General features: G+C 42.6%; 1 protein-coding gene across 1 annotated transcript; it reads left to right on the top strand.

Moving 5' to 3' along the window:
* Positions 1-14,811: 14,811 nt before the first annotated feature.
* Positions 14,812-45,046, top strand: LOC122093802 (protein CANDIDATE G-PROTEIN COUPLED RECEPTOR 2-like). Its single transcript, XM_042664287.1, has 6 exons — positions 14,812-15,502; positions 16,671-16,862; positions 43,562-43,724; positions 43,813-43,915; positions 44,248-44,329; positions 44,443-45,046. The coding sequence occupies exons 1-6, from the start codon at positions 15,209-15,211 to the stop codon at positions 44,518-44,520; spliced, it is 912 nt and encodes a 303-aa protein (XP_042520221.1). The 5' UTR covers positions 14,812-15,208; the 3' UTR covers positions 44,521-45,046.
* Positions 45,047-72,089: the final 27,043 nt, after the last annotated feature.

The following is a 72,089-nucleotide window of genomic DNA, read 5'->3' on the forward strand; positions in this document are numbered from 1 at the left end:
GTGGAGTTGTCAAATGTTTTCTCTTGATTTACTATGTACTTTTCATCACTAGTTTCAGAGAAAATGTACAAGTTTCCAATTGTTCTTGACCCTTGTGCCACTATGTTTCCTTTCTTAGACTTCTTGATCATATGACCATCTTTGGTGAATAGAACTTCATGACCCTTATCACATATCTGACTCACACTTAGAATATTGTGCTTCAGCCCACTTACATACAGGACCTTGTTTGACTTGATTCTACCGTCATCCAAGTTGATTGTACCTCTACCTTCAATCTTGGCTCTGTCATTATTTCCAAATTTCACTGATCTACCTTTTACTTGATGTAGATTCAAAAATCTATCTTTATCACTTGTCATGTGAGTGGAGCATCCACTATCAAGTATCCATGGTGACAGTTTACTATTTGCTTTGAACATTGTCTGTACAAAAAGAGACTTGTTGTTGTACCTTTTCTTCACCCAGGTTACTTTGTCTGCTATTGTAATGGGCTTCATTGCTTTGTCTTCGATATACACCTTTTGCCTTTGACTTTGCTCTCTTGAAGGATTATTCTTCAAGTTTTTTCTAGATTGCCTCTATGAGGGAAATATTGTCTTGCAGTTTTTACAATGTGACCCATCTTGTAACACCTATAGCACTCTACACTCTCCTCTATCAGTGGAGCATATCTGTTCCCGCTTGTGAAGTTCACTTTGACCTGTCTTCCGCATTCAACCAACCTCTGCCCAAAATTATTTCATCCATAGCAGTAACCATTGAAAGAGCTATGTATCTGTCTGGCATACCTTTTATGGCCCTTAGTTCTTTGATGATTGAATGTTGTGAAACAATCTTTATTCATATTTCTCTTTTCTTTAGTCTTTATATTACTTAAAGATACACCTTTTTCATAACCAAGACCAGATTTTATTTGTGGAGATCTCTGAAAGCTAAGAATTTCATCAAGTACATTCCCTTTTCCTTTGTTAGATGTTGGGTAGTATGTCTCAGTCACTTGACTGCTCTTTCAATATAGTGGTTGATGGAGCTGTGAAAATTGAATGGTCAATCTTCTGTAGCTTCTCAAGCTCTGTCCTCAACATAACAATCTCCTCCTCTAATTTATAGAACTCATCTATCTTCAAGGATAGATTGACACTCAACTCATCATTGATCTTAGATTCTTAGTTATATCTTCAACTGTAATCTTTAGTTGACTAATCTGCTCCTCCTTTTCAACAATCTGAATTTCTAACTCTTTCATTTTCTTCCTCTCAACCTTGAGATCAGTTAAACTAGAATGTAAATTTGCCATTAAGTCATACTGAGCTTCTTATTCTTCCTCTTCCTTAGACTCTTCAGTAGTCTAGTGTTGCACTCTATCTTCAAGTGCCATAAATAGTGTCTCAAATGACTCATCATCTGACTCATCATACTCCTCTGGTGACTCCTTTGAAGAAGACTTGCATTTCTTTGATATTAGCCTTTTCTTTTTGAAGTTTTTTCTTCTAGGAATGAACTTCTTCTTTCCTTTCTTGAACTTGCTTCCTTGAACATCTTCATCCTCAGAGTCACTCAATTTATCATTCATTGGACACTTAGAAGCAAAGTGCCCAATACCATCACAATTGAAACACTTCAAGGGAAGTTTTCCTTTGTATTTACCTCCACCTTTCTTGAGTTTCCTAGCCAAGTAAGTTATTAACTCATCATCAGAATCTTTTTGTTCACTATCTTCATTGATCTTCAATTTCTTTAAGGTTTTGAAGGCAGCTTCCTTTTCTGTGGGCTTGGGCTTGACCATCATCATCTCATAAGCAGTCAGAGTTCCCTATACTTCATCCAATTTCATTGTATTCAAGTCTTTAGATTCTTCAATAGTAGAAACCTTAGGGTTCTACAAATCAAGTAAAGATCTTAATATTTTTTTTCACCACTACTACCTTCTTTACCTCTTCTCCTAACCCTCTAATAGAATTGATGATTTCGTTTACTTTGCTCATAAACTGATCAATGGTCCCTTCCTCAGACATCTTCAAACTTTCGAATAAATTTCTATGGTGTTGCCACTTTGATTTTATCATTTCCCTCATGAATACTATTTAACTTGTCCCATATGTTCTTTGATGTTGTACAGCCAACCACTTTTGCAAACTCATTGCTCACTAGGGAGCCCAGAAGTGCATTCACTGCTTTAGCATCATCTTCACACTTCTTCATCTCCATTTTATCTGTGATGTCTGTAATGGGGGGATTGTAATCATTCTTCACCGCTAACTAAACTCCATAACCCTAAGACTTCAGGTAAGCCTCCATCTTGATTTTTCAGAAGTTGTAATTTGACCCATCAAAAAAAGGAATCTTCATATGCATACGACTACTGTCACTACATGCCATCTGTATCTTCTCAATACTCAGACCCGAGACTATTAAGCTTCCTCCTTAGGGAACCTTGCTCTGATACCACTTGATGTTCCCAGGTTGATACTCAGCCTGTGTAATTTCGTTGATGACCTCTTGTTTGATGCTCAAATGACACCTCAAACATTCATAAGCCTGATTTCCATTGATATATTAATCATTGAAACTTCACCCAACAGTAAGGCCTTCTCCTTTTTCCGATCTAGGATCTCTCTCTCTCTCTCTCTCTCTCTCTCTCTCTCTCTCTCTCTCTCTCTCTCTCTCTCTCTCTCTCTCTCTCTCTCTCTATTCTGCTAATAATGGAGAAGTGCACTTTTCTTTGCCGAGAGGATTCCTTTATATCACACAAGACATCCGCAAGGCTCTAATCTGCTGCACTTCTACTCAATCTCAGAGTCTTATTATATGTTGTTGTCCACCACTTCACAAACTATCCACACATAAGGAATTCTATTTCTCACGGGCTCAATCCGCAAATAGCAAGGTAGTAATATGATCACATTTATACGGCTACTTTATCTAAAAGGATTTCATATTCAATAAGGAGTTGAACTCCCAAGGTAGTAATCTGATCACACGTATACGGCTACTTTATCTCAAAGGATTTTATATTCACTAAGGAGTTGAATTCCTTGCTATCCACTTGCTTGAGTAAGAGAAACCAGATTTGCATGAACTCCCATCTTCAATTAAATCTTTAAGCCTTGTTGTTCATATAGAGATGAGTTATTCTATTTGATTAAACTACTAAAGTTCTACTGCAATGATATACCCATGTGGACCCTTGATCTTTAAATCCTTGCAAACTCACCAACCTTCTAGATGTAGAACTCAATATTGTCCACATGCTGATCAAGTGACATTCAAATCCTAGTAGGACCAGGATTAATGGGATACTTTGGATTTGAGTCAACATCCTCAGGGTGCTGCTGTATTGTATAAATCCTCAAGCAGTTATGCTTCATTGCTTGTTGATTTCATCATCCACTATCTTAAGATGTTGTGTTTGCACATGAATTCCTAATACAAGAGTTGTAGTGCTTGGCTGGTTCAAGTACAAACCACTAAACCGATTTTCTGTTGACTTCATTACAGTGGGTTGCTTACCTCATCATGTTTGTAGTTGATGTAATGTTTTGATACAAATAAATTGGTTCAATCCTGAATCCAAATATCGAACCCAAACCAATTGGGTCAATTATCGAAATAGAACCACCACAATGTTGCCAACAATGACAACACTTGGACCCAATCTCCCAAAATTTCCTAATGATGTTTTGAAATTAAAGATCCTTGTCATGATTGGGTCATTATTTATTCCTTCTTGATCCTCCTCCTCCTCTTCCTCATCATTGTCATAATCATCCCTAAGATGTGCATTTACCTCATTAATGAAAATGTTGAACGCAATGGGAATAAAGATAAAATTTTCCTACTACCCGGGTATGTAATAGCAGGCACTAAAATGGAATCTCCCTTTGATTAAAAAGAATATTTTGAACAATACTAAAACCTAAGGTTGAGGTATTTGCGAACCCATAATTCCATTTTTGATGAATGCAAATACGGGCAACAGAAATTTCCTAATACCTGGGTAGCAGGAAATTTTTATACTACACAATCAACCCCAGTTGATCCAACAGTTCCAAGTTCCAGCCCACCTAGTTATGCTTTACATAGATCTTTTTTTTATTTTTCTAAAAAGGTGATCTTTATAAAAAAGAGAAGGAAAGATACATCAATAAAAAAAAAAAAAAACCCGAATGAAAAAGGCAAGGCAGAAACCCCTAGCGCCACTAGCAATCTCCACCTTCGGCATGGCCATCAGCAGAGAGAGCTAGCAAAAGCCCTACAGGAATCTAAAACGATGCCTACCCTGAATATCATTTTCTAAGAACTCTACTATATGTCTGGGGAACGACACCGAGAATACAGAATTTCCAGATTTGGAAGCCTATTTTGCCAAGAAGTCCGCTATCGGATTTGCTTCACGAAAGCAATGGGAGATCTTCCATGGAATCGATTCCAGGAATGGAAGAAGGGACAACCATTTTTGGAGAGTGAACCATGGAATATGGTTACTCTGAATCGCAATGACCACCGTAGCTGAGTCAAACTCTATCCAAAGACCCCTTGCTTCCAACGCCTTTGCCATCAAGATGCCCTCCATAACAGCCTCAAACTCAGCATCATAAATCTGTTTAATGCTCAAAAAATTACTAAACGAATCACGAACCTGGCCATCATGATCACGAGCTACCCCTCCAGCCCCTGCTCTTCCCGGGTTTCCCATAGCGCTACCATCGACATTAATCTTAAGCCAATTTGGATGAGGCTTACACTAGTGGACTTCCAGAGGAGGGAGATGCCTGGATGGAACTGCAAATAATCCCAATCTCCTACAACACATAACATTAGTCGGGGACTTCACCTCGCCCTTCACTTTGCCTATGCAAAGACAGAGCTCTTGCCGACTAAAGTCAAATATCTGCTTATCATTCCTGGCATTGTTATCGTGACACCTTCTGTTTCTTTCCCACCAAATATTTGTTGCTATAATAGAGAAGCCCATCATCCAAGGTGTTTTGAGATTTACTACTCTTCCCTTCGTTTTCCACCAACTAATCAGATTATCAATCGACTGATGCATTTTCCATCTCACATCAAAGCAATCAGTAAAGGTATATGATCAATGCTATCCTCATCTTGGTTGCAGAGGGCACACCTAGAAGCAAGGTAAATCCCCTTATGTCTAATCTACTCGTCTGTTGGCAGTCTACCATGTGCAAGACGCCAACCTAGAGTGGAGAACCTAGGCGGCAGACCTTTCCTCCAAACCAGAGTGTTCTATGGAGTCTTGTTAGCCTTCCTTCTGATGCCGTCCCAAGCTGAGGCTGTAGAGAAATTTCCCAAAGTCGACAAAGACCAGCGGCATGTGTCATCTGATTCACCTGAAGGAATTTTAATTTGCTTAATTTTATCAAAAATTCTTCTCAGCTCTGCCGATCTCACTTCAGGGAGCGCCCATTCTCCATCACAAATAAATTCTCTCACCTTAGCGGTAAATGTAAGAGTTGTTATGTCTAATCTCTCTAGCTCCTCTAGAACAGATTTAGGTCCCCACCATTTATCTTTCTAGAAATTTGTAAGATTACCATTACCGATAATCCATCTTTCATTTTCTTCCACAAAACTCCAAACTTTTTTCACCCCCAAGGCAATAGAGGAAGCAACTCCTTTTTTGAAATTACCATCTTTTTTAACAAAGCAGGCTTTAAGGAAGGAGCTGGTGGCTGTCCTCTCATGCTTGATCCTCCAAGCAAGCTTGCACAACATAGCTTTATTGGTATCACTGAGTCTCCTGATACCTAAACAGCCTTCCTCTTTAGGCAAGCAAAGGGAGTCCCATTTAACAGTAATTTTCCTGGACGTTTCAGTCTCTCCCGTCCAAATGAAGTTTCTCATCCATCGTTCCATTATAGACAAAAGGGAAGATGGCCACCAATAAATAGCAAAACTATGGTTAGGGATACCTGCAATTACTAATCTAACCAACTCCGTTCTGCCCGCCAAAGACAAGAGGTTTCCTTTCCAACCCGCTAGACGACCTTTCACCTTGTCCATCACTGGAAGCAGAGCCTCTTTCTTCACTCTACCCTTAAATATTTCAACTCCTAAGTAGCGAGTTAAGAAAGTGCATATCTGAATTCCAAGGGTATCAGCAATTGTCTGCTTGCGAGCAGGAGCTATCTTTCCTAGGAAAAGCTTACTTTTCTCAAAGCTGATGCATTGGCCTGAAAAGTCCTGATACTTCATCAAGAAAGATTTCATAGCATTTACATATCTCAATGAGGCATTGGTGAAGATGAATATATCATCTGCGAATAAAATGTGTCCAAGAGTATTCACGCCTCTTGGGCCACTGATTGGTTTGAGACACTTGCTCTGAACCAGGTTTGACAACCCTCCAGACAGAACTTCTTCTACTATGATAAACAGCATGGGGGATATAGGATAACCTTGTCTCAGGCCACGCTCCACCCTGAAGAAGCCCTGAGGACCTTTGTTCACCAGAATAGAAATTTTCGTCAATAGTAGGAGTTGGTGTAGCCAATTGATCCATTTATTGGAGAAGCCAAATTTCCTCAACACCTGAAAAATAAAAGACCAGGAAATTTCCTCAACACCTGAGAAATAGTGTCATAAGCCTTCCTTATATCAATTTTAAGACCAAGGCCCCCACCTCTAGTTGCAGAGAACATTAAATTTGCAAGCTCAGAAGCCACAGCTATATTGTCGTGGATCATCTTCCCCTTCTGAAAGGCACTCTGCTCTTCTGAGATTAGACGAGGGAGGAGAGTCTCAAGGCGCATCGTCATAACTTTGAATATGATTTTACAGAAAAAGTTACCCATACAAAGGGGCCGAAATTTCTCAAGGGAATTTGCACCATCCACCTTTGGAATCAAAACCAGAAAATTATTATTTATCCCATTTGGCATGGACCCAGTGCTGAAAAACTGTTTCACTGCGTTGCAAACCTCCACTTCCACCATATCCCAGCATTTGCGAAAGAATGCACCAGAGAATCCATCTGGGCCAGGTGAGCTGTCCGGGTCAAGCGCCCAAACTGCCCTCCTTATTTCCTCATTCCCAGGAAGATAGTCCATCTTATAGCAGTCCATCTAATTAAGAACTTTTGGAATATTATCCAATAAATCCTCATGATTCACTGCGGTGGAGGCTCTATGGAACCTCTCATAAAAGTCCACAATATATTCCCCTATCTGATTATACCCTTCCACAATGGTCCCATTCGGCTTCTTGAGAGCTCTGATTGAGTTTTTGTTTCTTCTCATTTTGACTGAAAAGTGAAAAAATTTTGAGTTCCTGTCACCAGCTTTCAACCACCTGATTCTCGCCTTTTCCCCCCATATTTTTTCATGGTTTTCCAAGGCTTTCACCAATCCCGTCTTCGCATCAGCTTCCATAGCAAATAGATGATCGTTCATCCCTTCACTTGCAATCTGGTCATGAATCTAGTTCAGAGTCTTCTTCGCACGCTCTAAGTCTTCATCAAATTCAGGGAAGGCAGATCTCGCCCAGGATTTTAGGTCCCTCTTCAGCCGCTTCAATTTAGAAGTGAGAACTAGGATAGGCGGTCCAGAGACCCATTCAGACCAGGGCAAAGCCACAACTCTGACGAAGTCTTCATGTTCCATCCAAAATTGGTGAAAGCAAAAAGGGCAATTTGAGGGACGCTGGCTGGCATCAGAGACCGTCAAAATCGGCCTATGATCAGAAGCAATTCTCAGTAGCATTAGTTGCGAGGAGTCTTGAAAAACAGTTAACCACTTCTCATTACAGAAGCTTCTATCGAGCATAGCCGAAACATTGCCAGCTTTTCGACTATTACTCCAGGTAAATTTTCTTCCACTTGAAGGCAGTTGAGCCATGGAACAAGAGTCTATCATAGTATTGAATTTCGTAGCAGAGCCCAAACTAAAATTACCTGGTCCCTTCTTTTCATGCGACTGAAGATAAGCATTAAAATCACCTACCATGGCCCAAGGGGTGGTGGTGTGAGGAGTATCCGCTACCAAGTCCAACCAAAGAGCTCTCCTCTCTGCTCGAAAACTGCTAGCATGGACAAAAGAGAATTGAATTTGGGAAAGGTCCCAAGTCAGGGATACCGAAATATGCTGAGATGACTCAGAAATCACCACGGGGCAGTCTATATTTCTTTTCCACATAATCCATAAGTTTGAAATTCTACCCATTCTATTATTATAAATAAATTTGGATTGAAATCCCAATTTATTAAAATATAGATTTGGAAAATCACTTAGTGGAATCATTGGTTCAGCAATACAAAGGAGATCGGGTTCTTCTTCTTTATTAATTCTCTTAAAGCGCGCTTTTCGGCTACCTTCTTCATTCCTCTTATGTTCTTCATAAATCAATTCCTAGGAATAGCCTGACGATCAGACCTCAAGGCCTGCCTCGTCGCAGCAATAGATTTTCCTTTCCTTTTAGCCTCGCCGTTGGCTCTTGTAATAGCATGATCAAGTTCTTCTACTTCTTGGTGAGTAATAATAATTCTTCCTGCCTCAAGGGCAGCTAGAGACATTTCAGAGATCACATGTTCTGGCTCACCCTAATCCTACCCGCGACCGCCTGTCCCTCCTCTTGCCTGATGGCGACCTCTGCAACCACCAGTATATACCCCTTTTTTTTTTGCGAGGTCGAAAAGTTCTAGTAGCAATGCCGCCTTCAACTTCATTGAGTGCAGCAACCGAAACAATCACTTCCTCCTTCGCATCGTCACTGCCATGCCCAGAGGTCATCGACTCCATCTCAGATGAATAGAGTTCAAATTCCTCTGGGTCTGAATAGGATCCATAACCACTGCCCAGTGGGTTATCCACCATGGTCGAGTCCTGGGTAGATCTCTCATGGGCATTTGGAGCAGGAATAAAAATTTCCAAGTTACCTTCTGGCAAACCGTCCATAGGAATCCTTTTTATATTTTCTGTATCTTCCATGGATGGAATAGTTCCTCTAAATGGAGAAATTACTATAGGGAGAAGAGATCTACGATCTCCTACCAATTGAGAAGATTTTGCATGGATTTCCTCTGATCTGGGTGCACCACTGATGAGCACATTTATGTGTGAAATCTAGGGTAGTAAAGCATGCATTTTACATATTTAGAATGGAGCTACCTTGGGTTTTACTCTCTTTTTGTAGGTTTTATATTTTCAAGGCCCTAAGGACTATCGGGCGCTATATCTTCAATTTTACACGTAAAGAGGTCCTATTTCTTTTCATGGTTACGAAGAGGACGAAATTCTGAGCAAGATGGACATGTTCAATTAAAAGTACACATTCGTTTGGTCACCCGTACAAATGATTATTCTTTTCGGGCCAGAAAAAGAATAATGGATCAGAACTGAACCGAGATGTAGAACCAGCTCATTTGCAGTTGTCCCAGAGGTATAAGGAATACTCCAAATGCCAACAAGGATCGATGGACCACATCCTTAAGTGATTAAAGATTTGTTTTTGGTAACAACAACTACCTAGCGTAGTTGGTGAGCTATGGTGTACAAAATTCCATTGCTCACCAAGAGGTCTCAAGTTCGAATCTTATGGTTGTTTTTTTTTTAGATAATTTTGTTGAAGATTTTCTGCTTTTCACTCACTTAAAGCTCTAAGGGCATGGAGGGGATTTCCACATCAAATTAAAGCAAGCAAAATTGTGGAAGGGTTCCTGCGCAAGAAGAGAAGAAAAAAAAAAAGGAAAAAAAAAGAGGATAAATAAAGATTGTCCAAATCTTTTCTCTCCTCCACATCATCACCCACCAAAAGATTGTCCAAATCACGTAAAGAAAGAAGAAAATCGTTCCTTGGAGGGAGAAAAAGAAGAGAAATAAATTAGAAAAAAAAAGGAAAGAAAATAAGCAAAAAAATTATAGGAAATTTCTCCAAGTTTATTTCTCTCTTCTCTCTCCTCTATCTTAGCACTTTTGGACTCAAAAGATCTCACAATCAATTGTGGGTTTCTCTCTTTTAGGAAAGAGAAAATTGTTACCCTACCTCCCCATTCTCTATAAATACAACTCATGTAAGAGGAGGGGAGACAATTCATTCTTCTTATAGTTTTTTTTAGTTGCTCTCTCTTTCTCTTGCTTTCTCTTTAGTTTTAGTTCTTCTTTATCTTTTCTTTAATCATTTTGTAATAGTTTTTTTTTTATTTCAATTAATGCAAGCACACTTTTATTTTTATTCAGCCTTTTTATGTTTCTGATTTATGCAATTGAGTTGTAATTTTTTAAGTTATAGTTCTAGGCTTAGATCTAGGTGACAAGATCAAGAGCCGTGAAGCAATTTTTTTTTCAAGTTCAAGCATTGATTCAAGTAAGTAGGCTCTTTCAGTAGTCTTCTCTCCCCCCTCTCATTCCCTTTTCTGACTACCTTTTATTTCTTAATTTAGGGTTTTTATTTTCAGTCGTTACATTATTGCTATCCCTTTCCCCCAAGGTTCATGGCTAGTGTATGTGTTGGCTTTGCCCCTCCTAGCCATAGAACCATCAATTTATTATTTTTATTTTAATTGTCTCCCTTTCCCTAAAGCCAAGTAGAGTAACCCTTGTAAGAGTGACTCTCTGGTCAAGTAGGGAAGCTCATATTATTATGCATCCCTCGGGCTAAGTAGAGAAACCTACTTGTGAGTCTCTCTCTAGCTTTATCCCCTTTCTTTTACTTTATTTTTATTTCAGCATTTTTTCCCTTTATTATTTTTTTTAATTGCGTGGATTGTTTATTTTCAGTTATTTATTTATTTAATTTTAATTGCGTGGGTTGTTTATTTTCAATTATTTATTTATTTAATTTTAATTGCGTGGCTTGTGTCTTTAAATTCTTAGATGACGAATGGTTAGGACGTTATTTTAGATACATATGTTTAGGACGGTAATTAGAATTAGATCACAACCATTAATCGGTTCACGTTCGCATTATTAAAAGAAATAAAAAATAAAGTGGCTGCTCTCCCTGTGTTCGACCCGTAGCTACACTGATCCGTACGCTTGCGGTTACATTTTAAATCTCAAACATTGGTCTTTTGGTAATAAATGTTACCAGAGCTTACCAGGCTTGGTTCGAGCTCGGCAACAACACCAACAGGGTAAAACATGCATTCTACGACCTTAACATGGTTTGTACCCTAAGATTCTATCCATACCTAGCTTTTTATAGGTTGAAATGAAGAGAGAGAGTGGTGGAAGTGAGTGTACTTACCTCCGACAGTGATTTCGGCAACTTGGCGGTAGCCGACACTAAGGTAAGCCTTCTTCTCCTTTTTTTCTCCTTATGTTTGACACAATTGAAATGAGGAAATTCATTTCCTCGTTTCGAACTTATATGTTAAAATGGACCTTAGGGTCTATTTGGTTGGACCATATTCGGACCTATCGGGTTATTATAACTTTTGAAGCCCGAGAACCTATCCACTTAGGTTCAAAATGTGTTCATGTCACGAGTAAAGTGTGGGGGATGATTTGGGATCATCTGAGACTATTTACGACGCGAGTGGCGGGACCCACGGGCATCAACACCATGACAATAATCTGTATGTTCACCGAAAACAGCCCACCGGATTCAGGCCCAGTGGATCCGGTGGCATATTTCCGATGGTTAAGACAGCTTGCTGTCCCATGGCTAGTCTTGCACGGGTGATTGCCCTGGGACATGCTCAAGGCCTTTCGGCAACTTTGATACGTGCCTATACTTATGTGTGAGGAGTCAGGTCACTTACCATCTGGGATCGGAAGGTATGAATCCCCTCCAATTAGACTGGCACGTGATGCACGAATACTTGGGGTCATCTCTCCCCCTTTAGCAATGGGCGGTTGTAAGCCAAAACCCGACCATGCTTCCGATCTCCGGTCCAAGACCTATCACAACAATTCAAATTAGACCGAGTCAGGGCATGGGTGTAACACAAAGGATTTTGAAGTACCAAGAAAACTTGTTAGCAACTGAAAACAGAAAAGGGCCATGTATTTAGCTATTACAAAACTTTTTCCTAACACCATTAATTCATCAATTACTATGGTGAAGTGTATGAAAATGCAACCATAATGATGTTTACTTATAAAATCCAGCCATGCTCAAATTCAGGCGAACAACATTACATCAGGCAATTGGATTCCATGAAAAACCAATCAAATCAAGTGCCTTCAATAATACAACCTATTTGACTGCATTAGGATATGAATAATAAAAAGTAGTCCATCAATAGGTCTTTGAACAAGGCCCAACAAGGGGGAATCTAGAAGGAGTAAATACAATTCAATCCAGATGGGCAAACTGTTTAGCTTAATAATTCATACTATAGCCATGACCAAAGATCAGTTGGGCACAATGCAGTCATTATCAAATAAAATCTTTGGAACACCAAAACTATTTCTTATTTTAAATAAGCAGTAGTGCAAAAGAAAAGCGATTTGCGGCCAAAATAAAGTGCAGCTATTGTATCATATTTTAAAGCATGCCCATATGAAAACCACTCAAAAAACTATATGCACTCAATGACTCAAAAATTTGGTGTTAATTTTTACATCTTTTTCCTTCACTCACAATGATTCCGAGGGGAAAAAAAAGTGATAACTATGTCCTAATTTTGTATTCAAAGGTTACAGTAATATACACATCTATTTAACAACCGATCAGTAGGAACCTCTCAAATTCAACTCCGCCAATGTAAAAGAGGAAATTGAATAACTTACTAATTAAAAGATCAATTAAATCAAGTTTGCTCTGTTTTTTGTTCTACATGTTCCAAGGAGAACTGAATAAGCCATTTATCTCCTGCAACATAACTGAATGAAGTGGAGGATCTTAGAGAGAGGGTAGGAGGATTAGAGAATAGAACATATTAGGGTAGTAATGGTTTAGTCTCAACTGCAAAAACCTGTTAGTCCCAAAATTGTTAGCTATTTGGGGGAAACTCTTTTGTTTTTAGTGTTCTTGTAGGTTTTAAAGACTAATGTACTTGGAAGCATAACCATTACAGCTTTTGTTTCCCAACCATATTCTGATGCGATGACAATACATAATAGCCAAAAGATATCATGGTCTAAGACCAACATGGGAATCCCTGTTGCACCAGATATGATGGAGTTTGGGATGGAGAACAAGATAATTCAATTTTTTTTAAGGAATGTTGGGAAAGAGAAAGAATAATGATTCTTTCTCTCAATACCTATTCGTTTCACCTTTGATTAACGTATATGAAACACTTTTGCTTTGTTCAACCTAACATCATGAAACAAAGTTAAGAGATAGTGATGAAGAGGGGTTGAATACATACCAAGTAAATGAGATTGGAGAAACTTTGTAAACAAACCTGATCGTCCCCAAACTTGAATGCCTTTTTGGATTCCCAATAGTAAGCAAGATGTGCCAACCTTGAATCCCTTTTGGTGAGATGGAATATATGCATTCGTCCTAGGTGAACGTTGTAGTGATTAGACGTGCCTTTTAGGACCAAGCGCCTCATCTAGGGAGGTTTCAATTGTTCGCGCGCATATTTTGTTTGGAGGTTAGGGGTGTGTAGGTAAGAAAGTATTTTGAAGTAGGCGAGTTTGTGAGTAGTCGTGACTTTAGGAGGGGAGTGAATGAGAGAGATTGGTAAGTGTATTAGCAATTGTGCAGTATTTGGTTAATTTGGAAAGTTACAGAAGGCGAGAGAGGATAGAAGTGATGTTAGTTGGTGTTTGAAATAATAGTTTGCCCCTTTTCAAAATTAACAGTATTAGTAAATAATTGGCAAATGGGGGGCAATTTGATCAGTTTGAAAAATTGGGAATTTGCTGAAGGAGAGAGAGAGTTGGTGTTACGTTATTCTGTCAGTGTTTGAAATAACAGTTTGCCCCCTTTTAAGAATTAACAATATTAGTAAATAAATTAATAAATGGGGGGCAATTTGGTTAGTTTAAAAAACTGAGAGAGAGTTCATGTTACCTTATTCAGACTCTCTTTGGTATGATTTCTATTTGTACTTATTAATTATTTTTTAGAAATTATTTGTGACAATAAATTATGGACCACAAATAGTATTCGTTTGGTTACTATTTATAAAATAGATTATATAATGAAAAAATAGGTTTAAGGTTTTTCACCTTCAACTTTGAGCTTTGAGTGAGAGAGATGATAGGATTTGAGGTTTTTTATTGGAAAAGTATAAAATATTCTGAAGTTACCTATTTACCTTTGATTTTGAATAGTTTAGCACATGTGTTCATTTAAGGTAGCGTAAAAATCAACATAAATGATTTGTGGATAAATAGTTTGAGAGTAATTTATGATTTGTGATTTATTCTAATTTATTATAAATAAAAATAAGTGCTATAAATTATACCAAACACTTGAAAAAATAGAAATAGGTCAAATAAATACAAATAGAAATCAACCAAGAGAGAGGCTCTGTGTTCGAAATAATGTTTTTACCATTTAAAACAAAAAATCATTCGTGATTTAATTTGCAAATGAGGGGCATTTGGGTCGGAGGTAAAGTTTGCCGTAAAAACATTAACACATAGATAGATAGATCGATGGATATACGGAAAAAAATCGTCTGCAATTCCGATCTTGTACAATTCCGTGAAATACCACATTCAGGAGGTGACACGTGTATTGATACCAATGCAATGGTCTAGATCTGATTTAAATGCCTCTTCACTGATTTAATGTTTTATTAGTTGTACCAGATCTGGACCACTGTATTGGTATCAATACACGTGTCACCGCTTGAAGGTGGTATTGCACGGAATTGTACGAGATCGGAATTGCAGACGATTTCAACCCATGGATATACCCTCTGGACAGCATTGGGTCTGCAACGTGGCTTAATGCTGCCCGCCACAGAATGCTCTATGGAATTTACGGTTTGTCTGTAGTCCGAAGTCCAAGTCCCGTCTTCTACCGGTATCGTGACTACCGCCTACTGCTACAGTTTCGTTGAGATTTTGAGAATTAGGATTTTAATTGCTTGAAGAGTTAATTCCAGGTCCGAAGGCTTCCTCTTAGAAGATCCTCTCGACGAGTGAGGACAGAAAAACGACAATCAAAAACTTCTTCTACACATCTATTTATATCTTCACAAGGTTTGACTTTCCAAGGGGCTCCGCTGTCATTGAGCTCTGGTTTCTAGGGTTTGAAAATTCATCTGCAGATTCAAACGAAGCAGGCTTTGGGTTTGGGTTTCCGTGATGCATCTTGCTATCGGTAGAAGAAAATGAAAGCTATGAAAAAATTCGCAGAGGTTCCACTTCCTTTCTCTGGAATATCGGATCCTTTCATTGAAAGAGGCGATGACAGTCGGAGATTGTCCGGTTGGCTGTCTGATTGCCATGGCGTGTGGTACAATGTTTCGTTGATTGTTCCTCCGGTTCTCTTTGTTGTGTACCTCTCGTTGCAGGCCAAGAAGAGCTTCACGAAGCTCTCTCATGGCAGGTCCTACATCATGATTGCATATTACGGGCTACTATGGCTCGTTAGTGTTCTCAATCTTGCTTGGTGCTCCCTGCAGGTGCGTGACATTTCTTCTATGTATTTGTTTTAATAAAAATAAATTATTTTCTTGTGCCGATCAAAAGAATTATAATTGCGTGTGAAATTTGATTTAATTGTGTTTCTCCAGCTTCGTTGTGGTTAGGTTTATAATTTCTTAGCCATTTTACTTAATTTCCTGTTAACAGATCTAGGTCTTTATCCCAGAACCTCTGCTACTTTGTGAATAATTTTCTGGGAAATTTGAGTGTAGAATTTGAAATATTTCAAAGTAGTTGCAGCTTGTGGTTTTTTTTCTTGCGGGTGGGTGGGGGTGGGGTGTCATACAGATGAACATATCATTTTGTCCCAGAAGGGAAAGAAATGATGGGGATGTAGAAACAGTTCTCCCCTCCTTCGTCTTATTACTATAAATACGTAATTTATTAGTGTATAGTTTGCATATTGTACTAAACGTGGGACTGATGCATTAAATTAATCTAAGAGGATGAGGAGAGGCAGTTCAGAAGAGGCTTCCGGTAGTTGTGGGTGTGTCTAGTGGAGCTGGACTGATTATTTTGATGAGTTGGAATTCATTGGGATAGGTTCATGTTCTTGGTGCTTGTTAAAGTAAAAGGATAATGGTATCTAAAATGTCACAGATCTCATTTTGTCCAACTTGGTGGTGAGGGGGAGAATTTTTACTTGAACTTGTGAAACTGAAGTCATAAGATTAGGTAGGACTTAGGTTCAACTTGTGTATCTTGAGGTTTCAGCAAATTCTGAGGATTCATTTATAAAGCAATTCATACTGGGACTTAGGTCGTTTATGTTAAGATTTGATTGTGAATATTCTTCTAGTGAAAAAAAAAAAAGAGGGGGAGGGGTTATGATTGGATGCGAATTTTGGGTTCACATCATGTGCCGTTAGATTTTAATAAATATCATATGGAAGATCTTGTCGTTTAAGATGTACTAGAAAACTGCTGATTTCAGATGCTATTTTTTTTTGGATGAGTAAGGTGCTATTTTACTTGTGTGAATCTTGATAATCAATTTCTTTAGGTACACATGCACTAGGAAACTAATGCTTCTGATTACATGGTATTTGACATCTGCTGAGATTCGTGTCTTTTTTGGGGTGTGGGGTTTTTCAGTACCGAGTTTTAACTTATATATATATATATTTTTTTTGTTTACTGGCACAGACATGGGAGTGCACTTCTGGGAAGGAATTTTCGTGGAATCTTTTATCGATGTTTACAACATCTGGGATGCTATTCTTGGAAATTAGCTTGATGGCCTTTTTACTTCAAGGGAATTATGCTAGTGGGTTGGATGGTCTAACACGCACTTTTGTTGTCTCCGGGATCGTTGTTGGTGCAGATGTACTTCTTAAGGTAGCCTTTTTTATGTCCCTTAGAACTTCTTTTACTCCATCTGTGGCTAAGTTAATTGAATTTGTCATTGCCTCATAGGAATTTGGCAGACTCTAGTTATAGTTCTTTTTTGTTGAAAATTTCAATGTTGGTTTTTGACTGGGGTCACTTGGACTCTGTCTTAATGGTTTCCATGCTTAGACTTTGATAAGGATACTTGTAGAAGGAAACTTCTAGTCTGGGTGCTATTTGTGCTCCACTCTCACTCCTGATTCTGCTTTAACTGCTTTGTTGCGGTCCCATTATTGACTGTTAGTCGTGTCAATGTTTTTGCCTAAGAATGTGGATACAAGATTCCTTTCCCCTCCCAATTACTTGGCTGTGACTGGAAGGTTATATGATATTTGAAGTTTAGTTTTTTGGAGGATCGCCTGGACAGTGTTCAATGCCGTTTCAGAGCTTGGAATGCTGAACATTTGGGCCCTCCTTTTCTTAATCGGTTGGAGTGATGCTTCCAGAGAAAGTAGATTATTTCTCAAGGAAAAGGTGAATTGGCCATCTTGGATATCCGGGTGGATGGGACTTTGTTTGAACAGATGGTCCTGGCATTGAAGTACTCTCTGTATGTATGGGGGTGCCAATTTACATTTCATTCACAACAGCCATCCGTGCTTTACATTTTTCTAGCAAGTGACTCTTATACCTGTTACCACAGCCGTCAGTACCAACCTATTTATGTTTCTTTCCCCCCCTCTCTCTCATCTCTCTTTTGGTCTGGGATTTTCAGATTTTCTCTATGGCATCTCCCTGCTTTGGGCATCACTGCTCACTCTCTCTCTCATTCTCGGTTTCTGCCTCTGGTATGCAATAAATATCTCATTTTTGTTCGCATCACTGCTCACTCACTCTCTCTCTCTCTCTCTCTCTCTCTCTCTCTCTCTCTCTCAATCTCAGATTCTGCCTCTGGTATGCAATAAATATCTGACTTTTGTTCTGGAAATCCCTTCCTTTCTTCTAGCTTTACCCATTTTTTCACTAGTCTTTGATATGGGTCAGTTCTAGAGCTGAATAGAATAACATGAGTGCTGGAACAACACTAAACATTCCAGGAACAATACAGAAATGAAAGTCCAGAATATGGACAGAGGCGATAGAAATAGTCAAATAGGAAAAATTATATATCTCACGAACTAACGATCAGATTAGACTTAAATTTAGGTTGAGTACATAGGTTTATTAAAATAAGGCCAAGAAATCTAGATGAAATGTTAGCTGCTTATTTTTTAAGCTATAATCAAAAGTGAGATTAAATAGCAGATTCTAACAATCGGGTCTTGTAAACTTTTCAGATTTGATGCCAACAGAATTTAGATCAAGGTTTAAGATCTCACTGTCGCCACCCATCTCCCTATTCCAAGAAAAGCAGATCTGTTGAGATCATGTATTTTTTCCCCGATTGACTCGCTGATTGTTCTCGGTGGGCATATGGCCTTTGTAGCCCTCTGAAACTTGGCATTTACCTTATTTTAGGCCTTCTAAACACAATGGAAACTTCAGTTTTTTTTTTTTTAAGTCAAACCTAAAATGGTACTAACACTTCGTACTAATGCGGATCTGGGTTCCAAAGACTAAGATCGGATCGCTTATGACCCACTTAATTGATTAATTGATAAAGAACACTATTTTAACCAAAAAACAAAGAGAAGGGCAAATCTGTAAATAAGTGGAAGTTTCTAACAAGTAATGACATAACTATAAATTACTAGAACTTTAGGTCATGAAAAGAAGGGAAAGGAGAATGTAATGTTAGTGACAAAGGGTAGAATTGGAATGGCAAATTAAATAAAGAAAGTGGGAATAGAAACAAGAGATAAGGGTAATTCTGGAAACTAAAACTAACTAAGTAAAACCTAAAATGGAAAATCGTGACCTTCTTCAACCTTCGGCCAAGAAAACAGGGGCGGAAGTCTAGTGACCCTTCAGATTAGGAGAACTCCTTCAACAGGGATCTGTTGGGCCTGAAAATTCAAGCGTATGATTGCAACTCCAGGTTCTACTGATTCCAACCAATTAGCAATTGATTGTTCTTTCTAGATGTTGAAAATAAAACCTTGAACCTGTTTTGGGCGGTACTGTAGCAACCATAATGATTTGCAGGGTAGAAGCTCACTATAGGGGAGGAGTTGGGAGGAGAAACTCGAGGGCTTGAGTCGCCTATGGAAGGGCAAGTGGTGGTCGGAATATCAGACCAACCCATTCACTAACGGGAGAGATCGATCAACTCCTTTGTCGCTCGCAGAAGCACAGTAGTAGAAAATATGGAATAAAATTAGAGAAGTAAGTAGAGGAAGAAATGAAGAGAAAAATCTGAGAAGAGAACTTTAGAGAGGGAGAACAAGCTTCATGGCAGCCATAACATTCATTCAAATTTTCAATTCTTCAAAACTTCAAGTATGTCTATCACTAGTGTATTACATGGCTTATAAAAGAACACTCAAAGCATCGAAATGGTAACTAATTAAAAATGGAAACTAACCTATATAGAAACTAAAATAAAAAATCAAAGCTAAATAAAATACCACAAACTAATTTCTAAGTCTAAAAAGGAAAGGAATCAAATCAAAAATATTGTTTCTAAACCCATCGACCAATTGCATCAGTTCTCCCGGTCTTAAAAGAACTTGATTCCGTCCAGTTAGGTTGTGCTCTCAAGATACCATTGTAAATTGCTCGCCGATGAGGTGGCACATATCTCGAAGCAAATGATAGGAACGTAACTCTATGAAGAGGGAGAGTAGGTTGATGTGTCATTGGAATAGGAGTAAGTCGATGACGTGGCATGTCTGATAATGCGTGTGGCCTCAGTAAATACGTACAACCTCTTTGCTTCACCTTGATGGTGTTCCATGCACGATCATAGAGGATACTAGCATGTCGTTACCAAGGTTGCCCTAAAAGAATGTCGCAGTGCGCCAATGGGGTGACCAAGCAAGTTACATGGTACTATAATGGCCCAAATTGTAAGTGTACTCAAATAACTGCAGTGACCTCTTCTCGAGCTGTGGGCCCAAAACCTTGCACGTGAATCTTCTTGAAAAGCTTCTATCGAAGGTTGTGTGCTCGAACAAATTCAGTAGATATAAAGTTTGCTTTTACCCCCGGTAGCAACAATTGTATGAACATCAGTAGGATCAGAACCGTGCAGGAGAGTACCCTTTTGTCTGAAGAGGGGAGTTTTGTCAACTAGTCTGTTTGAAAAGGATGAAAGATTGATGGAATGAGCTTCTACATCATCATCATCATCATCATCATCATCATCTTCATTGAGGGGATAAGGATATAAAGCAGAAACATCTTCACTATTCTATGTCGGTTGCTTCTCTTCTACATTCACAGAATGAGTTTTGTTGGGACATTTGTTGGAGTAGTGACCCTTCTCGCCACAACTATGGCAGTTGATGTTCTTCACCTGATCGCTGTTTTCATTGAACTCTGACATTTTTTCTTCAAATCTGCGAGCTTCAGGCTTATTGTCCTCCATACGTGGTGGAGGTCTATAAATTGAAGGAGTCTTGAGCATACTCTTCTAATAAATAGAATTCTCTTAAGCTGTCTTGGCATGAGCCGCTGCCACATCAACAGACCTGAAGTCACTGTTAGCCAATTCTAGTCGGATCTCAGTACTTAGTCCACTGATATATTGCATCACCCGTTGTTGGTCTGTTTCTTGAAGTCGACACCTTGAAGAAAGTTTGTGGAATTTGAGGGTGTAGGAATCCACATCCTTGTTCCCTTGTTGCAAGATAAGCAATTTATGGAACATCACCTTCTCATAATTAAAAGGAACAAAATTTTCAGTCAGGATCTGCTTCATAACCTCCCAATTGGTAATGGGTCCAAGTCTTTTAACAAACCTTGCATGCAGTACATCATCCCACCATGAACATGCATACCCAACAAACTTGGTGAGGATGAGTTCACACTTCTTCTTGTCCGGAAGAGATTTACATGCAAAATTTCTCTCCATTTTGGTAAGCCAGTCAAAAAATTCTTCAGGTACCTTTTCACCACTGAACTTTGGAATCTCAAATTTGATGCCATAATCTCTATCAGAAAATTATCGAGTAACATCTTGGGATATAACAGGATCACGTTGCATTCGGTGAGGTGTATCTTCAATCTGTAGGGCATTAAACTGAGGAGGTGGCGCAAATGGTCCTTCATCAACTTTCGTTTCAAACCTTTTTATGCAGATTTGAAGGTCTACTCAAGAGGGAAGAAGAGGGTCGACCCTAGTGGCTGAGTGGGTCGACCAGGTCTGGTTTAATGGCCCACGGTTTGGGCTACTGATGGAGTTATTAGTTACTTAATTAGTTCTAATTTAGTTTCTATTTTCAAGTCTTAAATTAGTTTCTAATTTCAGTCCTTGTTAGTTTTTAATTTCAGTTGTTTACAATTTCTAGTTTTAGTAACTACATGTTAGTAGTTTAGTAAGTCAACAATTAGAAGCTTTTAAGTTTCTATTTTGTAAACACTACCCCCCATCTTTATTATAAATAAAGGAGAGGGCACACTATAGCCCACGATTTTGTTGAATGAAAAAAAACTTGCTGTTGCTGCCGCTGGCCTCTATGGAGGGTTCTTTGTGTTTGATCAAGGAAGAAGGGTTTGGTGTCTGATCCAAAGCGACTCCTTGCGGCGTGAAGTCCAAGAGGGTTCTACAGGTTTTCTTTTCTTATTCTCAAGTGTATTTCAAGGTTTACTACTGCTCTACTGACCAGGTATTTAGAAATTTAATTCTGCCCAGAATATCTTATTTTTTCACAATCGGTTTCTGTAACCTGAAGCACTTCGGGTTCATGGTTTGAGCTACAAGTTGGGTCGAGTCATCCACCCATTAAGGGCCTCCTTCGATCCAAATATCATGTCATTCTGACCTGTGGCTATTGAGATATAAGAAATCTCCATCTTTTTGTCCTGTAGTGACTTTTTCTGGATTGGAATCAGAACCGATAGGCCTGGTTTGATTTCCCTGTTTCTGTGATCTTTTGTGACTGACTATGACTTGTTCTGTCATATACCTATTGCTAGTTAGTCCTATTTGTTGGTATAATCTCTGCTTTCCGAAATTCCAGACTTCTGGGTTTGAAATTTCTGGTTTTCAAGGACTGTTGACTGATTACTTCTGGATTGTTGTTGCTGCTTAATATTGGGTGATTATTGGTTCTTTGGTTTAAAATTTCCTGCCGTTTGGGTCTAGTTTGACTTATCAAATCTAGTCCTACATTGCCTTTGCATAAATGCGAGAATCTTAGTGAGAGCACTTTGAGTCTCGTCCATGAACTTGTGATATTTTGGTTCATTCTTCTCAACTCTGACATTAGTTTTTGGTTGGTTCTCAAGTACCTCATGATACAATTTGTGTAACTTAGCATTGGTGATGTGATCTGTCATGGTTAGAGAAGTGCAAGAAATTTGCTCTAATACCACTTGATGTGGATCCGAGTTTCAAAGACAGATCGGATCGCTTAGGACCCACGTAATTAATAAATAGCACAATTTTAACCAAATAACAAAGAAAAGGGCTAATCTGTAAATAAGTGGAAGCTTCTAACAAATAATGGCATAACTGTAAATTACTTGAACTTTAGGTCATGAAAAGAAGGGAAAGGGGAATGTGACGTTAGTGACAAAGGGTAGAATTGGAATGGTAGATTAAATAAAGAAAGTGGGAATAGAAACAGGAGATGAGGGTAATTCTGGAAACTAAAACCAAATAAAACCTAAAAGGGAAAATTGTGACCTTCTTCAACCTTCGGCCAAGAAAACAGGGGCGGAAGTCCAGCGACCCTGCAGATTAGGAGAACTCCTTCAACAGGGATTAGTTGGGCCTATAAATTCAAGCGTATGATTGCAACTCCAGGTTCTACTGATTCCAACCAATTAGCGGTACTGTAGCAACCAGGATGATTTGCAGGGTAGAAGCTCACTGCAGGGAAGGAGTTGGGAGGAGAAACTCGAGGGCTTGAGTCACCTATGGCAGGGCAAGCAGTGGCTAGAATATCATACCAACCCATCCACTAGCTTGAGAGATCGATCAACTCCTTTGTCGCTCACAGAAGAACAGCAGTAGAAAATATGGAATAAAATTAGAGAAGTAAGAAGAAGAGGAAGAAATGAAGAGAAAAATCTGAGAAGAGAACTTCAGAGAGGGAGAACAAGCTTCACGGCAGCCATAACATTCATTCAAATTTTCAATTCTTCAAAACTTAAAGTTTGTCTGTCACTAGTGTATTACATGGCTTATAAAAGAAAACTCAAAGCATCACAATGGTAACTAATTAAAAATGGAAACTAACGTATATAGAAACTGAAATAAAAATCCAAGCTAAATAAAATACCACAAACTAATTTCTAAGTCTAAAAAGAAAAGGAACCAAATAAAAAAATATTGTTTCTAAACCCATTGCCCAACTGCATCATGTACCTTATGTAAGTAGTCTTCGACTCTTTGGACCCTAGGCTGGTATGCTTTATACCACAATCCACATTCGACAACCAACACGACACAACATAATCATGAGAATATAAAAGAAATCATTTCTAATTACTATTGATGACTGATGAGCCACATTCACATACTTTGAAAATTTGAAATAATATAAGATAAGCCATGTTGGTCACAGGTTCAAAACTTGGAAACAACCTCTTCTGCGAAGTAGGGGGGTAAGGTGGCGTACACTTGCCCCTCCCAGACCCTACAGTAGTAGGAGCCTTGTGCACTGGGTTGCTCTTTTTTATTTTTATTTTTTAATAAACCACAAAACAACATAGGTGCATAAACTACATATTACACAACACATGTAGATATATTAGACTCCATCTTAGAGACCTAAACTCTTCGTATTGAAATGAGTGCCAGGTTATATCATCATAACCACCATATTTTTGATGTTGATGTCGAAGCATGTTTTGCTCTGATTGAATCACAAAGGTTGGCCATGTCCTAGTATGCTGGAAGTAATAATCAAAGTCTGCCACAACAACCCTATAAACATCATCAGCAACACACTGGAGATACCCTATCCTTGGCTAGATATCTCTAAAACTAAATGAACTGTATCGAGATCCACTGCTACTAGATGGTGCTTGACGCACTGGAACTTGCTTGTGTGGCTAGGGGATGAAATACTGAAGATGCTATCCACAAAATTTGAACCAATATGGGAGTGTGATTGACCCTCATACTCAGAGACAGAGGGGAAAGAGGTGGCATGTGGGTGTCCAAATTGACCAAACTGACTATAATGACTATAGTCTCGTGCCATATATTGCTGACAGTGCATGCAATTGCTCCCTATAAACACTCTCCATACTTAAGCCTCCTAGAGTATTAGTCAAGCTCCTAATAGAGATGTCCATGGAGTCCATGCTATAATGCTCCTTTTCTCCACTAGGTATGAATCGGCGATGTGAGCCTTTCTTGTAGGGTGTGGGGGCACGTGCACTGTGATCCATGTCATATGTGGCATGAGTGAACTCAGTCTCTTCTGTGAACTGCACTGGATTTGACTCCGGTTCAATGTAATGGGACCTCTATCGCATCTCCCCATCACTTTCATCGTCACCATCACTTCACCATCACCAGTGCCACTGGGTCCAGTACTAGCACCATTAGCAGGTCCCGTAGGGGTCCACTACTAGCATATCACCAGTAGGTCCCGTACCATCATCATCATGATCATCATTATTGGAACGTGACCAAACAGTTTCAGGCTCCACATCAGCCCTGGTAGCTTGGGACTTGAAGGGCCTGGGTACTTGTGAAAGCACACGACCCTTTTGAGACATATAATCATCCACGTCAGTACCCATCTGACTAGCTACCACGGGGTCGGGCCTACACCCAGGTTGATCACCTCGATCCCTCACCATTGGTATAGGGGATCCTCCTCATCTGAGTCTTCTTGGAAAACGTAAGTTCAATTGGTTCACTGTTACCCTCCATGCCTTGATGTATATGTTGCATCTTCAATCTTATATTGTAATGCGCAAAGACCAACTGGTGCAGCTTTCGTGACCTAGTCGGTTTCACCTCTTGGTATGAATCAGTGAGAATGTACTCCAATTGCGCTCACATCCTGATGTAGAACAAGTTTGGGAGAGTACCTTGGTTGCTATCTTTCTCAAGTTAGGTGCATCTTTTTCATTGAAGGCCCACCATTCACTAGGGTCAATACCTTGTGTTCCAGCCATTACCGCTGCACAGCCAAAACTCTTAGAAGCATCCCTGAATTCCTTTATTTTTACATATTTCAAACATAAATACAAGTTAGTATACAATAGAGCATTCCTTAGGACTTAGGCGACTACATATTTCAAACATTAACCCACCTCAGTGTTGCATGCTGATTGTAGATCAGGGTTAAGGACCAACTTTGCCACCACAAGTTCCACTGCTTCTAGCAATATATCATCCATTCTTAGATTTATTTGTAGTGAAACTTAGGATTGAGTTAATATGCTACAAATTCCATAAAAACTTGTCGTTGAATGTAAAATAACTTTAACTTGGATTGTAGTTAAGTTAAAAAACTCACCAGCTTTATGCAGTGGATGCATTAATTGTTTCTCCCGTCTCTCCTTAATAATTTTTATGTAAGACTTTGCACCCCTAGGAATGAATGCTCTCACCCTCTCCATCTTCTCCATTGCACCATACACATATGGCAAAGTAGGCTTCCTCGCCAAGTCTACAAACCTCAAGACAGTTACCACTAGCCCAAATGTAAGGGCCTTCTTCACATCTTGCTAGAATTGTTCACTAGAGATGGTGGCCTTTGCTGCCCTACCACCTGGCGTACTCGATTACCTCCATCCAAACCACTCCTCACTAGCAAACATGGATCTCAAACCAGCCATCTTATCTTGAAAGCTCTTCAATGCAATGTAGTTGGTTGCCGATCGAGTAATACCTGGCCTTTCCAAATTCCCACTGCATTTATTCCTCAATAAAGATAGAGCATATCCATAGTTGTTGTTTCCAAGTACCCCATATTTGCTTGATGGTTCGGTGTCTTGTATCCTGTTGTCTATATATCAGAGGATCCTGCCTCAGTTCCTCATCAGGATCATGTTGTCTTAGGGGGTGGGGATGGGGGTGTGGCTCCCCTCACACTTTGACTTCTCTTGAGAGGCAAATCCACATGCCTCTGCTTCTTCTTCCTCCTTTGCTTTGTGGGATATGCATCTGATGTAGCTGCTCTCGAATCAGAGCCACTTGCTCCTCTCTTCATCTCTACCTGACTAACCTTTTCCACTTGATGTGAGACCCTGCTATTTGCCTTAACTTGTTGCAACTCTCTCCACTCTGTCTTTGTCATACCTTCTTCTGGCCTATAATTACTATCAGAGTCAACATTCACTGTTGTTGGGTGTCTCTTTAAGATTGCTTAATTAAATTCTTAATCTAACTTTTGCTTCTCTACCCTCTTTAACCTTCCAACTTGCAGGCTCCTACCAATGTTTCTTTGCACTTCATAATGAACTTGGGGGCATTTGGCAATATCCTTGTACCCACCAGATAAATGTTGCTTCAATCTAGCGGCACCTCCAGAATTAATCATTTTCTTACAATACCTACATTTTAATATTTTTTTTTTGTCATCTGACATTGGATCTCTATGTAAACATGCAATATTTCCACTTCCCCGGACATCGATGTAGAAAACTCTTCCCTCTTAAGGGAGACTTTCCGGAAGGGGACGAGGACAGCCGATCAAAGGAGGAAGAAGAAATTCCTGAAATCACCTTACATGCCATTTGTGGGTCAAACACGCTGAAATATGTGGGTCACATGAAGAATGGTAAGCCAAAACATCACTCTTCCTGTGGATTTAGGGAGTATGCACAACAGCCTCAGTCAATGAGTGGCAAAAAAAAAAAAATAAAAAAATGGGGGTCACGCCAAATGCGTAAGGGAGTTTTGAGGTCGCGGTGGCTAATGGAGACAAGCTTCAAAACAACGGAAGGTGTAAGGGGTTCTCTTTGTCCGTCCAAACTGTGCCATCATGGCTGACTTCTACTTGTTACCTTTGGAGGGCTACGACACGTTCCTTGGGGCCTAGTGGCTTAGCACCTTGGGCCATTATGTGGAATTTTTCCAAACTCTACATGAGGTTTAAGGTGGCTAACCAGGAGGTGCAACTCCAGGGAATGATGTCCCCCGCATACCAACTCCTTGATGAGACTAAAATAGAGAAGCAAGTCAGAAAAAAGCAAGGGTGTGACAATGGATCAAATACTCTCTCTCTCTCTCTCTCTCTATCTACAAAACTACCATGGTGAACTTTCTCTCTCTACTCCCAAGCCTAGCTAAATTCCTCAAATAACCTCTCTACTGCAAAAATTTAATGATATTTTTGATGAACCATGTGGCCTAACCCCGAGGAGAACCCGTGATCATAGGATCCCTCTCAGATATGGTAGTGCGTCCGTCTGTTAGACCTTATCAGTACCCCCTTTAAGAAAAAATGAGATTGAAAAAAATGGTCAAGGAGTTATTGGCTAGTGGGGTAATACGCCTAAAGCCAAAGTCACAAAGTTTTCAGAGATTGGGAACTTTATTAAGAATATTATTGGGGAATCGACTGGTCCCAAAAATCTTACAGCATTCTTTGTGAAACCTGCCTTAATTATTTGATGGGGGAGATTAATGTAAGGGTATTGAGAGATCAATAATCCCCAAGAATAATCCCCAACACTCCAACTAAACCAAGCACTAGGATAGGTAAATCTGAAAACCACATTTAGAAACAAACCCTAAAACAGGGCAGTACTAAGGCTGCCTGTGGTTGGAGGTTGAAGACTCAGAATGGGGCCAAACCTGGATAGAGTGGAGTGTTAGGGTGCTGAAGAAAACCCTAAAATATCTCTGAAATCTTCTGGCTGGTTAGGCAGATCTGCACCTTCTTCGTTTCAGGTCCTTAAATAAGGAAACTAGGAGATTCTTAAAGAACAGCAGCAAAACACCTCAGATGGCGACCAAATTTGGATCGAGTGGTCCTCTTGGAGGCTGGAATAAAACCCTAGAAGGGTTTGCTGATCAGACTTCAGACTTGGGGGATATGGCCATCGATGGAACCTTCAGAATCCTAGCTTCCTTGCTGAAATCGATTTTGTCCTTGTACTGTTTTTGAATCAGAGTTGTTGCTGATCTTCAAATAATAGAACACTCTCGGATCATTCTCTCACAAATCAGAACAGAGAAGAAGTGAATGAGATGGGATAGGTGTGGGTGGGATGGCTATCTCAGCCTGGTCCTCTCACCCACAACTATCTCAGCTGTTGAAGAAATTCTCTCCCAGAATTTTGAGAGCACAAAGCTGCAATTTCTTTCATTACTAATTGTGTCTAAAGCTACAGCAATGCCTCTTTTATAGAGGTTTATGACTCTAATACATAATAGGACTCAGGAAACAAACTTAAAATAAAAAATCTACTCAGCTTAGGACTTAAGCTACTAACTAATTAATGACTTATCCACTAAAAACTACTTGACAAGCATTGTCAAACTTGAAATAGGACTTTTTAAAAATAAACCTTAGACTCCAACATGGAGTAGGACTTAAACAAAGCAATAAACCAGATCACAACTAGGAATCGTAGGAGAGTTCTAAGGCTAGCAGTGGGCTGGTTGGATCAGAATAGTTCTGGGCTGATGTGCTGGCCTTCTTCCTTCTTCTGTAGTATAGAGTCTATAGACCAGAATGTCTATGTACATCAGCTCCCCCCTCTTAAAATCATTCGTCTTTGAATGGAGGAACGACATGTAGCACTCTTACAGATTTGCGTCAATGAGCTGAAAATTGTCAGCATGGATCCAAGCAGCATTGTTGATGGATCGTCCTTTCTGTTTGACGAGACATGAATAGTAATCCTTACCACCGCGAACTGTAGTGAACTTATTATCAAGGACGTCTTCAATTACGTTGTTCAATGGGGTCACAAATTGGGGAAGTTACAACGAGTGCTCCGTATCACCTTCATCAAAATGATGACCCACATAGTGTAAGATCCGCAACATTGAAGTATTAACACATTGTTGATCTTCATGGATGGAGGCAACTCTAAGATGTAGACATTGGGACCTATACGCTTCAAGATCTTGTAAGGACCCATATTACGAGGATGGAGCTTGTGCACGGTACCAGGAGGAAAACGCCTAGGTGGAATCTGAACCGTCACAATATCTCCTAGTTAAGTTCCACATAGTGGCGATGCTGATTAGCGGTAGCTTGATAGCTTTCATTACTAACGGAAATGCGGCAACAGGCATTAGCGTGTACCTCCGTGATATGCTGTAGAAACTCATCTACTTCAATGCTCACACGAGCTTTAGGTGGCTCTAAAACCATATCAATTGGTTGCTGAGGCTGGAGACCAAGTACAATTTCAAATGGGGTGCGACTTGTGGTATGGTTGATAGAGCTATTATATGCAAATTCAGCTATGTCAAAACAGAGGGCCAAGTCTTCTCATAGTCACGAACAAGGCAACAGGGTAAAATGGCAAGGCTTCTAATCACAACTTCTGTCTGCCATCAGTTTGAGGATGGAATGCAGTTAAGAACTTCAACTTTGTGTTGGTCTTCATCCGCAGGGTCTTCCAAAAATAGCTCATAAAATTCACATTCCTATCGGAAATAATAGACTGGAAAACCATGGATGCACACTATCTCTTTGAAAAATATCTTCGCTATGTGACTGATATCAACGGTCTTCTTACACAGAATAAAGTATGACATTTTGGAGAATCGATCCACAACAAGAAGTATGGGATCATACTTTTCATGTGTAGATGGTAAGCCAAGGACAAAGTCCATGCTTATGTCTAGCCGAGGTGCATGGGGTATGGGTAGTGGTGTATAACCTTGTATTCTTCTTCCCTCCTTTAGCAAGTTGACAAGTGCGGCATTGTTGGATAACATGCTCTATATCCCTTTGTAAGTGAGGCCAATAGTATAAATCAGCCTCCATTGATTGTGTCTTATCCTTGCCAAAATGTCCTCCCATTCCTACACCATGTGTAGCTCACGAACCAAGTGTTATCGCAAAGAGGTATTTGGGATGTAATGAGACGTTCCCAAAAAATAAATAACCATCATAGGCTGAGTACTTGTCATCTCGACCACCTTGCTATGAGTTTTCATATACTTTGGGAAAATCAACGGCTTTTATGTACTCATTCTTGATATGTTCAAGTCCTGTGCTTTGTGCGCTATTCATCATAACCACCTTCCGATGAAGTGCATTAGCCACTTTTTTCTAGCCTTGTACTTGAAAACAAACACAAATCACGGAAGATATGAAATCCACTAACCATGCCGGTTGCCAATGGACCTTTGTGAGTGTAAGTACTTTTTTTTTGGATGAATAAATAATGCATTAAAATAGGGAGAGCATATACAAGGGAAAAAGGGGGGGGGAGCAAAGCAAGAGATAGCTAAGATGGGACAACCCACCCAAGAAATAAAAAGGGGGGGGGACTAAGGGGGGATACAAGTCATCTTGGGGTGGGGGTAGATAAGATTGATGAAGGGAGACCCCATGCAACAACTATAAGCTTGTTCCTTGGGGGAGCTTATAACCAATCTATGCTTGAGACAAGCGAGCTTGGAGCTAACATCGAAGTAGATGGCATAGTTGTCACAGTGTCAAATCGATCCAAGGCGGTGGAGGTGTGGCTGATCGATTTGGCGATTCTCCGTTATGGCGTTGCCATGGCGGTCAAATCGCCCATGTGTCATTTTTTATTTTTCCTATATTCTAAAGTTATTTAGTATGCTACTTATTTATTTTCCCTATTTTCTAAAGTTATTTAGCATGCTACAAGCCTACAATATATACCCTATAACAAATAAAACCAACATTAAATCGTCAAAAAATCAACATAGCCAACAAGACATTATCATAAATTTGTAAAAAAAATTATATGAACCAACATATATGATATATCACAGGAAACATTGTTAAAATATGTTGCAACAGAAGAGATCTAGAAAATATCCATCGAATTAACAATTTAACACAAATATATTGGGAACCAGCAGCACATAGACTTACCTTGCTTAATATTAATACAATCCACAATACAGAACATGGTTCTTAATCATGAAAAATCTGGTAATTGAAGACCACAATCATGACTGCTAGAAAATTTCCATCAATGAAAAAGGCCATATATATATTTCCAAGGACAGTAGCTACTCGCAAGGCAGGAGCAACCTTGTTCAATATCCCATTAATAGCAGAGTGCCAGTGTGTGTGAGTGAACTAAGGAAGAGGAAGAAGAAGATTAGAAGAATAGAAGAAGAGAAGAGACTGAGTAGTAGTAGAAAAAGGGGGGAAAAAAGGTGAAGAGTCGAACAAACCAGACTACCAGAGGCAACAGGCAAGGAAAAAGAAGATTAGAAGAGGAGAAGAAAAGAAGAGTCAATACGTCATATCAGAGGCAAGGAAGAAGGAGGTTAGAAGAAGAGAAGAAGAGTCGATAAACCAGAAAAAGGAAGAAGAAGGTTAGAACTTAGAAGAATAGAAGAAGAGAAGAAGAAAAGAAGGGTCGAACATACCTATTGTCGCCAAAGCACGAGAGCAGCAACGCCGGAGCAGGAGCAGGAACAGGAGGAGCTATGGCCAGAACTATCGCTGGAGCTTGAAGGGTTGTAGAGAGTCTTCGGTCTTCACTTTGGGACTTAGGGTTGAAGGGTTGAACTTTGAAGAGAGTCGGAGCCGGTACTTGGGTCTTATTTTAGACTTTTTTTTTTGGTAACTCTTTGATACAACTTAATTGGCACTTTTATCCCATGTAGCATTAATTTGTACATTTCAATTACACATGCCAATAACATTATTAGAAATAGAATCAATTTAGTAATTAAAATAATAACTTAAAAAAAAAGGGGCGACCGATTTATGTTTACACATGCCAATAACATTATTAGAAATAGAATCAATTTTGTAATTAAAATGATAACTTAAAAAAAAATGGCGCCCGATTTATGTGTACAACGTCATAAATCGTTGCCAGGGACGATTTGGCAATGCCGTACGACCTTTGGTGGTCGATTAATGAGGGTGACCCTAATCGGTCCACCGATTTGCCCACTCCAAACCGCCGGGACACTGAATCGCCACCTTGGCAATGTCGTGACAACTATGGTAGATGGCTTTCCAAATATGATCATAGTAGTGACATTTGGATGTCCAGCTACGTAGATTGTGCTCCATCCGAAGGTGGTAGATGGTGGCATAAAAGGCTAGCTTTCCAGCGGTGTCATAAATGGGGGAAGCAGCAAAAGTCATGCAACCTAGATCCACTCTCTACTGAATGGGAGGATATTTCTTCTAGGAGGCCAAAAATGACTGAGGAATCTTTTTTGAATGGAGAAGGGACAAGAGAAAAAGAGGTGGTTGGTGTCTTCGATGCCATTCCAATAGAGACAAAGGAGGGGGAGACAAGAATGTGACAGTGGATGAGAAAGTATTGGGTTGGGAGGCATTCAGAAAATTTACGCTGAGCAGTAAAGCTGTGGGTATGGCCTTTGAACTAGATGATTTTCCGCCAAGGCACAAAGGGGGCAGATGATATGATAAAGTTTTATGTGGAGGCGGAGGAGAAGAGGCCACTAGAAGATGGGCTCCAGGAGATCTTGTCTCTTTGCCTCTTTGGCTCCGAGGGAGGGGGGAAAGCGGCCCAAATATCCACCAGAGGGGGAGAGGGGGCTGGTGATCAGGTCCCATTCAAGATGATGGAGGCAACCTTGGCTGATCTGGGTATGCATGAGGAGTAGACAATACAAGGGCTGACAATAGAGAGGAGAATACCTGATGGGTCTTAGTGATTAAACCAGAGGGAACTAGAGATCCATTCTTGACAGTGGAGGAGATAGCAGAAAGGGCCAAAGGTTTATGGATAAGAATTTTCCTCTAGACCCAAGAGACGTCAGAGGATGGGGAGCCAGTCCAAATGGAGTCATTCCTAAGAAGAGAGGAGTAGACCCAAGTGACCTAGATGCTATTGTGTTTGGAAGCAATATTACAGATGAGTTTGAGGATACCAACCAAAATGTTGTCCTCTTAGACCAAGGCCACCCTCTGCTTTGGGAAGACAAACAACAGCCCAACTTAGAGGGTGGAGGAATTTGGATTGCTCAGCTAATGATGGATTCAATTGCTTTGGAGGTAGAAGTTGGAAGGGAGAAAATGACAGACCAGTAAAGGTACATTGATTGAATGACAGATCTGGCAAGTACCAAACGTCTAGCATAGGATAGGAGTTTCCTTTTCTAGAGGTAGAGCATTTTTCTTATGAGGTCAAACATAGGGGTGCAATGATGCGCATTAAGCCTAGTAGAGATGAGAGGCAGACCAAGATACTTGATGGGGTTAGAAACTCCAGCAAAGAAGAGGCGGGATTTAATAAGGTTGATGCAGAGGCTAGAGAGACTCAAAAAGCTTACGGGAGGATATGATGGAGGAAATGGAGAGAGTGTCAGCCTTGGAGAAGATCATAAGATCATTAGTGAAGGGAATGTGGGTTAGCCTAATTGACTTGCATTTGGGGATGGAGGAGATGAGATGAAGGTCAGAAGCAAATTGAATAGATCTAACAAGGACCTCAAGGGCAAGGGCAAAGATGAGGGGAGAGAGGGGGAAGCCTTGTCTAATTCCAACAGAAGAGGGAAAATATCCCGCACGACTACTATTGTAGGACAGGGAACTTAGGAGAGTGAGATACAAGCATGAATCCAATGGATGAAAATTGGGGGGAACGATATCCAAAGCAAGATATTGGATATAAAATCCCAACAGATGGAGTCAAAAGCTTTATGGATATCAATCTTAAAGAGAAGCAACAGAGTGGGATTTCTGCTCAAAATCACGAGCAATCTCATGGGAGAGAATGATATTGTCAACAATGTTTTCACCAACAACGAAAGCAGATTGGTTAGGGCTGACCAGAGAACCCATAATCGTTTGGATTCTACTGGCTAAGATTTTGCAATTAACTTGCGGAGGAGGTTGTAGAGTGAGATGGGGTCGAAGTCAGCCATGGTAGAAGCACCATCAAGCTTGGGGATGAGGTAGAGGAAGATGTGGGCTAACACCTTTGATCAGGGAGGGATTAAAGAAGAAGCTTCTAATGGCTATGACAAGATCGAGTCTAATGATATCCCAACAAAAGGAGAGAAGCCCATGCTGAAGCCAGTGGGGCCAGGAGCCTTGTTGGCTTTGTGAGAGAGGATGACCAAAAGGATTTCCTCCTCAGAGGAGATGGAATGGAGAAGGGAAGAAGTGATCAATGATGACTTTGTTGAGAAGATCATTGAGGAAGGGAGCAGAGTGGGAGGAAGAGGGGGGATGGAAGAGGTCAGAGAAGTAAGAAGCGACTTCCAATTTGATCTCTTCAGGGTTGAGGAGGGTTGAGCCATTACGGGAAGTGAGCAAGGGTATGGAGTTGGCATTGGATTTGGCTTTAAGGGATCTATGGAAGAAAGATGAGTTGGAATCTTTGTGCTCAAGACATTTGATTTTGGATTTTTAACGAAGGAAACTATCCTTTTGGGCAAGAAGAGTGGAGAGATCCTTGGCAACCAACATCTCCTCCTCAGCAAGGGTAACATTAAGGGGATCAGATCAGAAGATGGTTTGGATATCCTAAAGCTTGTCCCTCCAAGAGGAAACTCTACTAGAGTTGTCACTAAAGGAGGGAGAATTCTAGTTTTAAAAGCAACTTTGACATTCCTGAGTTTCCTAGTAAAGGCAATAAGAGCGGAGGAGAAGGTATGGACAGGAAAATTCCAAGCCTCACAGACAATGGGAAGGAAATCTTGATGGAGGGTCCACATGCCAAAGATTTTGAAAGGCTTAGGGCCAAAAGAGATGAAAGGATACACATGGAGGGAGATGGGGTGGAGTGGTCAGAATTATTTGGAGGGTCAAAGATGGCATGAGAGGAAGGAATGCAGTCATCCAAGATTCATTGGCTAGGACCCTATCAAGCTTGCAAGCAACTCTGTCGGAGCCGGATTTGTGGTTGTTCCCGGTAAATTTGGTACCAGACTATCGGTGATCATTTATGTAAATGTCTTCAATGCAATCATTGAAGGGATCCATAGCTGAAGAGTCAATAAGGCCTCCCTCCAAGCTTTTTAGAGCAACCTTTGACGTCATAAAAATCCCTAGCAAGGGCTCAGGGGAGGGAACCAGTGATGGGGGCAAAGGATCAATGGTCAGACCAAAGATCATTACTATCAGAGGCATGGTTTAGGGTGGAGATGACAGGGAGGAAGCAAAAATTGGAGCCAGAGGGATCAGATGTAAAGAGGTGGATGGATTAAGAAGAGGAGAGAGGTGACATAGATCTTGGCAAGATTCCAAAGGACCCAAATACGATCGTTTGGGTGGTGGGAGAAGTTGGAGATAAAGGACCAAGAAGGCGCAATGGAGGCAAGGATGTGGGGGGCGTTGGGCTCAAAAACTCTGGTTTTAAGCAGGCAGTAGAAATCCGATTTGGATGAGCGGATGCCAGATCGAATGGCAGACTTCTTAGCTGAGGAGTTTAGACCTCGGATATTCCAAATGGCCAAGGATCATTTGGAAGGAGTGGAGTGGCACCGAAGGCTCAAGGGAGCCGGAAGAGGATGAGCTTTTCCTTCACTTGTGATATTCCTTGAAAGAGAAAGCTATGGAGAGTTGCTGAGTAGAGGGAGTTTGGAGAGGGTAGAACTTTTGGGTTTGGAACAGGTGGGACAGTGATTTTGGGAGGCAATGATTTAGATGATCTGGGGATGGTGCTGGGACCAGCCGATATGGACACACATCCAGCAACAATAGTTCGAGGAGAGGCAACAACATCATTAAGGGGGGAGGGGTGGCAACAACAATATCTAAATGAGAACCTGAAGTGAAGGGGAAGTGTATTTAGTGTCAAAAGATACAATAGATAAGGCAACAATAGGGATGGCGATAGTAGGCAAGGCATTCGAAGACAACGGAGCCGTGGCATCAGATGGGGCCAAGAAGCCGTGGCATCACGAAGACCAAGAATGACTGAAGCTTCAGCAAGATGAAGACCCAAATGATCTCAAAGGGGAGGTGGAAGGCCATGATCGATGTGCACAACCGAAGTAGTAGCAGAGACGTTGAGCTAACTGATCGTAGAGCACTCTCTTCCGGTGGTCGAGACCGGTGGTGAGGCGGGGCATAAATGGTTGTAGTAGGGACGGTAGCAGTAGAGATGGCAGAGAGAACAACATGGGCAGCTGTGGAGCTAGACGGAGGGCCAACAATAGGCTTGGAGGCGACAGCTGCAGGGGCACCTTCAGAGGCGACGCATGTAGTGGAGGTCTAGCGGAAGGCCAGAGGTAACAACAGAGAGGTGGTGATGACATGGTCTGGTGGAAGGTTAGAGGAGGATGATCAAAGAGACACACCTTCAAAGGCGGTAGGCGATGACAATAGGCCAGCGGCAAGACTAGGGCCTGACGTAAGGCCAGAAAGGAGAGTTGAACGGGTGAGCTAAAGGGGGGGATATGGGCGAGGAAGAAGCTCTCGATGGGTTAAGGTAAGGATCCAACAAGAAAGACGGGTTAGGATAGTCGGGTAAGGTGGATGGGTTTGTCGGGTTATGACCATAGTTGTCACGGTGCCTAGGCGAACCAAGGTGTTAGAGGGCTTCCTAAGCGCCCACCTTAAGGCAAACAAAGTGACTAAGTATTTCTTTTTTTTTCCACTATTTTCTTTCATTATTTAATCTGCTACATATACCTTATATCATCAAAAATCAACATTAAACTACATCAAGTTTTAAAAATCAACATTAAGCCTAATCAAATCATCAAAGATCGACATTAAGTCATAAAAAATCAACATTTAGAGAAATGCTCTTGTTCTATAATAAGTTTTACTGGTTAAATGATTTTATTTTTACATGAAACTTTTTGTATTAGTATAGAATAAAACCAACTTTCCAATAAGTCTAAGATTACTTAAATCTGAGTTGTGTCCGATCAAATTTATTTGAAAGTGCTGAATGTTGTTAAAATCGTCTGAATGGAAATCATTTTAAAGAAATCAAAACAAAAGAATATTTTATCGGACTTTTGGGTTTTAGAAATGTTTTACCATGATTAGATTTATAAAATTTTCAGAATTGAGAAAAACCCCAGTGTTTTGGAAGTTGAAAATCACCCCTACAGCAAAAAATATAGTTTTTGTTCTTGGACTGGGGGGTTGACTCTTTATCCTTTGAGAATTTGATTTTTAAACTATTTTTATTGGATTCAAATAGAGGGTATTTGCTTGTATATAAATAATATCTTGAATATATAAACATTTACTTAAATAATTTTTGGCATAAAGAAGTGCTAAAATATAAGATGATGGACGCCTAAGACCCAGGCAAACTTGACAACTATGGTTATGACAGTCGGGTAAGGTGGTTGGTAGATGGGTGTGGACAAAAGGTGGTTTGGGTTAGGGTTAGTCGAGTAAGGGGAGGAGGAGTGGATGGGTTGATGGAGATGGATGTGGCGGTCAGGAGAGATCGAGTTCATGTGAGGTATGGGAGAGGAGGTGGTGGGACCCAAAGCATGTGAAGGAGAGAGGGACAAGGAATAAATGAGGGTGGAGACAGAGGGAAGCAAAGAAAGGGGGATAGAGGAAGAGCTAGGAAGGGAAGCAAGGAAAGGCGAATCTTGAGAAGGGGAGCCTCGAGAACCGGGAACATAAAGGTTGGCGACGACGGAAACAGAGCTATGGGACATAATGGTGGAAGAACGAGGGGTGACATTTCACTTTCCTCAGTGTCAGACGATGATGGGGACATGAGCAGGTCATAGTGATTTTGCCCAGCGGTTAGAAGGGAAGGGTCCAAATGTCAGGCCTTCATGGTGAGCGGGTGCTAAGGTTCTGTCCCATAGACCCACACAACATGCTGCCTTTGCATATAAGAGGCATATTATGTGTGAGATCGTTTTTGCAGTTCAGAGTGTTGATAGCAAGACATCTTTAAGAAGGAAAAGAGTAATTGTGCAAGATTAACCTGAGAAGAGTGTATGATAGTGTCCGTTGAGAATTTTAGGTCTGTTGGCATGGTCTGGAGTAAATTTCATAGATGCTTGAGTTTTGGGAGACAGACGATGATATTCTGATGCTTTATAAAATACCTGGCCAAAGATGGCACGAATTAATCCAGATGAGAGAAAGCTGGTGTGATGTGTTGCATCAATGGAACCTGGTTCATAGTTCTCGATAACTTGAGTTTGGGGGACTCAATTGTGGAGAAATTCAATGATGATTTGCATGGTTTGAAGAGGATTCACATCTCTCTTTGTGGACGGTTAAGCTTGATTAAAATCAACCTCTATCAGTTTGTCAATACATTTATTTCCCACATTACAGCATTTTTGGATACCTTATGTGCTGCCTTTTCAGGTTGTCATTGTTTGTTTATGGTTTATGTAAACTGCTGCCTTTACATATTTGAAAATGTCTATATGAAAATTAACAATTCACTAATTAGAAGAGGGATTGGTGTACTGTTTCTGTCCCGCTCCTGAATCCTGATACAGTCAACAACAACAACAAAGCCTTATCCCAACTTAATGAGGTTGGCTATATAGATCCAAGCAAGGACAAAGAAGAGAGAAGGTAAAAGTGAAAGGAAGCAAAAGACAAACAGTGACGAAGTAGAACACAACTAGATGGGGGAAGTAGAACACAACTAGATGGGGTCCGCTACTTGAATCCTAGCTCTCCAATCTACTCTAATCGAGGCCATACTTGAGACAAGGCCTAATTTGTGCATATCTTTCTTCACAACTTCCCCTATGGTCATTTTTGGCCTGCCCATAGCTCTTTTAAATTCCTCTACCTGGATTAGATCACTCCTTATTGGGGCATCCTCAGGCCTTTGTTGGACATGGCTATACCACCTCAAACGACTTTTCCGAAGCTTATCATGGATTGGGGTGACTCCCAAATTCGCTCTAATACGTTCATTCCTTACTTCATCCTTCCTTGTTCTCATGTACATCCATCTTAACATTCTCATCTCAACTACACATAGCTTATCTACATGCTGCTTCTTAATTGTCCAACATTCCGCCTCATAAATCATACCTGGGCATACGACTACCCTATATAATTTTCCTTTGAGCTTTATAGGGACATTTCGGTCACACAAGACTCCTGATGCACCTCCCAACTTCATCCACCGCTCTTTAATTCTCTGTGACACATCGTCATCAATATCGCCTTCTTTATTAATGATTGATCCCAATTATCTAAAAAAGTCACTTTGGGGTATCTCTCTCCTCAATAGTAATCACACCATTATCTATCGTAGAGTGACTAAATCACATATTCCATCTTAGTTTTACTTATCTTAAAGCCTCTTGATTCTAAGGTTGATCTCCATTGCTCCAGTTTAGTGTTGAGCCCTGTGTTTGTCTTATCCAATAAAACAATATCGTCAACAAAGAGCATACTCCATGGAATCCCACTTTGAATGTTCCTAGTCAACTCATCCATCACAAGTGCGAACAGGGGCTTAGGGCTGACCCTTGGTGTAGCCCAATAGTGATTGGGAATTCTCTTCCTTGCCCACCCTTGGTTCTCACACTACTCACCATTTCATCATACGTATCTTTAATTATAGCTTCTTGATTCCAAGGTTGATCTCCATTGCTCCAGTCTAGTGTTGAGCCCTGTGTTTGTCTCATCCAATAAAACAATATCGTCAACAAAGAGCATACACCATAGAATCCCACTTTGAATGTTCCCACTCAACTCATCCATCACAAGTGTGAACAAGGGCTTAGGGCTGACCCTTGGTGTAGCCCAATAGTGATTGAGAATTCTCTTCCTTGCCACCATTGGTTCTCACACTACTCACCATGTCATCATACATATCTTTAATTATATCCACATATTTACTCAACACCCCTATCTTCTCTAGTACATGCTAGATTAATTTTATAGGGACTCTATCATAGGCATTTGCTAGGTCAATAAAGGCCATATGGAGGTCCTTAGCTACTCTATAGGTTTCCAGGAGTCTTCTGAGAATGTATATAGCTTCTGTTGTAGATTTTCCTGGTATAAAACCAAATTGATTATCTGAGATAATAGATTCTCTTCTCAAGTGGGATTCAATAACCTTCTCCCAAAGCTTCATAGTATGGCTCATAAGTCTTATTCCTTTGTAGTTATTGTGGTGAATATCCCCTTTATTTTTGTATATCAGAACTACAGTGCTCCTCCACTCATCTGGCATTTTCATTGGTACTCAAAATTTTGTTAAAAAAAATGTTGGTTAACCAAGATACTCCATAACATCCTAAGCACTTTCATACCTCAATTGGGACTTCGTTTGGGCCTAGAGTCTTGTCGGCTTTTTAAAGCTTCTTTAACCTCGGCCACTCAAACATTTTGTATGTATCTATGCCATGTCGTGTCTTGGTGATTAATGCACTCTTCCAGATTAATCCCATTCGAACTGTCTGCATTTAAAAGTTTACAGAAATAATCACCTTATCTATTCATAATGTCATCATCCTTTACTAGCACTCTACCATCTTCATCTTTGATACATCTAACATGCTCGAAGTCTTTGCTCTTCATATGTCTCTCATTCTAGCTATTATAAATATAGATTTTTTCCCCCAGCCTTTGTGTTCAGGTTATTATAAAGGTCATCATATTTCTTTGTCCTTGCTTTCCCCACAATCTTTCTACCTTTGTTTCTAGTGGTATAATTTCTCCATTTATCGTTTCCCTCTTTAGTCCTTTGCCAGGTCCTAAAACAATCTTTTTTAGACTTAATGGCTTCTTGGACCTCTTCATCCTACCATGGACCTCTTCATCCTACCACCAAGTCTCTTTATGGACCTGGTAAGCTCCTGGTGATTCCCTTAGGACCTCTTTAGCGACCTTCTTAATACAGATTGCCATCTTGGTCCACATCGCATTGAAGTCTCTCTCATTGCCCCACTTTCCTTATTTGACCAAAATATCAGTGTGAAAGAATCCATGACATATCCTTTTAATCTCCACAAACTTTAGAGCAAGCTAGCTTCCCTAACTTACTTGTCTATGAAATGAGACGCGAATACATGACATCTCCTTTTAATCTCCACAAACTTTAGAGCAAGCAAGCTTCCCTAACTTACGTGTCTATGAAATGAGACACGAATACATGACATCTCCTTTTAATCTCCACAAACTTTAGAGCAAGCAAGCTTCCCTAATAGACGCAAATCCAAGACCATCAGTTTATGTTAAGAGGTTAGGCTCTCTCCAGGTATAACCTTACAATCCGCACACAACAATCTAACTGACCTTCTGGTTAAGAAGAAGTCTATTTAGCTGTTAGTGCACTTTTGTAAGTGACTAGGTGCTCCTCCCGCTCTTCAAAGAAAGTGTTTACAATGGGAAAATCATAAGCTACCGCAAAGATGGAGAGTCTAGAATTGAAATCCCTTCCTAGTTCCTTTCCCCAACCATATCCTCTTATGTACCTCTTCATAACCTTGCCATTCTTTCCCAGCATGTTCATTAAGTCACCCCGTATGATAATCTTTTCGTCTTGGCCAAAACTTTACACTAATCCATCCATGTCTTCCCAAAATTGTAACTTTCTGTGTTCATCCACCCCTACTTGGGGGGTGCGTACGCGCTAACAATATTGAGTCTCTTTCTCCAACACCAACTTGATGGGTACAATTCTCTCCCACTCTCTTCACTTCCACGACGTCATTCTTTAGATCCTTGTCCACTACTATGCCCACTCTTCCTCTATGCTATGATCTTCTGAATACCAAAGTTTGTAGTCATCTAGGGCCTTTGTTTTTTTTTTGCCCTTCCATCTAGCCTCTTGAATACATGCAATATTAATTCTTCTTCTCCTTATAACATCTATGAACTCCATACTCTTGCCCATGAAGGATCTAATGTTCCAGCAAGCAAGTCTAACCCTGTGCTTGGGAGCTACATTCATCACATGACGGCAAGACATGATACAAATAGAAATACGACAAGAAATAACATAAGGATAAAAAAAGAGCAATAGGATCCATGCAAAAGTGTTGGCTGATTATAATCGAGTGTCAACTGCCTACCTTACGCAGCAATATAAGGAAAATATAAAATAGTTATGTATGATAAGATAAAGTCTTTAGTTTATAATCCGACAATCACATAAAAAGAACGACAAAAGAGAGCGCTCATAACAAAAACCGACTGTCAGAAAAGGTACCACACAACACATGCACACACAAGCATGATCACTTTTGAAAAGCTTTAGTCAAAATACCCAACCCAAAGTAGGTTTCTACAAATGGTGCCAAAAACAGGAAAACAGCAGAAACACAGCAGGCAAAATGAATACAGTTGCATTCATAATTTTATAAAATCCTCAAGCTATCGATCCTTTTATTTCATGTTAGATCTGATCTTGATGGTCATTTCTTTTCCAGGCAATTTATGTGTTTGGTTTTGAGATTCCGCTGTTCATTCATAATGAGGAAACCACGCATAAGGTGAAGTGGGGTTTGTGGGTTGTCCACAAGTTATTGCTTACCACTGTGTATGGCGTCATTTTGTGTATGTATCACTTGAAATGGGGAGAGAAATAACAGATGGGTAAACAAAGAGCTATATGATCCATGCAAAAGGTAATGGCCTGATTATAATCGAGTGTCAACTGCCTACCTGATGCACCAATATAGGGAAAATGTAAAATAGTTATGTATGATAAGAGTCTCTAGTTCATAATCCGAGAATCACATAAAAAGAACGATAAAAGAGAGTGCTCATAACAAAAACCGATTGTCCGAAAAGGTTCCACACAGCACACGCACACACAAGCACGATCACTTTTGAAAAGCTCTAGTCAAAATACCCAACCCAAAGTAGGTATCTACAAATGGCGCCAAAAACAGGACAACAACAGAAACACAGCAGGCGAAATGAATAGAGTCACATTCATAATTTTATAAAATCCTCAAGCTATCAATCCTTTTATTTCATGTTAGAACTGATCTTGATGGTCATTTCTTTTCCAGGCAATTTATGTGTTTGGTTTTGAGATTCCGCTGTTCATTGATGATGAGGAAACCACTCATAAGGTGAAGTGGGGGTTGTGGGTTGTCTACAAGTTATTGCTTACCACTGTGTATGGCGTCATTTTGTGTATGTATCACTTGAAATGGGGAGAGAAATAACAGATGGGTAAACAAAGAGCTATATGATCCATGCAAAAGGTAATGGCCTGATAATAATCGAGTGTCAACTGCGTACCTGACGCACCAATATAAGGAAAATGTAAAATAGTTATGTATGATAAAGAGTCTCTAGTTCATAATCCGAGAATCACATAAAAAGAACGATAAAAGAGAGAGTGCTCATAACAAAAACCGAATTGTCCGAAAAGGTTCCACACAACACACGCACACACAAGCACAATCACTTTTGAAAAGCTCTAGTCAAAATACCTAACCCAAAGTAGGTATCTACAAATGGTGCCAAAAACAGGACAACAACAGAAACACAGCAGGTGAAATGAATACAGTTGTATTCATAATTTTACAAAATCCTCAAGCTATCAATCCTTTTGTTTCATGTTAGATCTGATCTTGATGGTCATTTCTTTTCCAGGCAATTTATGTGTTTGGTTTTGAGATTCCACTGTTCATTGATGATGAGGAAACCACGCATAAGGTGAAGTGGGGGTTGTGGGTTGTCCACAAGTTATTGCTTACCGCTGTGTATGGCGTCATTTTGTGTATGTATCACTCGAAATGGAGAGATAAGTTACCAGGTAAAAACTCTTTATCTTGTCTTTTTTATTTTGTTCTCATGTACTGAGAGAGGTCTGATCTAATGTGGTCCTTTCTTGGCTTCTGCAGCTAGACCAGCATTCTACAACTATATCATTGTGATGTTCTCGTTGAATGTAGCTGCATTGTTTGCATGTGGACTCATGGGAAATGGTGTTGGCTTTGGTTTCTGGTATATCTTTTAGGCAAATGTTTTCCTTCACCCATAGAGAAGGAAGAATTCCTCCATTGGTGATGTGATCCTATGATTGAATTCTTTTTTTTTTTTTTTTTCCTTTTCTGGTGCCTGTGTTTTAACTCGCTTGTGCACCCTATTTTGTTCATGGTCCCAAATACCCTTCCTGTGTTCAATCATAGGGTTTAAATGCCTATGGTGAGGGGATTCTTCCTTCAACATGTGTGAAGGAAAACTTGAACCTATTCTTTATGGGGAAAATAACAGCATAGTTAGTGCTGCAAAGATTCTTCAAATTTTTTTTCTGAAGTTCTTTCTTCTTTTCACAGGCTGTACAATCTCACCACTATTTGCTATCATGCCTTTTATCTTCCCCTGCTGTATATTACATTTCTGGCAGACTTCTTCCAGGTGATCTCAGACATTGTCATTAGACAGTGGTGTTATTTTGTTTTCTGGTATCTGATTGCAGATTGTGATTAAAGCAATGTTGATTTATTTTGTTTAATCTGTGATCATTTCAGGAGGAAGATATGCGATTGGAAAATGCTTATTACTCTGAGATGAAGGACGCTGGGTTCTTTGATGCTGATTGGGATTGATCCAGCTACTCGTTTATATTCCAAGATTTTTGTGCAGTGTATATAGATATATAAGATAATGCTTACATTGGGTTAGGTAGTACAAATTGTTGTGCTATAAGTCAGAAGGGTCCGTAAAAATGCTGCAATATATGCCTTCTCGAGAGGAGTTGGGAAAACGCTGGAGTAGTTAATGATGATGCCATCACGAGATGAAGAAACTAACTTGGAAAAAAAAAAAAAAATGTGAGGAAGAACCCAATAAGATTAAACCAGGTGGTGATATGATGCAATGACTGCTTTTGTGTTCGGAAATGAAGATTGGCAAAGCGATGGAACCAGAGTGGAACTAAAAAGTAGTTGTAAGACTTGGCGTTCGAAGTCTGTTGGATTGGATTTTTTCTTTTTTCTAAATTTCTAGAAAACTGGATCTTTGTTTGATTGTAATAGCGGTGACGAAGAACGAAGAACTGCAAAGTTGTAGCAAGACTTGGATGCTCAAACTCTATTTGGTGTTTTATGTGTACGTACATCTTTGGGTGGAACATATCTTGGAGTCGGTTCCTGTCCAACGATACCTCTGCGTCCAACCCTCTACTTTCCAGCTCTGTGAGTGCGGCATTTGGCCGGCTAGGAAATAGTCAAATCAATTTTCCCCAAATCCTCCCACTCTGCTCTACCCAACAATCATGTTGATGCTCAAACATGCCAAATGATGATATGCTTCTGTGATGAATGTGGACATCATTGTGCATGATGTATTAATATATTAGATGCCGTAGTCGGCTTGAAAACGAGTGCATTGGTGGTTCGTGATATGGGACGCGGTGGCACTATGTAATCGTACAATGTCATATAGGAGCATGCGGTTTAGGATTATCACCTTCCTGTGCTACGACCCTTCCCAATAGGGGTTAAGGTGTTGGGTTACCATTTGGGGAGAAGCAGTGGTTGCGGTTGTCGGGTCACTGTGGCGGTTAGACATTACGCCCGGTTGGTCATTAAGACAGTCGGCAACCCCGATGGTATATTTAAGAGGGCCAATCGTATTGTTTTTAAATTGCTGGAGTCAGCACCTTTAATTTCTGTCATTTATTTTATGTTGAGAGCTGGTGGTTGGCATGTTTTACTTTTCCAAGTACTCACGGTGGGCATTCTCCGACAGCCCTATGGGCATATCGCGGGATGGACTTCGCGGCTCGTACTCGGAGTATACGCGCACTGTGGTTGTAGTAGCACTAAACCAAAGACTTAGTAATGTTGCTTAGGTGGATTTGATTAAAAATGTATTGCATAGCATATACTGTATATGGTTGTGAATTGTTATGTGGACCGCTGTGTGGTCCATCTTTCCACTTACTGAGCTAGTGAGCTCATCCCACGTGTGCACCTCTTTTAGATGATTTTGCAGGTCATCAACCAGATGAGCACGGGGCGGGTCCCACAGTTGAGTTCCCTGAAGAGGACTGGTGGGTTCCTGAGGAATTAGAGCACGACACGGATTGCTCGTGAGAGGGCTGTGCTGTAGAACCGTAGTTCTGATACCGAACTGAGCTCCACTTTTGATGCTGAGCTGAGCTCTACCTTTTGAGCCGAGCTGAGCTCTAAGCTTTGATACCGAGCTGAGCTCTAAGCTTTGATACCGAGCTGAGCTGTACACTCTGATTTTTGATGATTCCTTTTGAGTACTTGATATGTAAATTGTATTCTTTTTGTGTAAATATCATGCCTGCGGGCCCACATGTACTTAACTATTGTATTACAATTTGGGTATCAAGTATTATGGGAATATTCACAGGTAAACCAAGTCTTCCGCTGAACTGATGAGCACTTTCTTAGTTGTGTGTATGCTGTAGTGGAATACTGTATCAGATGATCCTGGCAGGTTCGGGTTAACCGGTGTTAACCCGGTCACTGGCCCGGTTCTGTGTGAACAGGGTGTGACACTAACATTCGGCATTCGCCTACCTCATTCCAGTACAGAGGAGTTCTACACTTCCTACCGTATAATGCCTCATATGGAGCCATCCCAATTGTAGCCTGATAACTTTTGTTATAGGCAAACTTCATAAGGGGTATATATTCTTTCGAACTACCACTCATTTCCATTGCACATGCCCTGAGCATATCTTCTAATATCTGTATGGTTCGCTTTGACTGACCATCATTCTATGGGTGGAAAGCAGTACTTAAGTTCACTTGTGATTCCAAAGCATGTTGGAAACTTTTTCAAAATCTAAAAGTGAACCTTGGGTCCCTATTTGACACAGTGCTCACTGGCACTCCATGCAAGCGCACTATGTTATCCATATAAAGTTGTGCTAACTTGGCCATAGAGTAATTGGTCTTGATGGGAATGAAATGAACAGTCTTAGTAAGCCGATCAACTATCATCTAAATTGCATCTATCCCCTTAGGTGTGTGTGGTAGTCTAGTGATAAATTCCATCGTAATCTTATCCCACTTCCAGTCTGGTACTGAGAGTGGCTGAAGAGTACCATGAGGTCGATGCCTCTCAGCTTTTACTTTTTGGCATGTAAGGCAAGTCGCCACATATAGGGCTATTGTAATACCCCGCTTCTTAAACCCGGTCTGATTAAGCGGTTGAACCGGTTTAACCATGCAGGAACCGAGCCAGAGGAAATTAGAGCAGGTTCCTTATGGGCTATGATGGCACGGGTGACCTTAAACACCAGCTGGCCCGACAAGTCCGAGCCAGTGCCAGAAGAGACGGGAGTGCCCAAACCGTGTACGTGCACTTACCATAAGGCTATGTACGGATAAAACAGGTATTATATCCGTATTTTAAGGTATATACGTATGCTACATCGTATGCTTGGGGTGGGGTTCGCGCCGAGGTCCGAACCCAGTCAAAATCCCAAGTTTTGGCTCTCAGGTGGGTAGGACAGGTGGGTGCACCCACCTGAGTGACCCATCCAAGTGCACTATTCACTTAATTAGGAATGGTATATAAGGCTTTATGATTTCTTTTCTTTCCATTTATTACCCTCGTACGTTGGTGAGAAAAGTAAAGAGGAGAGAGAAAAGAAAGGGAAGAAGAAAGGAAGAGAAGGAAGAGGAAGAAAAGAGGGATTTCAGCGGCGCCGAAGCTCGATCTTCCCATTCCGGTGCCGGGAGAGTGATCTTCAACTCTAGATCTACAGTTGGAGGTAAGAAAAGTTGGGTTTTGTGAACATTCACCATATCCAAGCTTTAAACCTTTGATTCGAGTATGGTTTCTTGAGATCTTGTAAATCCCCTTTGAAATGATGAATCTAAGGTTTAATAGATGATTTATGTGTTGATCGTGAAGGATTTGAAGAGATATTGACAAGGTGGAAAGAACATTGTGAGTTTGAAGTGATTTGGAGGGTTTGAAGTCTTTCTTGAGCAAAGAAGGTAAGATGGTTTTCCCTCACTTGAATCTAACCTAGATCTAGGTTAGAACCATCCTATAGGACCTTGAAGGTGTGAAGAATGGGTGGGGAAAAGCCCCATTTGAGTCCCCAAAGGATGGAGAAAATGGAGAAGAAACAGTGTCTTTTCCGCCAAGACCGGTGGGTACAACCGGTGGGCTCCTACCCGCCTGTGGGTACCCACCTGAGAAGGCAGGGGGGCCTTCGGGCCCAATCGACGGGTACAACCGGCGGGCCCCTACCCGCCGGTCCTAGCAAGGGGGTCCCTGGCCAAACCGGCGGGTACCACCGGTGGGTACTACCGGTGGGCCCCTACCCGCCGGTCCCAACCGGTGGGTAAGACCGGTGGGTAAACAGCCCACCTGTCTGGCCCACCTGTGTGGCCAGAAGGTGATCCTTATGTCCGATCAAACCCAAATCGGACGGGTGACCTTCTTTTGACGTTCTAAACATGATTTTATCATCGGATTTCATTAATTTTGATTCTAAAATGGTGAAGTACTAACCCCGCTCAATTATGTTAGGTTCACCAAGTTCTACCCGATTCGCTCTGGATCTCACCCGTACCGAACGGGAATCCTTGTACGCTACAAGTAAGTGGGGAGAGGACGTTTGGCCTTGTTTCAAGGCATTTGTTTGGCATTCATTTAATTATATCTAATCTAGTCATGTCATCATGAATATGCTATATAGATTAGTCATTCCACACATTGATGTGCATATGTGCTATGTTTACTTTTCAAATGCCAATTGAATGAGATGTTTATATGTTGAATGTGGACATCATGGTGCATAATGCATTGATAGACTAGATGCCGTAGTCGGCTTGGAAACGAATGCATTGGTGGCCCGTGGAATGGGACACGGAGGCACTATGTAGTCGTACTATTGTCATATAGGAGCATGCGGTATTAGGATTCTCACCATCCCACGCTACGACCCTTCCCAACAGGGGTTAAGGTGTTGGGTTGCCATTTGGGGGGAAGCAGGGGTCGCGGTTGTCGGACACTGTGGCGGTTAGGCATTACGCCCGACGAGTCATGTAGGACAGTCGGCAACCCCGGTGGTACATTCAAGAGGGCCAATCGTACTGCTTTTAAATTGCTGGAGTCAGCACCTTTATTTTCAGTCAATTACATTTCTGTTGAGAGCCGGTGGACAGCATTGTCTTTACTTTTCTGAGTATTCACGATGGGCCTTCTCCGACAGCCCTATGGGCGTATCGCGGGAGGGAGTTCGCGGCTCGTACCCGGAGTATACGCGCACTGTGGTTGTAGTAGAACTAAAACCAAGGACTTAGTAATGTTGCTTAGGTGGATGTGATTTAAAATGTATAGCATGGCATGTAGTGCATATGATGTGTTGTGATGTGTGGACTGCTGTGTGGTCCATCTTTCTACTTACTGAGCTAGTGAGCTCATCCCACGTGTACACCCCTTTTTAGATGATTTTGCAGGTCATACATCTGAGGAGCATGGGGTGGGTCCCACAGTCGAGTTTCCTGAAGAGGACTGGTGGACCCCTGAGGAGTTAGAGCACGGCGCTGACTGCTTGTGCGAGAGCTGTGCTGCGGGACAGCAGTTCTGAGGCCGAGCTGAGCTCCACCTTGGAGGCCTTGTTGAGCTCCACTTCTGAGGCCGAGCTGAGCTCTTCTATGTGATGCCGAGCTGGGCACAACCCTTGATGCCGAGCTGAGCTCCAGCCTTGATACCGAGCCGAGCTGTGTACTCTGATGGTTTTGATGATTTCCTATATATACTTGGTATTTGAATCATATTCTTTTTGTGTATATATCATGCCTTCGGGCCCAAATGTATATAATTATTGTATCACAATTCGGGTATCAAGTATATGGGATTTATTCACAGGTAAAACTTAGTCTTCCGCTGATCTGATGAACTTATGTTAGTGTGTGTATGCTGTGGTGGAATACAGTATCTGATGATCCTGGCAGGTTTGGGTTAACCGGTGTTAACTCGGTCACCGCTCCGGTTCAGTGTGAACGGGGTGTGACAAACGGTGGTATCAGAGCGTGATGCTCTGCTCCACTCACAGCATACCATTAGAATCCCGTAGACTCTATAATAGGAAAATGGGGCTGGGTAAAGATAAAATCTTAAAGATTAAAAGTCAAAGAAAGAAAGTATAAAAATGGGGTTATATTATAAGTTGCATTCATGGCATGCGTGAGTGTAGATAAAAGGTAATTAGATTGGAACTATAACCTATAAAGTACTATTTTGACGAAATTTCGGCAGCATAACGGCGTAAAATGGGATTTCCAAAAATTTTACACAAATACCTGATAAACGACAGATAATAAATATAACAAAGAGCACAGATAGCCAAATACATCACCACAAAACCACACAAGTACTCCACATATGAATTCACCACAAAAATGATCACTACCAAAGATATATTATTCCATAAATGAAACCAGTTACAATACAGATACAAAAATGAGAACAAATAAATAAATATACAATGTCTACAAAAAAGGAGAAAACGGGTAAACAGCTAGTGTGGGCGAGCCAAGCCCTCACTGGTCGTCGTCATCGTCGTCGATGATCACCACGTTCGCCGGAGGCCTGGAGTTGACGTCGAGGCGGTGATCGTAATAATCGAACCTCGCGTTCACCAGCCGTACCTCCCTCCGAAGCCGGCCAAAGTCTACTGAGATAGCGTTGGCCGTGGTGTCCAAGTCCTGACCCAGCCTAAGGAAGGAATCCTCCAAGGTGGTCTGCCTCTCCATAAGGCGTTCCTCCCTGGAGACAATCTCGTCCAGCCGCCTCAGTATCTGAACCTGGCCATCCTGCAAGGCCCGCATGGAGGACGTCATGCCCTCAAAGTCGTAAGCACCACTCCCAGGTGGTGGGGCTGTAGCTCTAGAAGAACTAGGACCAGGACCTCTCGACTCCTGAGGCGCCTCCTCAGGGATGCTGCCACCCATCAGATCCTCCTCCTCGTCCTGAGGAACGTAGTCCTCATCCTCCTCACTGGACTCCTCTCCATGGGGACATCCTCCATCGGGGCAGCCCTCCTACCCCTACCTCTCTGAGCTCCTGATCTAGGAGGTGAATCCATAAGGGTCTGGAGACCCATCTTTAGGAGGTTTCTCCGGTCGAACCTATCAGCCGGAGTCTTCCCCTCCTCACCGCTCAGATCCAACCCGAAGAACTCGAAGATCCTAGTGAGGATCCTACCGTAAGGGAATCCTCCATCCTCTGGGTGGGAAGTATGGTGCTCCATCGTTCTGAGAATAATGTAGGGGAGGCACAAGTGCTCGCCGCCTCCCTCTGCGACCGTGAAGATGCAGAATGCGATGAAAGCCGCCATGAAACCCACCTGGTTCCGATGACCTCCTCTGGGGAGCAGGTTGAACTGGATCAACCGGGCGAATAGACGAACCTCAGGGTAGAAGGATGTCTCGGACTCCGGGCGACGGTTGCTGCCGCAGATGGTCTCGTAGATGAAGTCCGGTGTCGCCAGGCTCATGAACGGTCCCTGAGGCCTACCCCTGGGGGGACTGTAGTATCGGTGTCCCACCGCCGATATACCCAAGATACTGGCCAAGGTGCCTACCGTTAGCTGGATGTCCACTCCCTTCACCAAGCTGCTGATGGTGAACTCCCCGTACGGATACGACACCTCTAGGTTACAATAGAACCGATGGACGAGCTGCTCGTAGCACGGTCGGTCTATATGAAGAATAGAATCCCAGCCCAATGCTGAGAATCTCTCCTGAAGCCTAGCCTTGTGGAAGTCCTCGACTACCACGGTCTTCTCCATCATCACTGACCCCTTCAGGAAGTTGGGCCAGTTGGCTGCTGCCTCTGCACTAAGAAAGTGCTCCTCATCATAGTCTGAAGGGTCAGACTGGGCAGGTGCGGGTCTCCCCGTGCGAGGAGCTGAAGAGCTGGTCTCTGCACTCTTCCGCTTAGAAGCGGTGGTCTTACGTCGAGCGCCAGAGGAAGATGGTCCTTTGTCGGTGCGTGACGACATCCTGGCAATAAGAAAAGAAAGTAGGGATTAGTACAGGAAGGAAAATGACAGCAGCATTAAAAAGGGGAAATCCAAAACCCAATTAATGCAAAACGGGAACGGCAACAATCTAGGAACGATAGGAAACCTATGACATGAAGCACGGTAGGTTACGACGCATAGAAACATGCCAAAACAGTAGAATGACAGCAAAAGCAAAGAGCATAAATAAGACGAGGGAATTCAAGTCCAATGTGCAAATTCGAACATAATGGAGAATAGCTTGAAACCCTAGGTCTAGAGCAAAATGCCGTAGTAGCGGGATCATGAATGTGCAAGAACGTACCCAAATAGGCTATGGAATTCCAAGAATGCAGGTATGGGATGAAAACCAAGGGAACCGATACAAAAGAGGAAATTTCATGGGAATACATGGGGATTCCAAGCACAATGGATAATCTATGCAAATTAAAGCATATTAAGCACAAAACAAGTGGAATGCATCACAAAGAAGTCATCAATTGGAGAAAAAGGGTAAGGATTGAAGAAACCCCCAAATTTGGAAACCTAGGGCACAAATTGGGGTTTTCTCCAAATGAAGAGATAAAATTCCTATAAACTACGAATGGCCGCAGTAGAAGCATCACAATCACATGGAAATAGTATTCTATGGTGAAAAATAAGGAAAGACAACCTAAGGTGAAGTCTATACATGCATTTTACTCCAAATGGAAATTCTGGAAAAGAGGAGAAGAAGAAACTTACTTGAAGAAGGGAGAGTTGAATCTTCTCTAAACCGCCTAGTTGATGAGTGGAACCGCGAGTAGAAGCGCCGAGGAGACCTCCAAGATCGCCCAAGGAAGAAAGGAGGAAAGAAAAAGGAGTTTGGGAAAAGGACAGACAGAACAGGGTCTGTAGGGCCCTGTTCGTGTTTTTACATGGGCAAGACCGGAGGGTATAACCGGCGGGCCCCTACCCGCCGGTGCCACCCGCCGGTGTAAGGCAGTAAGACCGGCGGGTATAATCGGTGGGCCCCTACCCGCCGGTGCAGCCCACCGGTTGTGACAGTTGGGAAATTTTGAAAATTTTTCTTCTTTTCTTTTTCCCTTCTCTCCTCCTAGCATGATTACATTGATTGTCGCTATGGATATTATTCCTATGATTAATATGCTATGGTCAAGTGGGACCATTAGCATGTCTGTTGGGGACTTTGCCTGTATCTTGGAATTGAGCTGCGATTATTTACAGGCTATCATACACTACAACACCTCATGTAATGGCATATGATTGTGTGCCGAAATCAATTCTATGGTGTTTAACCAATATGGTGTGTGATGTGTTCCAGGTACAGGGATACGATGGTACGTACTAGATCCGGTAGTAATGCCCGAGGTACCTCGCGGGGTCCTCGTCGGGTCGGTCGACCACAAAATCCCAGGAGGTCCCGCTCTGTGGGGCATACCTCACCTCCACTACCTCCAGAGACCCTTGGTCAGGGTGGGGCACATGGGGACCCACCTATGACTTCACTCCCGGACCCTCCACCGGTCGTTACATCGGGAGATGTTGCCACGATAATTCAGCAGTCCCAGCAAGCTTTCCAGCAACAAATGCTTCAGAAACAACAAGCATTTATGACTGCCATCCAGCAACAGTTGGATTTTTCTCAACCGGGTCAACCTCCCCGAGTACTCCCTCCACAGGACCCACCTGTAGGGTCGGGAACGGGACCACAAGTGGTGGGTACACCCCCAATCCCACCATTCGGTGTTCCTCAGCATGGGATGCCTCCTCCATACTCTTACTATCCTGTCTATGCTCCTAACTTCCCGGCGACGAGTAATACGTCAAGGGTAGTGGAGTCGTTCAAGAGGAACTTACCACCGGTATTCTCTAAGGTGGGGAGTGATCCTCTGGAACCGGATCAATGGATCCAAGAATTAGAGAAGATATTTGAGGTGCTTGAGTGCACGGATGCCCAGAAACTTATTTGTGCTGGGTTGTAACTCAAGAAAGATGCAAATTCTTGGTGGCAAGCCTCCAAGCCTATATTGTTGGCTGCTCATCCAGAACCCACTTGGGAGCAGTTCACGGAGTTGTTCTTGGACAACCATTATCCGCACAGTTTCAGAGACCGAAAGGAGACTGAGTTCATGGCCTTAACTCAAGGAGGTAAGACTGTCCTTGAGTACCAACAACAATTCGAGAGTTTGTTCCATTTTGCCCCAAGGCATATGCGAACAGCTGAAGAGAAGGCAGCAAGGTTCCTAAAAGGCCTAAAAGCATCTATTGGGTCTGTGCTTGAAGTCTTGGATTTGACCGAATATGGCCAGATTGTACAGAAGGCCAAGACCATGGAAGATAAGCAAAAGGGTGAACAGTCCCTCACTCCTGGACTGTGGAAGAGAACAAATCCATTCCCAGATGTGGGAAATTCCTCCAAAGCATACCGCGGATCATACAGTTCTGGGCCTATGTATAGGCAGCCCTATAGGCCATCTGGCTACCCTCTTAGGCCAGTTGGTGGTTCGGGTTCTACCTCTTTTCGCCCGAACACTAGTGTGGCACCTACAGCTCCAAGGCCACCTCGACCTCCATCTGCAATGGGTCAAGTGCAGAGGGGCCCCGCTCCGGTTCCGACATCTCAGATTCGTTGCTTCAATTGCCATTCATATGGGCATTATGCGAAAGACTATCGGGCCAGACCAGCCTTGCCCTCCAGTCAGCCCTCTGCGTACCGACCTCCCTTACCTCGAGGCAGTCAACCGCAGGGAAGGATGTATGCCCTATCAGCCGAGGAAGCTGAGGCTAGTACAGAAGTTGTAGCAGGTACATTTTAAATTAAGAAGTTCATTATGATTAATATTGATGACCTGCTGAAATTATATACATTGTTATACTAGGTATCCTACCCATATCGGGCATACCAGCCTATGTTTTATTTGATTCAGGAGCTACTCATTCATTCGCATCTAAGAGATTTGTAGGGAAACTTGGGATGTCACCCAGGATCCTAGACCATGGAATGATTGTTAGTATGCCTACTGGTAAAATTGCACAGTTGAAGGAAGTGTATGGGCCGTGCCCAGTGGAGATTAGTGGGAAGAACTTTGATGCACAACTCATTAAATTCAATATGCAGAATTTTGATGTTATATTGGGTATGGATTGGTTGTCGGCTCATCGAGCTAATGTGATCTGTGCGGAAAGGCTGATTAAGGTAACAGATGACGAAGGGAAAGAGTGGGTATACCGAGCAGATACAATGAAAAGGGTGAGGAAGGTCCTTGTTTCCGCTCTTCAAGCGGTAAAGTTGCTAGAAAGTGGATGTCAGGGTTTTATAGCCTCGGTACTTGATGTTGATGCAAGAGTTACACCTCTAGAAGAAGTAAAGGTGGTTAAAGAGTTTTTCGATGTTTTCCCAGATGATCTGATGCATTTACCACCTGATAGGGAGTTGGAGTTTGCCATAGACTTGACCCTTGGAGCAGCTCCAGTATCTAAGGCTCCATACAGGATGGCACCAGCTGAATTGAAGGAGTTGCAGATGCAGTTGCAGGAACTATTGGAAAAGGGGTTTATTCGCCCGAGTGTTTCACCTTGGGGTGCCCCGGTGTTGTTTGTCAAGAAAAAGGATGGTAGTTTGCGTATATGCATAGATTACCGGGAGTTGAATAAGCTAACCATTAAGAACCGGTATCCATTGCCACGCATTGATGATTTATTTGATCAGTTGCAAGGAGCCAGGGTATTTTCGAAGATAGACCTTCGGTCCGGCTATTATCAGCTCAAGATAAAGAGTAGTGATATACCCAAAACAGCATTTAGGACTCGATACGGTCATTATGAGTTCCTAGTGTTGTCCTTCGGGTTAACCAATGCACCGGCAGCATTCATGGATCTAATGAATCGAGTATTTCAGGATGTGCTCGACAAATGGGTAATTGTTTTTATTGACGATATCTTGATCTACTCCAAGACCGAGGAGGAGCACACTCAACACTTGAGAATGGTGTTACAGAGGTTGAGAGATCAACAGTTGTTTGCCAAGTACCGCAAGTGTGAATTCTGGCTTGAACAAGTTGGATTCCTGGGGCACGTAGTGTCTAAAGCCGGAATCGAGGTAGATCCTGCTAAGGTGAAAGCAGTAGTGGAATGGGAAAGCCCCAAGAATGTTACCGAAATTAGAAGCTTCTTGGGTTTGGCTGGATATTACCGGCGCTTCATCGAGAATTTTGCTCGGATCTCAGCACCAATGACCAAGTTGACTAAAAAGGGTGTGAAATTCGACTGGGCAGAGGAATGTGAGAAGAGCTTCCAGGAATTGAAAGAAAGGTTGGTGACTGCCCCTGTGCTGACTATTCCTGAAGGCACAGGTGGAATGACAGTTTATACCGATGCTTTCAAAGTTGGTTTGGGTTGTGTTCTCATGCAACGCGGTAAGGTAATAGCGTATGCATCCCGACAATTAAAGGAGTATGAGAAGAACTACCCCACTCATGACTTGGAACTAGCTGCAGTCATTTTTGCCCTTAAGATCTGGCGACATTATTTGTATGGGGAGAAGTGTGAGATATACAGTGATCACAAAAGCTTGAAATACTTCTTCACCCAGAAGGATCTGAACATGAGACAGAGAAGATGGCTTGAACTCATGAAGGATTATGACTGCGATATTCAGTATCATCCCGGCAAGGCTAATGTAGTGGCAGATGCATTGAGTCGGAAGACACAGACTGTGTCTCTCTCATACTTAGCAGTCAGCTCACCACTTGTGCAAGAGGCGATGCTAATGGATGAAACCCTCTTGTATGACGGGGCAACCTTAGAGCTTGAACCTCAACAAGAAAACCTTAAATGGTTGACGGTATCCTTGTCGGCTCTATAGGTGCATCCGGCAATTAGGCAAGAGGTGATAAGGAAGCAACCTTTAGATCCTGAATTGCAGCGGATCAGAGTTAAGGTTCAAGACCAAACAATGAACGACCCAGATTTTACTTTAGCCAGTGATGGGGCATTGATGTTTCGAGACAGATTGTGTGTACCCGATGATTTGGATATACAAGATAAGATAGTGAGAGAAGCACATAGCTCCGAGTACTCACTCCACCCAGGAAGTACCAAAATGTACAAAGACCTCAAACAAAGTTACTGGTGGCCAAACATGAAAGTCACCATAGCTTTGTATGTGGCGACTTGTCTTACCTGCCAGAAAGTGAAAGTTGAGAGGCATCGACTTTATGGTACCCTTCAGCCACTCCTAGTACTAGAATGGAAGTGGGAAAGGATTACAATGGACTTCGTCATCGGACTACCAAGTACACCTAAGGGAATGGATGCGATATGGGTGATTGTGGATCGGCTTACCAAGACTGCTCATTTCATTCCTATCAAGACCAAGTTCTCTATGACCAAACTAGCACAACTTTACATGGACAACATAGTGCGCTTACATGGAGTGCCAGTGAGCATTGTTTCAGATAGGGACCCAAGGTTCACTTCCAGATTTTGGAAAAGCTTGCAGCGTGCCTTGGGATCGCAACTGAATTTGAGTACAGCTTTTCACCCACAGACGGATGGTCAGTCGGAGCGAACCATACAGATATTAGAAGACATGCTCAGGGCATGTGCAATGGAGATGAGTGGTAGTTTGGAAGAATTTATACCTCTTATGGAGTTTGCATATAACAATAGTTACCAAGCCACAATTGGGATGGCTCCATATGAGGCGTTATATGGCAGAAAGTGCAGAACTCCTTTGTATTGGGATGAGGTAGGTGAACGTCGAATGTTGGGACCTGAGATGATACAGATGACTTGTGACAAAGTCGACGTTATTAGAGAACGGATTAAAGCAGCTCAGTCCCGTCAAAAGAGCTATGCGGACACCCGCAGGAAGGAGATTGAATTTCAGCCAGGAGAAAAGGTATTTCTCAAGATCTCTCCTACAAAAGGTTTGCAAAGGTTTCACAGAAAGGGAAAGTTGAGCCCAAGATACATCGGACCATTTGAGATCTTATCCCGGGTTGGCTCAGTAGCCTACATGCTTGCTCTGCCACCTTCACTTGGAGATGTTCACAATGTATTCCATATATCCATGCTGAAGAGATACGTGCATGATCCATCTCATGTACTACCCGTGGAACCAGAGTACCTAGAAGCTGATATGACCTATACAGAACAGCCAGCTGAAATTTTGGACCGTAAGGTGAAAACCCTTCGCAACCGCTCCATTTCCTATGTAAAGGTGCGATGGGCTGGTCATTCACTTGAAGAAGCATCTTGGGAGGTAGAAGAAGAAATGCAAGCTAAGTACCCTCATCTTTTTGATCAACCAGGTACATAATTTCGAGGACGAAATTTTTCAGAAGGGGGGGTAATGTAATACCCCGCTTCTTAAACCCGGTCTGATTTCGTGGTTGAACCGGTTTAACCATGCAAGAACTGAGCCAGAGGAAATTAGAGCAGGTTCCTTATAGGCTATGATGGCACGGGTGACCTTAAGCACCGGTTGGCCCGACAAGTCCGAGCCAGTGCCAGAAGAGACGGGAGTGCCCAAACCGTGTACGTGCACCTACCATAAGGCTATGTACGGATAAAACAGGTATTATATCCGTATTTTAAGGTATATACGTATGCTACATCGTATGCTTGGGGTGGGGTTCGCGCCGAGGTCCGAACCCGGTCAAAATCCCAAGTTTTGGCTCTCAGGTGGGTAGGACAGGTGGGTGCACCCACCTGAGTGACCCATCCAAGTGCACTGTTCACTTGTTAGGAATTATATATATAAAGCTTTATGATTTTCTCTTCTTTCCATTTATTACCCCCGTACGTTGGTGAGAAAAGTAAAGAGGAGAGAGAAAAGAAAGGGAAGAAGAAAGGAAGAGAAGGAAGAGGAAGAAAAGGGGGATTTCAGCGGCGCCGAAGCTCGGTCTTCCCATTCCGGTGCCGGGAGAGTGATCTTCAACTCTAGATCTACAGTTGGAGGTAAGAAAAGTTGGTTTTTGTGAACATTCACCATACCCAAGCTTTAAACCCTTGATTCGAGTATGGTTTCTTGAGATCTTGTAAATACCCTTTGAAATGATGAATCTAAGGTTTAATAGATGATTTATGTGTTGATCTTGAAGGATTTGAAGAGATATTGACAAGGTGGAAGGAACATTGTGGGTTTGAAGTGGTTGGAGGGTTTGAAGTCGTTCTTGAGCAAAGAAGGTAAGATGGTTTCCCTCACTTGAATCTAACCTAGATCTAGGTTAGAACCATCCTATAGGACCTTGAGGGTGTGAAGAATGGGTGGGGAAAAGCCCCATTTGATTCCCCAAAGAATGGAGAAAATGGGAAAGAAACAGTGTCTTTTCTGCCAAGACCGGTGGGTACAACCGGTGGGCTCCTACCCGCCTGTGGGTACCCACCTGAGAAGGCAGGGGGCCTTCGGGCCCAACCGGCGGGTACCACCAACGGGTACAACCGGCGGGCCCCTACCCGCCGGTCCTAGCAAGGGGGTCCCTGGCCCAACCGGTGGGTACCACCGGCGGGTACTACCGACGGGCCCCTACCCGCCGGTCCCAACCGGTGGGTAAGACCGGTGGGTAGACAGCCCACCTGTCTGACCCACCCGTGTGGCCTCGAAGGTGATCCTTATGTCCGTTTGAACCCAAATCGGACGTGTGACCTTCTTTTGACGTTCTAAACACGATTGTGACATCGGATTTCATTAATTTTGATTCTAAAATGGTGAAGTACTAACCCCGCTCAATTATGTTAAGTTCACCAAATCCTACCCGATTCGCTCCGGATCTCAACCGTACCGATCGGGAATCCTTGTACGCTACAAGTAAGTGGGGAGAGGAAGTTTGGCCTTATTTCAAGGCATTTGTTTGGCATTCATTTAATTATATCTAATCTAGTCATGTCATCATGAATATGCTATATAGATTAGTCATTCCACACATTGATGTGCATATGTGCTATGTTTACTTTTCAAATGCCAATTGAATGAGATGTTTATATGTTGAATGTGGACATCATGGTGCATAATGCATTGATAGACTAGATGCCGTAGTCGGCTTGGAAACGAATGCATTGGTGGCCCATGGAATGGGACACGGTGGCACTATGCAATCGTACTATTGTCATATAGGAGCATGCGGTATTAGGATTTTCACCATCCCGTGCTACGACCCTTCCCAACAGGGGTTAAGGTGTTGGGTTACCATTTGGGGGAAGCAGGGGTCGCGGTTGTCGGACACTGTGGCGGTTAGGCATTACGCCCGACGAGTCATGTAGGACAGTCGGCAACCCCGGTGGTACATTCAAGAGGGCCAATCGTACTGCTTTTAAATTACTGGAGTCAGCACCTTTATTTTCAGTCATTTACATTTCTGTTGAAAGCCGGTGGACGGCATTGTCTTTACTTTTTCGAGTACTCACGGTGGGCTTCTCCAACAGCCCTATGGGCGTATCGCGGGAGGGAGTTTGCTGCTCGTACCCGGAGTATACGCGCACTGTGGGCCTGTGGCTGTAGTAGCACTAAAACCAAGGACTTAGTAATGTTGCTTAGGTGGATGCGATTTAAAATGAATAGCATGACATGTAGTGCATATGATTGTGGTTTGATGTGTGGACTGCTGTGTGGTCCATCTTTCTACTTACTGAGCTAGTGAGCTCATCCCACGTGTACACCCCCTTTTTAGATGATTTTGTAGGTCATACATCTGAGGAGCATGGGGTGGGTCCCACAGTCGAGTTTCCTGAAGAGGACTGGTGGACCCCTGAGGAGTTAGAGCACGGCGCTGACTGCTTGTGCGAGAGCTGTGCTGTGGGACAGTAGTTCTGAGGCCGAGCTGAGCTCTTCTATGTGATGCCGAGCTGGGCACAACCCTTGATGCCGAGCTGAGCTCCAGCCTTGATACCGAGCCGAGCTGTGTACTCTGATGGTTTTGATGATTTCCGATATATACTTGGTATTTGAATCATATTCTTTTTGTGTATATATCATGCCTTCGGGCCCAAATGTATATAATTATTGTATCACAATTCGGGTATCAAGTATATGGGATTTATTCACAGGTAAAACTTAGTCTTCCACTGATCTGATGAACTTATGTTAGTGTGTGTATGCTGTGGTGGAATACAGTATCTGATGATCCTGGCAGGTTTGGGTTAACCGATGTTAACTCGGTCACCACTCCGGTTAAGTGTGAACGGGGTGCGACACTTCAAGCTGTCCAAACTTTGACGGCAACTCAAGCTTGGGTAGCAGCTTGGGTATTGAGTCTATCGAGGTGGTCTGAGACTGTCCCAACTAGGGTGATCCTAGCTGTGTTGCCCCAGCTCAGCCCCCTAGTGCTGCAGCAGCGAGCACTTCGATGGCAGGCCCATCAGGCACTGAAGTCCCTGAGGCAGGCCTAGCAGAGTCTAAGGGGGAAGGCTCTGCTTCATCCTCTGGAGAAAAGAAAATTACAGTCAACACCCCGAGCATCCTTACGCCCAAAGTTCCAGACTTGAACTGGGGTCGGTATGGTATCCCCGATTACGTGGTGATGCGCATCCCAGATAAAGATGAATGTCTAGATGCCTCTGGGGATGAGGTGGCCTTCTACGACGTCGCCTTCCAGAGTGGCCTTAGGATTCCAGTGCCCCAACTAGTCAGATCAGTTCTAGAGTACTGGTGTCTCACCCTAAGCCAACTCACACCGAACTCCTGAAATAATTCTCGGCTTTGAGGTGTTCGTCTCGAAGCTGGGCTGAACTGCGACGTTGAAAGTCTCCCGCAAGATGTTCTTGGTGAAGAGGCACACCTCGGGGTGGTACTACTTCACCAAGAGGGACAGAAACGGACCCTACAATGATTTGAAGATGTTTATCAACATATATTCCTTAGTGAAGTAGTGGAAGGAGAGGTATTTCTATGTGGCAATGGAGGGGAACCCCTTAAAGAGCATCTAGGTAAGGCCCACTCTGTCAGTACTGAACCGAGCTCCTAAGCTATCCCCGGTCGATCTCCAAATATATCAAATGTGTTTGGGTGGGTAGGGCCATGGACATCTAGATGTTGCAGAACGAAGACCTCCTTCGAGAGTGGGAGCTGAGTGAAGTCCCTTGTGAGGGTTTGATTGCGTCCGATTTTCTCTTCAGGTCAGCTTGGTCTTCGTACTAATTCATCTCAGATCATCTTTGTTTTGCAGTGGTGAACGTGAAGGTCGATAACAAGGCCCTTACCAAGGAGGCGACAGAGACGAGGAAGAAGGAAGCGGCCGAGCAGGCCGCCAAGAAGACTACTGATAAGGGCAAGGCAGTGTCGAGACCAGGCCTTGGCTTGAGGTCGTTCCACCCACTAGTGTGGGTAATAAGGACTCGCCAATCACCATAGGGAGCAAGCCTGAAAAAGAGATGCCCCTGCCCGTCCAGTACTAAGCTTGGCACGAGGACTCTGGGCTCGTTCAAGGGCAAAGAGCTATGGGTCTAGGAGAAAAGGGACCTGGGCAGACTAGTACAGTGGACCGAGCTACCATTGGTCTAGATGGCCAGAAGAGGAGGCACTCGCCCATGGATGACGTGCAGCACAACAACCCCCCCAAGGTGGCTAGGACGGGGAAGTAGCTCGTAGATCCATGAGGGGACCTGATGGAGAATGGCATCATGCTGAACCCCAACACTACTCGGATCTGGTGTCGTCGGAGCCGTCCCAAGAAGGACATTGCCCGCATGAAGAAGTTATTTGACGTTGACTTCACGGATCAGATATACATTCAGATAGGCGATGTAAGTATCCTCAGCTTTTCTCTCTTCCTTATTCCCCTTGGTGTTTTGAGTACTGACCACTCCGTTGGGTCCTTGCAGAGTTTTGCTTTTGAGGTTGAGACTGCCCAACGATTTGAGAGCATGGCCGTTGGTTATGCTAAGGCGGAGGACAAAGTGAAGCACCTTCGTAGAGATCTCCAGATAGATGTGGGTCAGTTGGAGAATGAGAAGAAAAGGGCACATTTTGAGGAGCAAAGAGTGAGAGATTATGAGAAGAGGGCTGGCAAGCTGGAGCGTGAAGTTGTTAAGCTGCTCAGGACCAACAGTGACTTGGTCAAGGAGAAGGATACCCTCCAGAGCGAGCTAGCCAAGGCTCAGGATGCCAGTAGAAAGAAAGAGGCTGAACTTATAGCTCGGATTACTGAGCTGGAACAGAAGCATCAGGCTGCGCTAACAACGAACGATGAGGTTGCTACTGATGGGTGGTTGAACTCTGAAGATGGTCAGAAATGGTTAGTTAAAGTCAACGTCACTTCATTCCAGGCCGAATCGGACCACGCCATTCAGTTCATCCTGGGCAAGACGCCAGACTATGATCTGTCGGACTATGAGCAGCGTGCTCCTACCCCCGCTCGTTCAGTGTAGCTCGTCGGTCAAGCTGAGGTTGGTGAAGAGGTGACTCAAGCTAACCCAAAAGCAGTCAAATGAACCAGCTTGCTCCCTCCTAAGCTAGCCCCCAATCCCTACAATTCTAATGCTATATTCTCCTTTTCTTTCTTTCTTCTTCCTTCGGGAGTAATGTAATTTTCTCTTCTTTTTTTTTTTAATGTAAATGTCTCCTTCGAGAGTAGTGTAATTTTGAGGGTTTTTTCCCTCTTTTATTAATGAAAAATATTTTCTTTTCAATCATTACACCTCTTTTATTTCTTTGTAAGCGTAGTTCCATTATCTAGTTGAGCTTGGATTTATCTTGTACATCTTAACCTTCTGAAGTGTTATGCCTAGACTTGGACCGTAGTGACGCCAAGATGAAACTTGGCCTTGATACCTTAGATGTTAAGGTCTTGAAGTGCCAAATCTGGGTTTGGCCTTGATAATGCCGAGCTGGGGCTCTGTCTTAGACGTTGTCGAGCTAAAGCTCGGTCTTAATGCTTTAGACGTTAAGGTCTTAAGGTGCCAAACCTAGGTTTGGTCTTGGTAGTGCCAAGCTGGAGCTTGATGTTAATGTCTTAGATGTTAAGGTCTTGAGGTGCCAAACTTTGGTTTGGTCTTAGTAGTGCTGAGCTAGGGCTCAGTCTTAGACATTGCCAAGCTAGAGCTCGGTCTTAATGCCTTAGACATTAAGGTCTTGAGGTGCCAAACTTGGGTTTGGCCTTGGTAGTGCCGAGTTGGGGCTCGGTTTTGAAAGGTGCCGAGCTGGAGCCCCGTCTTAAAGCCTTAGACGTTAAGCCTGGAGCCCCGTCTTAAAGCCTTAGACGTTAAGGTCTTGAGGTGCCAAATCTGGGTTTGGTCTTGGTAGTGCCGAGCTGGGGCTCGGTCTTGAGAGGTGCCAAGCTGGAGCCCAGTATTAATGAGCTGGATATTTAAGAGAAGCTTCTTCATTTATTGATATGTGGCATGCACTTTTAACAAATAATTGCTTTAAAATAAAGTCCAATCCACTCCATAAATGAAATTGAATAATTGAAATGTGAAAACTAAGGTGCTGAGAATGTAAAATTTATAAGACTAACGCCCGATCGTGCGGGACTTCAATGTGATCTACTGGTAAAAATTTTTAGATTTTTGACATTCCATGCTCTTGGTATAGCTGTACCCCCTAAGTCTGCAAGTAGTAAGTACTGGGGCGAACCACTTTGGAGACTATGTAAAGGCCTTCCTAGTTCGCGCTTAACTTGCCTTCACTTCTCGGGTCTGCTGCAGCTGATTTTCTAAGGACCAAGTCGCCTGCTATAAATCCTCGTGGCCAAACCTTTCGGTTGTGATATTGTCGCACTTTTTGCTTATAGGTTTCATTTCACACTAGAGCTTCTTCTCGAACTTGTCTATGAGGTTGATGTTTGCTTGGAGCTCTGTCTTGTTCTGTGATGCATCAAATGCTGTCGATCGGAACGAAGCTTGAGTCACCTTTACAGGTGTTAAGGCTTCAGTCCAGTATGTCAGCCAGAATGGTGTTTCCTTTGTAGGGGTCTGAGCTAAGGTACGATAATCCCAAAGTACACTGAGTAACTGATCGGCCCAGTTCTTCTTCTCCCGGTCCAACCTCTTCTTTTTTCCATCCAAAAGTATGTGGTTGGCCTTTTCTGCCTGGCCGTTTGACTGTGAGTGTGTCACTGTAGTGTTTTAGACATTAATGTTAAAATTACTGCAGAAGAGCCTGAATTTTTAATTGTCGAATTGTCGCCCATTATCTGTGATCAATACTTTTGGGCCACCATAGTGGTATACGACGCCTTCTCTTATGAACTTTTCTACCGCCTGCTCAATGATCTTTGCTAGGGGATGCGCTTCCACTCACTTAGTGAAGTAATCAATAGCAACAATCAAGAACTAGACAATACCCTTGCTTTCTTAAATTGTCCTAGGATATCCATGCTCCACATCGGGAATGGGATTGGGCAGCTTATGGAGCTAAGTTCTGTAGCCGGGACGTGCGGTATTGGGGCATGTACTTGACACTTAAAGCATCACCGAGTGAAGTTCATTACATCTTGTATTTTTTACCAATAGAATCCTTGGCGCAACACCTAATAGGCCAGTGCCCTTCCTCCCATGTGTCCTCCATAAATTCCATCATGGACCTCCTGGAGCATCTCTTCAGCTCGGTTCAGTGGTAGGCACTTCAGCAAGGGCTAAGATATTACCCTTTTGTACAGTACTCCTCTTGGAGGGTGTAGTTGGCTGCTCTCCTTTTAGTTGCTTTTGCTTCTATCTGATCTCTTGGGAGATGTCTATCTCATAAATAGTCTGTAATGGGGTCCATCCAGCTCGGCTCGGCTGACTGCGTATTGCTGCACATCACTTCTTGCTCATAGGTAGATTTTTCTAGCACTTCAAAGTATATCGAGCTTGTGCAGTCATTAAGTTCTGCTATGGCCAGTTTGGAGAGGGCATCTGCCACTGTATTTTCTTCTCACGGAACTTGCTGAAGCTGGTAATCCGATGACAAGCTTCTTTCAGATATTTGACCATTCTCTCTTCTTTGGCCTCATATTGCCCATTGACTTGGTTCACAATCAACTGTGAGTCACTATGTGCGACCAAGCCATCTCCCATTACATCCTTTTCCAGTTTGATTCCCATTATCAGGACTTCATATTCTATTTCATTGTTTATTACAGAGAATGCAAATCTGAGGGCGTACTATATCACAAATTCCTCTGGACTCTATAGCACAAGTCCTACGCCGCTCCTTGTTGTGGTACTGGATCCATCAACAAAGAGCTTCCACTTTCTGTTGGGCTCGGCCTCTGTCGTCATCTCTTCTTCTGTTTGTATACATTCTACCAAGAAATCAGCCAATGTCTGGCCCTTGATTGCACTTTTTGGTTGGAATTCAATGTTTTTCTCACTTAACTCGACATCCCATCTCACCATCCGTCCTGCTATGCTAGGGCTGTGAAGTGACTTTCTCAGTGGTTGATCCTTTAGTACAGTTGTGGTGTGTGCTTGAAAGTAAGGCTTCAACTTTCTGGTTGCCACGACCAATGCTAATGCAAACTTCTCAATTCTTGGGTATCATGTTTCTGCATCGAGGAACATATAACTCACGTAGTAGACAGACTTCTAGGTCTTTCCCTTTTCTCTTGTGAGAACTGCGCTAACGGCTACTGAGGATGTAGCAAGATAAAGCTGTAGCACCTCTCCTGTCTCTGGTCGGCTCAGTAGAGGAGGCCTAGTCAGGCAGCCTTTGATTTCTTCAAAAGCCACTTCACATTCCTTTGTACAGCAAAATTGATGGTGTCCTTTTCCTCCTTTTAGTAGCTTGAAGAAGGGAAGACACTTGTCTCCAGCTCGGGATAGGAACCTGTTCAGTGCAGCCAGGCACCCTGTCAGTTTCTGAACTTCGTGGATGTTTCTTGGCTGCGCATTTCTTTAATGGCCTCAATTTTAGAGGGATTTGCCTCTATTTCCCTTTGTGATAGTAAGAATCCCAAAAACTTCCTAGAGGTCACTACAAATGCACACTTGGTAGGATTTAGCTTCATCTAGTTCTGCCATAGGACATCGAAGGCTTCCTTCAGATCCAACATATGATTAGTGTCTTTTACACTCTTGACTGGCATGTCATCGACGTAAACTTTCATGTTTCTTTCGATCTGGCTTCAGAACATTGTATTCACCATCCTCTGATATGTGGCTTTTGCATTCTTGAGGGCAAAGGGCATTGCAGTGTAGTAGTAATTGCCCTGAGTGGTGAGGAATGTGGTCTTCTCCTCATTTTACACTTTCATCTTTATCTGATTACTACCAGAGTATGCATCCATGAAGGTCAGCATCTCGTAGCCAGTAGTCGAGTCTATAAGGGAGTCGATCTTGGGCAAGGGATAGCAGTCCTTGGGACAGGTTTTGTTTAGGTTAGTGTAATCTATGCAAATCCTCCACCTCCCATTGGACTTCGGTACCATGACTACATTGGCTAGCCAGGTCAGGTATTTTACTTCCCTCACAAACCCTGCAGCTAGGAGTTTGTCAACCTCCTCATTGATGATGGTGTTCTGCTCAGTCGTAAAGTTCCTGCGCTTTTGCTGGACAGGCTTGAAGCTGGGTTAACATCCAGACTGTGCTCAGCTATGACCCTTGAGATGGCTAGCATATCAGATGCTTTTTCACACAAAAATATCAGAGTTTTCACTGAGGAAGTTTAGAATTTCATCGTTGCTTTAGGAGCGTAGTAATGCCCCGAGCTGAACAGTCTTTGATGGCTCAGCCTAAGTAATTGGGAAAGCGAGTAGCTGTTTCATTGGCTCGGCTCGATTCAGGAGGGTTTCATTGCAGTAATCGACGATTTCTACCATACATTGTTGGCCAGAACATAGCTTCTTGACAGACTTTATAAAGTTGGCATAGTACTCCCGGGATTCTTTTTGGCTGGACTTGCATTCCTCGATTCCGTTGCTGATGGGGAACTTGACTTTCATATGCTTAGTGGACACAACTGCTCCAAGGCCATTGAGACCAGGTCAACCAAGGATTGCATTATAGGGTGAGGCTATCTTGGCGACCATGAAAGAGACCATGGTAGTTGCCGTTTGAGCTCCCTGACATATGGTTACTGGCAGGTTAACTACTCCTAGCTCAGCTGGCATGCTTGAAAATTCGTATAAGGTCGTAGGGGCTGGCTTTAAGGCTCCAGCGCCAAGTCCCAGTTTCATGAAAGCTTCGTAGGATATGAGGTCGACGAAGGCTCCTATGTCCACTAGGACCATGTGGAAGGGGTGGTTGGCCACCACTAATTGAACTATGATGGTGTCGTTGTAAGGCCAATTCAGCTCTTCCAGGTCTTTGTCAAAAAATGTAATGGGTGGATCTGGCTTGAGGTTTTTGACGGGCTGTTCCGTGATGCATACGAACCATGTGTGAGCTTTGGCCTTTCTGACTGAATCTACAGTGGGTCCACCCATGATTGTCAGGATGGATGGACCCATAGGCTAGTTATCGTACGTGTCAACTCGGTCCATGGCTGGCTCCTTGGGTGGCTCGGTCCTATCTCGGTCGGCCCGACCTCATCTCTCCTCGGATCGGGCCAGCTCCCACCATACATCTTCTTCAAATACTTATTAAGGTACCCTACTCTGATGAGCTCATCAATTTTCCTTTTCAGAGACTTACAGTCTTCAGTGTCATTCCCATGATCTCGATGATATCGACAGTACTGGTTGGGGTTCCTCTCTTTTTAGTTTAACTATCATTGGCCTGGGCCAGCGAAAACACTTCTGGTATTGGATCTCTAGGAGCAAGTTTGTTCGCGAGCGGTTAAGCTCATATTGCTCGGATTCAACTATGTCAAGTGGCTGGTCTGTTCTGTTCTTCTTTGGCTGGCGAGGGTTGTCCCTAGGCCTCGGGGACCTCCTCTTCTCCTTCTCTGATTGCTCACCCCTGTCAGTTATCCCTCTGGCAGCTAGGACTTCTTCTATGTTTGCATATTGATTGTACCTTCTTAACAATTCGGGCATTGTCTCTAGCAAGTCGAGGGCGAGAGATTGAACCAAATCAGGGTGCATTACTCCATTGCACAATATGCTATATGCCACTCCTTCCGGTAGGTTTTTTTACCTCTAGCGTCACCTTAGTGAATCGGGTGAGGAATTCCCTTATAGTCTCCCTTGCTCCTTGCATCATGTTCATCACGTTTTTGTAGTTTGCTTCTGCTTCATACTAGCTTGGAAACATGTGAGAAATGCTCTTATCAATTGTTCACAGCTATGGATGGATCAGGGCCGTAAGTTTGACATCCACACTAGTGTGGTCCCTTTTAATGAGGCTTCGAAGGCTTGGCAGAGAATTGCATCTAACCTCCCATGGACTCTTATGGCTGAACTGTAGTACAGGAGATGATTGTAGGGGTCCGTGGTGCCATTATATGCATTAAAGACAAGTACCACAAAATTGAGGGGTAGCTCGGCATCTAGCTCATCGGATAGTGCATTATGGGCCAGGGTGACCGTTATGTCAGCTGGCTGCCTTTGCCTCTGTATTCCTTCTAGCCTCTCAATGAGACGCTGGATCCTACTTTCCAAGTCGTCCCTTCGTTCCCCGGCTCAACTATTTGGGGAGCGACGTTCTCATTCAGCTCTTCTAGGGCTTCTTCCATGGTTTTGGCGCCTGTCAGGTGGATTCTGACCTCGCTGGTGTGCACCTCTGGCCAGCCTAGGGGGCGAGTCATGATGGCCTCCATGGGGTGGTGCGCTCTGAGCTGTCCTCTATGAAGAGTTCTCGTGCACCTTTTTACACGGACATGTGCCTCTATCTGTCATTTACAGCGAGCACTGGTGTCCCCCTACCTTTGATGAGGATCTATGGGCATTATGTGTCTCAGGACTCTGGTTACACGTGGAATTAGGGGTGTCAACCGGTCGGGCCGGTTCTGTTTCAGTTGGGCTTAATCGGGCTTGAAGACTTTCAAAGGCTACACCGTGTCCGCCCATTTAACTAATCGGGCTTAGTTATTGAGGGCATGATACGCTTTATATTCGGTCGGTCGGCTTGAGGCTATAATCGGACCACCTTAATCGGGCTTTAGTTGGGCCTTAACCGGGCTACGGACATGTTTAATGTTAAACAGGCTTCAACCGGTTTTTAAACGGGCCCTCTTTAAAATGTGCTCTTATATTCCGGCCCACTCATGCAAGCCCAAAAAAATGACAATTAATTAATAAATGATACCAAATATAACCACTATTTAAAATGTGAACATGTTTTTACTTTTTAGTTTTTACTTTTTAGTTTTTACTTTTTAATTTGGGGGGTAAAATAGGTATTCTACAATCATTAAAGGGTCGGGCTAGGCCGGTGCACAATAGGCCGGTCTCGGTCGGGTGTTAAACGGTCGGTCTCGGTCGGGCGCCCGATGGTCCAAGTAGCAAAACCAAGACCGACCGTTTATAAACGGGCCGGGCTCAAGCCCGACACATTTAATAAACGGTCCGGGCCGGGCCGATCTATAAATGGTCGATCCCGGTCGGTTTAGCCGGTTCGGGCCACAAATTGACACCCCTACGTGGAATGACGAGCCCTCCCTTTCTGGGTAGAAAAAGGCCCTTGTTGGCACCTCTCTGTGGGAGATCGGGGTGGCACCGAGCGAACTGTACATGACGTTCTGACAGATTCTCTCCTGGCCATTGATTGAGGGGTGGCACTTCGCCTGTCTGAAGCTAACTTAGGCAGCTGAGCTGAGCCAGTGCCGAGCCGAACTAGCATATGAAGTCCCACACCAGAGTGTTAGGATGACTGGCCTTGGCAAGAGTACTGAGGGTTTTGCTCACGTCGACCTCCCTCTCCTGGGGTGACATCCACGTCAGGCTGGGCTTACAGGGGTCTTTGTGGAGGGTTCTCCATGGGGACATTCTCCTGATCTGCCACTGAAGGTGGGTGAGGCTATTTAAGTGGTAAATCGCGAGAGGACCTTACTCGCGTTGTAGTGGAGGAAAGACCTTCTCACTTCTTAATTGCATTAGTTCAAAGTAGCTTTTTGTAGCAGTTCCCATTGACGGCGCCAATCTGATGTGGAAAAATTGACCAATTGATCTTCCTTATAGCTCGTGATGGCTCAACCGATCTGCATAGAAGAAAAGATAGGGGAGAGCTGGGCTGACCCAATAGGGGATTCTTCGATGCCTAAGTCAGATCTTTCCACAGCAGATACTCAAGAGAGTTTTCAATCAAAAGAAGTGATCAATCCCCACAATGGAGGCTTACCTTGGTATTTATAGACTGTTGATGGAGTGGAGAAAGGGGGAACATCTGTGGAGAGTCCTACTGAGTGTGGAGTCCTTAAGGAGAATGGCTCTCTGATTCCAAGAATATTCCAGATTTGGGGCATCTTTTGGGAATATTCTTCTCTTACCTCGGAGGTGTGAGTTGTGAAAGTGGTGGATGCCTTTGATGATGTGTAGTGGATAGAGTCCTGTCCTTGTGATCAGGGATCACGTTCATTGAATGTAGGAGTGGATGAGAGCACATTTCTGAGAGCCCTGCCTGATGATGCTGGACCGAGGTGGCAGTACGGCCTAAGGAGATGCCGAGGTGGTAACTCGGCCTGATGAGGGGCCAAGGTGGTAGCTCAGCCTGAAGAAGGGCTAAGGTGGCAGTACGATATGATGAGATACCGAGGTGGTAGCTCAGCTTGATGTGATGCCGAGGTGGTAGCTCGACCTGATGGGGGGCCGAGGTGGCAGTACAACATTAGTTCAAAGGCTCCTTAGCCGTGCTGTGGTCAGAGACAGTTACCCTCATCAGGGACAAATGCGCAACCACGAGGAAAATTACAAACAAATAATCATACAATATGAGGAATTTAACATGATTTAGCATGAATGTCTACATCCACCTGAAAGAATCAGAGATTTTTTTTTTTTTTACTAAACTTGAAAAGCTCTCTACATCTATGTTCACCTCAAAAAATGATCTCTCCTTTGTTTGTAACTACGGCTTTCCCCTCTAGAGACAATATATAGGGAAATCCAAAAACCCTAATCCCCACACAATTATAATTCTACCTCCTATATACGTAATTAACCCCAAACCCGACCCAATTATAATCTATCCCAATAATAATTATGTGAATCATTATTGAGTACAAGACAAACTCTACCCCAAAAGGGTTATTTTGACTTCAAAAGTCTTGAATTTCCCTTTTTTACTATATGAAACATGTTTTGTTGTATGCTTCCTAAAGATACGGGAAAAAGGCAAACAACAAGGATTCCCATTCTGCACGTTCCC

This window comes from Macadamia integrifolia, chromosome 11, assembly GCF_013358625.1.
Source record: "Macadamia integrifolia cultivar HAES 741 chromosome 11, SCU_Mint_v3, whole genome shotgun sequence".
NCBI lineage: Eukaryota > Viridiplantae > Streptophyta > Magnoliopsida > Proteales > Proteaceae > Macadamia > Macadamia integrifolia.

Coding starts and splice junctions, on each gene's coding strand:
- LOC122093802 (XM_042664287.1), top strand. CDS start 15,209: ATGAAAGCTATGAAAAAATTCGCAGAGGTTCCACTTCCTTTCTCTGGA. Junction 15,503..16,670: donor TTGCTTGGTGCTCCCTGCAG/GTGCGTGACATT, acceptor TTACTGGCACAG/ACATGGGAGTGCACTTCTGG. Junction 43,725..43,812: donor ATGGAGAGATAAGTTACCAG/GTAAAAACTCTT, acceptor TGGCTTCTGCAG/CTAGACCAGCATTCTACAAC.